General features: G+C 42.2%; 1 protein-coding gene across 1 annotated transcript; it reads left to right on the top strand.

Moving 5' to 3' along the window:
- Positions 1-13,968: 13,968 nt before the first annotated feature.
- slc30a1 (solute carrier family 30 member 1) lies at positions 13,969-36,890 on the top strand. The gene is made up of 2 exons (XM_033025297.1): positions 13,969-15,242; positions 32,203-36,890. The coding sequence occupies exons 1-2, from the start codon at positions 14,561-14,563 to the stop codon at positions 33,105-33,107; spliced, it is 1,587 nt and encodes a 528-aa protein (XP_032881188.1). The 5' UTR covers positions 13,969-14,560; the 3' UTR covers positions 33,108-36,890.
- Positions 36,891-64,907: the final 28,017 nt, after the last annotated feature.

Here is a 64,907-nt window from a genome sequence, read left to right as displayed (position 1 = left end):
AGTGGTAGCTTGTGGGAAGTTTGCAAAATTGGAAGCAGTAAGTAGATTTTGGAGAAGACTGAACCAGTGGGCAGCGGCACGAATGAATGAACGACCGACGGTGGCGCCCCTGGTTTCGCCCCGGTGGTGGAAATTATCTTGTAATTTAAACTTTGTTAACACGTTAATAATAACATTAATATTAACGTGTTAACATAGAAAACATCATTGTAATCACGGTACAACTAGAGAAAATAGCACGACCTTTTAGCAAAACAGCAAAAAAAGGCTGATTTAGGCACTTGATCATGAAAAAGGCATTACTTGGTGAAATCATCAAAAAAGGCATGAAAAGGCACTAATGGCATTTATGGCAATATCCTGGCTAGTGATCATCCTTTCATAATAATTCTACATTAACTCACTTTGACAAGCACTTGGGGCAATTTACAGAAACCAATTAACCTACAAACCTACACATCTTTGGGATGTGGGAGGAAACTGGTGTATCTGGAAGAAACCCAGGTGGTCACTGGGGGAATGTGCAAACTCCACACAGAGAGTACTCAAGGTCAGGATCAAGTCCAGGTCTCTGGCACTATGGTTTGTTTATTTCTCCATCCCTCTACACAGGTCTACCCGCTGAACCACTGGGAAAGTAAACCCAGACATGACCAAGTGTTAAGAGTACAGGACTGAGAGTACACTTAGGACAAATGTCAGGTAACAACTGCATAGCACGATTACCATTCAACGTTAGCAAATTTATACGCAGATATTTTTCAGGTTGATGTCAAAAAGTTAATCTCATGTGAAGGTTTTCATTTTAGTAAAAATGTAGTCATTTGGTTGATAGGAGACAGCTTCTATACTTTGTTCATTGTTTGATATTTTATGCGAAGTTCTGAAATTCACAAGAATTACTATTCAAACCTTAGTTCTACACAGCACCTCTCATTACAAAGCATTCTTTTAATTTTATCCACAATGAAAATTGCATTTTTAGAACCAAAGGTTGCAAAATGAAAAGGGTAGAGATCACATGAATGCAGCCGTACAATCTCCCAAGCAGGACTCTGCATGTGCTTGTCCATAAACTGTCTTTCCACGTGGCCCCTTCAAATATAGGTAGCAAAATATCAGATTTAAAGATAACATTGACTCCGGCATTAATAAATGATCAGTGGTTTGGTGCCAAATTAAAAATATATTCCTGATATGCAGCCACATGAAAAGGTGCATTTATTCCCCATCTGATTGAAGTTGACCATATAGCATGGTTCTGGGGTCAAATGTAGAAATACTGGAAATGCTCAGCAGATCATGTAACAACTCTGGAGAGAGAACCGTGGTATTTTACATCAAATATTTTTCATTAGAATAGGGCGGCAAGGTGGTGCAGCGGTAGAGTTGCTGCCATACAGTGCTTGCAGCACTGGAGACCTGAGTTTGATCCCGACTACGGGTGCTGTCTGAACGGAATTTGTACGTTCTCCCCGTGACCATGTGGGTTTTCTCTGAGATCTTTGGTTTCCTCCCACTCCAAAGCCGTACAGGTTTGCAGGTTAATTGGCTTGGTATAAATCTAATTTGTCCCTAGTGTGTGTAGGATAATGTTAATGTGCGGGGGTCGCTTGTCAGTGCGGACTCGGTGGCCCGAAGAGCCTGTTTCTGCACTGTGTCACTAAACTAAACTAAATAGGTTATGGGTGGTGTTACAATTCAGTGGCTACCATGGTAATTTTATCAGCTATCAGCACAAACGTTACCAGCTTTCTGAATTCAGTCATACAACTTTCTATTTTGATGCACTAATGTGTTTGAACTAAAGTAAGAAAGATTGATATTGAAATAATGCCATTCAACTGTTTTAAATCACATTAAATCATTTCCAAATATATTTATTAATACCCCGGCGGGCAGGCCTGAACATCAGGCCGCCCGTAGTGGCTACTGCGGAGGGCTCGGGGAGGCCCCGACCACGGGTGAACATTGGGAACATTAGAGGAAGAGGACTGACTTTGGTGCCTTCCCTCACAGTGGGAAACTTTGATTCTGCTGTGTGGGGATGTTTTTATGTTGAACTCTATCGTGTGTTGTGATCTTTATTTTTATTGTATCGCTGTATGGTAATCAGATTTCACTGTGCATACTGGCACATGTGACAAATAAATGTATCTTGTATCTTGTATCTACCAAATTCAAATGGTAATCAAATGCCAGTCAGTGTTTGCTTAAAGATTCAACTAAAGAATACACCATGGCCAAAATCTTTTTGTGTATCTGAATACTTATTTTCAGTTTTCCTTCAACAGCAAGCTCTGATTTAATCCTCAGTAAAACCTAATTTAATACTGTGAACACATTATCAAAATCTGGGGATTATCTAACAGTCTTTCTTTACTGTCCTATAAAAGAAACAAAACAGGTTTGTCAACTACAAAGCAGGCTTGTCATGCCTAGAACGGCCAATTTATTATATTTTTTTGTTTGCAAAATGTCATTCTTTTGTTTAACTTGGAATTAACTGCATTGGAAAATTATCTTAATGAAGCATCCTAAAAGTCCTAAAGATCCCGAGGGAACATGACAAGGTAGATGTAAAAGCGAAAATAATGGGAGATTCATGAATATGGGGATATATTGAATAGATAAGGAAGGAGTTATTTAAAATTTAGGTGTGCACATTTTTTCCTATTCCCTCACAGAAGATGGTGAATCTCTGGAACTTTCTACCTAGTGGGTTGTGGAGGTGAGTACTTCAATACTGGGAGTATATAAAGAGAAGGTGGATAACTTGTTGAAGATTAGGGAATTGAGGGCTATGGGGAATTGACATAGAAGAAGGTTTAATGCCTGGGAGAATGACGGGGCAGGTTTTGGAGGTCAGGTGGCCTACTCTCGCTCCAATTGTCTTATGTTCTTGTTGGCTATGGATACAGCTTGAATAATTGGTGTACTGAATATTGTTCTATTTTATTCATACTAAATATTCTACACATTTCTCTTCATTTCTGATTCCTGCAGTAAATTCAAATCTTATTACATAATTTGTCAATCCACCCACAAAGTCATCTTAGAGCTGTATCCTTGTCTCTCCTACGAACTGCCTGTGCGTAAACTTCAATCCTTGATTTATCTTTTGCTCTTTTTAACCTTGCTAATGTGCTGAGCAGTGACATTTTGAGTTTAAATATGTTCAAAGTTGCAAACTATTCATCTAAGGTTCTTATTCAAACCCCATTGTTTTTTTCTCCAGTAAACCACCTACTGCAAGTAAATGCACAATTGTCACTACCAGGTTAAATAAAGATTTTGAGAAATGACTTAATTCAGACGATAAGGAGAATCTAAAAATGGCTGCTGCAGGTGGAGGTGAACTAATTAGCATTCGTACATTTAACAAAGGTTGGTGCATTCACAAGGGAGTAGGGAATAAGTGACACAAGAGACTGCAGTTGTATTTGGACCCAAAAGCAAAATTCTGGAAAAACTCATCAGTGCAGGCAGCATCCGTGGTGTTCGGATTGAAACTGCATTAAGACGGAGTGTAGAGGGGAGATGGCAAATATAAGAGGTGAAGAGGGAGGGGTGAGGCAGAGGCTGACAAGCTATCTGTGGAGGAAGGAACTGCTAAAGCTGGTTTACACTGAAGATACACACAAAATGTGAGAGTAACTCAGCGGGAGAGGCAGCATCTCTGGATAGAAGGAATGGGTGATGTTTTGGGCCGAGACCCTTCTTCAGGCATTCCAGACATTGCCAATCTCTTCTTTAGTAATATACAGGCTCTGAAATATCTCAGATGTTCTTCCATTACATGTCATAAGTGATAGAAGCAGAATTAGGCCATTCAGACTTGTATTCCGCCATTCAATCATGGCTGATCTATCTCTCCCTCCTAACCCCATTCTCTTGCCTTCTCCCCATAACCCCTGATTCCCGTACTAATCAAGAATCTATCCATCTCTGCCTTAAAAATATCCATTGACGGCCTCCACACCCTTTTGTGGCAAATAATTCCACAGATTCACCTCCCTCCTCGTCGTCTACTTCTTAAAAGAACATCCTTTAATTCTGTGGCTATGAACTCTAGTCCTAGACTCTTCCACTAGTGGAAACATCCTATCCACATCCCTCTATCCAAGCCTTTCACTATTCGGTATGTTTCAATAAGGTCCCCCCTCATTTTTCTAAACTCCAGTGAATACTGGCCCAGTGCCGTCAAACGCTCATCATATGTGAACCCACTCACTCCTGGGATCATTCTTGTAAACCTCCTCTGGACCCTCTCCAGAGCCAGCACATCCTTCCTCGGATAAAGAGCCCAAAATTGCTCACGCCTATGTTGGAGCTCCGGAGTGTTGGGCCTGCTGACTTTAACACCGTGGAGCTGTGGTTTGCGGAGCTTCTAGCCGCGGGTGCTGACTTTAACATTGCGGATGCCTGGGATCTTTTGCCGGGGAGTCGCCAGTGCTGGAGCTCTGCCCAGCTCGGCCTGTGGACTTCGGGAGCCGCGATCTCTGGCAGGAAGCGGCCGATTCAGAAACTCCAAGCCGCTCAGTGAGTTCCTCCGTTGCGACGTCAGAGCTCAGATCATCCCAGCGAGAGGGCCTGTACATCGGGCTGTCCGTAGCGGCGAGTGCGGAGGGCTCAAAGGTCCCGACCACGGGTGAACAATGAGGAAGATGACTGAACTTTACTGCCTTCCCTCACAGTGGGAAACGTTGATTCTGCTGTGGGGGATGTTCATGTTAAATTCTATCGTGTATTGGGTTATTTTCATTTATATGGCTGTATGGTAACTCAAATCTCACTGCACCAATTGGTGCATGTGACAATAAATGTAACTTGAACTTGAAATGCGGCTTGACCAGTGCCTTATAGAGCCTCAGCATTACAGCCCTGTACTTGTATTCTAGCCCTCTTGAAATAAATGCTAGCATAGCATAAGCATAGCATAAACCCTATTTATTAACTGCATAATACAATAGAAAATTCCAGAAAATGTAATGTTTAATTTTGGGAGCACATACTATTGCAAAGGCGCATTTAATCTGAAGGACTCCTACAGTGATGTGGACGAGAGTGGGATTATGACACATTGTTATGTAACCCCATATTTTCCATGGAGATTTGCTTTGATCCACTATTACCTCGCAGATGGGAATTACAGGGTAATTATCCACCCCGACTTAAATCAATGAAGTAATCTTTAGGGGAATTCACATAATTTCCACACATTTTTACAACAGTTTATAACAAGTTTGTCATGTGATATCAGTGATTTATCGGGGTCAAGGAAAGAGCGTTCACGTCGCGGCCCTGTTTCCACCAATCTTTCCACCACCACCACGCACAAGAAGCGACAAGACAGACACCATTGTATGCAGATGCCGAGAAGTGTGTTCAGCTCTGGTGAACAACTTCTAATCTTGTGTCTGGACTCAAGAAGAAGAAGTGATTTATCTTCCAACTTTCTTCTTTAACTAATTCCAAAACATTATTGGTTTCATTTTTGTCCTGCAAATGACTGTATCCTTCTATGCCTTGCCTCTAAGTGCTTGTCTAAATGTCACAAGAACATAGTATTTGTATTCGATTCAACCAACTCCTCTGGCAGTGAATTCCAAATGGCCAACCACTCTGTGAGGGAAAAAAACAAGCCCCAAAAATCTCCTCTAAAACTCCTTTCACCTTAAACCTTCTTGTTTTTGATACTCCTGCTAGGGAAAATGATTCAACCCTATCTATGCTTCTCACTATTTTAGATATCTTTATTATTTGCTTCAGGGGGAAACATGCCAGATCTCCCAGTCTCTCCCCATAATTAAACTGCTCAATCCATGCAATCCTCTGCTAAATCGCTTCTGTATTCTCTCCACTGAAATCACATCCTTCCTATGTTGTGGGGACCAGAGCTACACACAATACTTCAAGGGGCGGCAGACTGGTGCAACAGTAGATTTGCTGCCTTACAGCACCAGAGACCCAGGTTCGATCCTGATTACAGGTGCAGTCTGTTCTCCCTGCCACTGTGTGGGTTTTCTCCAATTTCCTCCCACGCTCCAAAGAGGTTTGTAGGTTAACTGACTTGGGTGGTTGTAAAATTGTCCTTAGTGTGTGTAGGTCTGGATTATAAATCACTCCGTATTCTTTATTGTTCATTAATTTTACCCTACATAAATTATTGTGCAGAAGTCTGGGGTAATAACTATAAAAATTCGATACACTCATTAACCATGATGCAAAAAAGAGCAATTCGTATTATCCATAATGCTAAGTATCTGGGTCATACGAATCCATTATTTTTAGAGTCAAAATTATTAAAATTAGAAGATTTGGTTACATTCAAAACAGCTCAGATAATGTTTAGGGCCAAAAATAAAAATTTACCTGGAAACATTCAAAAATTATTTAACGAGCGTGTGGGGGGTTACAATTTAAGAGGAATATTTAACTTTAAGAAACAAAGAGTCCGTACGACTAGAAAAACCTTTTGTATTTCGGTTTGTGGAGTAGGAGTGTGGAATAAATTGAACGGGGAATTAAAGCAATGCACAAACATGAATCATTTTAAAATGATATATAAAAAAATAATTTTCAAGGGGTACAGGGATGGAGGGGATGGTTGACAAGTGGGGGTTAATGTTTATCTATTGCTTTACTATTGTTTACTTATGTTTGGGTACTTCAGATATGAAGTTTGTATGTGCATAATAGTTGTATGTATATATATGTCTAGGTATTATGGGAAATTGCCTAGGGTAGTATTATTATTATTAATTAATTGATTTTTAAACATGGTAGAAGTGTTGGGGAAAAGGGGTGAGATTTAATAAGTTATTCTTCTTCTCACTCCTTTTTGAGCTTGTACAGACACATTGGAACTTTGCTTTTGTTCTTTTCATTGCTTTGTAAATATTGATTGTAATGTCCAATTGTTTGATAATTTCGATTTTGTTACTATTAATGTCTTTAATATCTTTACTTGTTCGGAATAAATAAATTAATAAATAAATAAATAAAAAGGTTAGTGCATGGGGTGATTGCTGGTCGGCGCGGACTCGCTGGGCCGAAGGGCCTGTTTCCGCTCTGCATCTCTGAAGACTAAATTCTAAAGTAAGGTCTAACCGATGTTTTGTAAAATTGCAGCTAATATCACTTTTATATTGTACTAGACTAAGTGGGACCCGTTGGGTCCCTGTCACAGGAGGCTTGGCCCCAACGCAATATTCCATCACTCGCCCATAGCTCCCAACTGCACAGGCGCAGCTCATTTCCCCTGATCTCTAGCACTCTCTCCCTCTCCTCTTCACCCTCCCTCTTCTTTCCCCTCTCCTCCCCAATCCTTCCCTCACCTCTCTCCCTCTCCTTTCCCCTACCCTCAGTCACTCCCTCTCTCCCTCCATAACTCCTCTCCCCTCCCTACTCCCCTCCCCCTATCCCCTCTCCTCCCCCATCTCGAGGTTGCTGCTCCTCTCCCTTCTCGTGTGCCCCGGAGGAGCATCAGCCGTCGGCGCCCTCAGAGCCAGTCCTCGGATCGGCCCAGAAGCTCCAGCAGCTATGGCCGCGCTGGCATGTGGGTGGGTGGGAGGAGGGTAGGGGGGGGAGAGAGCTCGTAGGAAAGACGGGGGAAGAGCCATGGGGGAGAGGAGGGGTATCACGGGGGAGGGGGCAGGAGCCAGCGAGGAGGACCAGAGGGGAAGGGGCTGGAGCTGTGGGTTGTTGTGATGGCGGTGCGTTTGGGACTCACAGCGGGCGCTGGACACTCCTCAGGATCAGATTCACCGCTTTCCATTTGGCGACATCTCCGACTCCGCACTGCGCCGCTTCCTGTCCCTCTGAAAATTGTGTCCGGTTGGAGATCTCCACCAGCCGGCCACCTACAGCGTCCCTCAGCTCCAGTAAAGACGCAATGGCGCAGGAAGGGGCGGACCGTCCCGGGGAGTGACAGAAGAGACTAATCCACGCGGCGCTGACTGGCAGGAGAGGAGATCGATGTGCGCACGCGCGTTTTTTAAGATTTGTAAACCTCGCTAACTTTTACAATATACCACCAATCGGAATGAAACTTGGTGCACTCGCAGCACAGGAGAACGTTGTGAGCGAGCTGCCGAAAAATTGTAGCGCTATCGCAAAGCTTTTTTGCGCAAATAGAAAAGCCGCGCAAACCGGAAGAGCACAAGATCAGAGCTTTCCATTTGGCGACATCTGTATAGATAGATATATGTTCTAGCCCATGAAGGTAAGCATTTCATAGTAAAGGTAAACATTTCATTAGCAAATTTGCAGATGACACAAAACTTGGTGGCAGTGTGAACTGTGAGGAGGATGCTATGAGACTGCAGGGTGATTCGGACAGGTTGAGGGAGTGGACAGATGCATGGCAGATTAAGTTTAATGTGGATAAATGTGAGATTATCCTCTTTGGTATCAAAAACAGGAAGGCAGATTACTATCTAAATGGCGTCAAGTTGGGAAAAGGGGAAGTACAACGGGATCTGGGGGTCCTTGTTCATCAGTCTAAGAACGTAAGCATGCAGGTACAGCAGGCAGTGAAGAAAGCGAATGGCATGCTGGCCTTTATACAAGAGGAGTCGAGTATAGGAGCAAAGAGGTCCTTCTGCAGTTGTACAGAGACCTAGTGAGACCACATCTGGAGTATTGTGTGTAGTTTTGGTCCCCTAATTTGAGGAAGGACATTCTTGCTATTGAGGGAGTGCAGCGTAGGTTTACATAGTTAATTCCCGGGATGGCGGGACTGACATATGCTGAGAGAATGGAGCGGCTGGGCTTGTATACTCTGGAGTTTAGAAGGATGAGAGGATATCTTATTGATAACATATAAGATTGGGGATCTTATTGAAACATATAAGATTGTTAAGGGTTTGGACACGCTAGTGGCAGGAAACAGGTTCCCAATGTTGGGGGAGTCCAGAACCAGGGGCCCCAGTTTAAGAATAAGGGGTAAGCCATTTAGAACGGAGACGAGGCAACACCTTTTCTCACAGAGAGTTGTGAGTCTGTGGAATTCTCTGCCTTAGAGGGTGGTGGAGGCCGATTCTCTGGATACTTTCAAGAGAGAGCTAGATAGGGCTCCCAGGGGATATGGGGAGAAGGCAGGAACGGGATACTGATTGGGGATGATCAACCATGATCACATTGAATGGCAGTGTTGGATCGAAGGGCCGAATGGCCTACTCCTGCACCTATTGTCTATTGTCTACTTCATCACTCCATTTATCTCTGTCACTACTTTCAGGGGACTATGGATTTGAACCCCAAGATCCCTCTGTGTATCAATACTTCTTTGTGTTTATTTGATGTCACAAGATGATAGCCCAATCTTGACAGTATTAAATTCCATCTGCCAAATACTCCATCTAACTTTCAAACTGATCTATATCCTGCTATAACCTCAGCCAACCTTCCTTGTAAACTGTCATGTTATTGAAATACTTACCATTCATACCTTCGACATTCATATCGAAGTTGTTTTATACATTGCAAAGAGCAAGGGTCCCAGCACTGATCCCTCTGGTATCCCACTAGTAAAAGACACAAAGTGCAGGAGTAACTCAGCGGATCAGGCAACATCTCTGGAGAACATGGCTAGGTGATGTTTCGAAAAGGGGGCCTTCTTCTGACTGATTGTGTGGGGGGGGGGGGAGGGGTAAGGGGTAAGGGTAAGTAAATTGAAGAAAGCTGGAAAGAAGGAGTGGCAGCCCAAACGCTTGGTGAGTTATAGGTGGATACAGATGAGTGAGGTTTTTGATAGGCAGATGGTTGGACGAAGGCCACAGATGGAAGGATGTAGGGTGTGAGAAAAAGATAGAAGTGCAAATAGTGAAGCCAGGGGAAGGCATAAAGTTGGAAAGAGAGGGGAAGAGGAGAAATTGGTGCATATCCTGGTTGAACACCAGGGAAGAGTGAAGAGGATTGGGAAGGTGGGTTATGAGGTTTGTTACATAAAATTAGAGAATTCAATGTTCATACTGTTGGGTTTTAAGCTACCCTTGTGGAATATGAGGTGCTGTCCCATCAGTTTGTGTGTGGTCTCACCTTGGCAATGGAGCAGGTCCAGGACAGAAAGGTTGGCACGGGTCAGGCAATACCCTGCCTTCACAAATCTTCTTAGTTACCTCCCCAAAAGTGTCAATTTATTAAGACAGATTTTCCCCCCACGTTGACCATCCTTGATCAGCCCCCGACTTTCCAAATATGCATAAATTTAATTTAGTTATATCTTCTCCATTTACTTCACTACCACTGACATGAGGCTCACTAACATGCAATTACCTGGCATATCCCTGGTTCCCTTCTTAAATAAAGAACGTGAGCTATCGTCTAGTCTTCTGGTAACTCATCTGTGACTATTGAATTTGCCAAAAGCTTCATCAGAATTACATATATTTGCTCCATTGCTCCCCATCCATAGCAACCAGGGATAGATCCTGTCCATCCCTGCGGATGTATGTATTTTCTAGTTGACCGTGAATTACAATCAGGAGATTTGGGAATCATTCTATATCATTGATGTCACAATTGATGTCGATATTGATCATTTTCCCAAATCAATGTCTCTGTGCCACTGACTAAACAAGTATGGAGTGAACATGTCACATTTCTCAAGTCTTCCACGCAAAGTGGTCATGATGCTTACACTATTCTATGGATTCAAAATATGAATGACCTATCCAGCTACATTTTGAAACTTTGCAATTTTCGTTTGCGTTGTCTTTGAAATCTCGTGTATTTATACTCCAAATACAGCTTTTCTTGATTTGTATTGGGCTGCCGACATGGCAGCAATTCTGCAAAGTTTTACTGAATCTGAAGAAGGGTCCCGAGCCGAAATGTCGTCTGTCCATTTCCCTTCACAGATGCTGCCCTGTTGAATTCATCCATAATATATTTTTTGGCCGAGATCTCACCATCTGCATTCTCTCCAAAGTTTTACTGGACTGACCATGTCGAATGCGGATGATTCATTTAACTTGAAAACAGCAAAGAGAGCCATATGAGGAAGGGTTGAAAAAGACGTACAGAGACTGGCTCAACTAATCTGAAGGGTTGCAGTACATACTGTACATGGAGACCACGGGTTAACCTGCAAGACTAAAGTTCATGAAATTCAAACGTCATTCCGGGAGATTATAAAGGAACAAGAACTGAATGTAAGGCTTGCGTTGTGGACACAGAACAATGCTGTGGTGGTTCAGAGTTCACAGATGAATGAGCAGAACATGAAATACTGGAGGAACTCAGCATCAGGCAGCATCAGTGGAAAGAATGGAAGGCGACATTACGGGTCTGGATTCTTGACAGAAAGGGTCTGACTTGAAATGTCGCCTGTCCATTTCCCTCCCCAGATGCCGGCTGACCCGCTGAGTTTCTCTGGCATTTCGTGTTTTGCTAAAGATTCCAGCATCTGCAGTTCCTTGTGACTTCACAGCTGAAAGAAATCCGTTGTACATCCGGATCAGCCCACGTAAATTGTGTGCAAAACTAATGAATATTATATAACTTTATAATCACAGTTTTTTTGCCCGTCTTATTCACGCTAAAGCAAGTCTATTAAGTAATATAAATGAAGTAAAATGAAACGTAAAGAATGAAAGAGGAACGTGTACTTGTTTCGGAACAAGAGTTGAGTTACTCCAGCATTTTGTGTCTACCTCCGGAATAAGGACGGTCACGGTGGCGCAGCGGTGGTGCCTTACAGCGAATGCAGCACCCGAGACCCGGGTTCGATCCCGACTACGGGTGCTGTCTGTAATAATAATAATAATAATACATTTTATTTATGGGCGCCTTTCAAGTCTCAAGGACACCTTACAAAAATTGAGCATGTAGAGGAAAAACATGTAAGGGGAATGAAATAAATAGTAGAGACATGACTAGTACACAAAGTAAAGACAGAATTCAATACAAAACACAGTATGAGGCAATTAATGCACAGATGAAAAGGGACGGGAACGTGGGGCTAAGGATAGGCAGAGGTGAAGAGATGGGTCTTGAGGCGGGACTGGAAGATGGTGAGGGACACGGAATTGCGGATCAGTTGGGGGAGGGAGTTCCAGAGCCTGGGAGCTGCCCTGGAGAAGGCTCTGTCCCCAAAACTGCGGAGGTTGGACTTGTGGATGGAGAGGAGACCGGCTGATGTGGATCTGAGGGACCGTGAGGGTTGGTAGGGGGAGAGGTCAATGAGATATGGGGGGGGGGGGCCAGATGGTGGAGGGCTTTGTAGGTGAGGATCAGGATTTTGTAGGTGATCCGGTGGGAGATGGGAAGCCAGTGAAGTTGTTTGAGGACTGGAGTGATGTGATGCCAGGATTTGGTATGGGTGATGAGTCGGGCGGCTGCGTTCTGGACCAGTTGGAGTCGGTTGATGTAGGTGGAGCTGATGCCAAGGAGAAGTGAGTTGCAATAGTCCAGTCGGGAGGAGATGAAGGCATGGATAATACTTTCAGCAGCGGGCGGTGTGAGAGAGGGTCTGAGTTTGGCGATGTTGCGGAGATGAAAGAAGGAGGTTTTAATGACATGGCGGATGTGAGGCTCAAGGGAGAGGGTGGAATCAAAGATCACGCCAAGGTTGCGGGCCTGGGGAGATGGTGCCGTCGATGGTGAGAGTGGGGTTATTGATTTTGCTGAGTGTGGCTTTGGAGCCTATAATTCTGTCTTATCGCTGTTGAGTTTGAGGAAATTATGTTGCATCCAGGTTTTTATAGCTGACAAACAGGAGTTGATATGGGAGGGGGGGGGGGGGGGGTTGTGGGGGGATTTGGTGCCAAGGTAAATCTGGGTGTCATCAGCGTAACAGTGGAAGTCCAGATTGAAGTGGCGGAGTATCTGACCAAGAGGGAGGATGTAGATGATGAAGAGGAGGGGGCCGAGTACGGAGCCTTGGGGAACGCCTTGAGTGACTGCGGCTGTAGCAGAGGTGTGGTTGTGGAGAGAGATGAAGTGGGATCTGTTGGAAAGGTAGGAACGGAGCCAGCTGAGTGCAGAGCCTTCAAGGCCGAGGTCTTTGAGTCTGGTGAGCAGGATGTTATGGTTCACTGTATCGAAGGCTGCGCTCAGGTCGAGGAGGATGAGGATGTTGAGGGAACCAGTATCAGCAGAGGTGAGGAGGTCGTTGAGGACTTTGAGGAGAGCAGTTTCTGTGCTATGGAGGGGGCGAAAGCCAGATTGGAGGGGTTCAAGTACGGAGTTTGTACGTTCTCCCCGTGACCTGCGTGGGTTTTCCGAGATGTTCGGTTTCTCCCTCAATCCAAAGACGGTTGGTAAATGTAAAAAATTGTCCCTCGTGGGTGTAGGATAGTGTTAATGTGCGGGGATCGCTGGTCGACGCGGACCCGGTGGCCCGAACGGCCTGTTTCCGCGCTGTATCTTTAAACTAAACAATACTGTTCCTTTAAGCGTTGAAATAATAAACCTGCAATGCTGAGTCATACTCAGTAAGATATCCTGCTCCGAAGATAGACACAAAATGCAAGATATCCTGCACAATAACATTATAGGTGTTCAGAGGTTGCGAAACGTCGAATAAGACGAACGTCGAACAGTCGTGTGTAGGAAGGAACTGCAGATGCTGGTTTACACCGAAGGTAGACACAACATGCTGGGGTAACTCAGCGGGACAGGCAGCATATCTCGGGTGACTGGGGTGACGTTTTGGGTCGAGACCTTTCTACAGGCTGTAAATCTCTTCTGCACGCACTCTGTGGTCTTCATATCTTTGTCACACCCATTGCTGGATTATTCAGACCAAAGATAGTATCTTTGCTTCAGACCCCGAAATGGGTCTGGGCATTCCTTCAGCCCAGAGATGCTGCCTGTCCCGCTGAGTGACTCCACCAGCATTGTGTGTGTTGCGCAATGCGAGTTACCCCGGCAACGCTGTGTGTGTGTGTTGTGCATTGTGAGTTACTCCAGCATCGCCTGTCAGTCGTGAAACAGGGAAGTGACGCCTCGGTCGGGGGTGGGTGGGTGGGGGGGTGGGTGTAGAGGCGCCGGCTGCCTGCTCCCCTCACCAGCGAGGCGACACAGCGCATGCGCAGGAGGGCCGGCCTTAAACGAATGGACGATTGACGCGAACATGGGCCAATGAGCACGGAGGCGGCCCGGCCCGCCCCGGCCAATCGGGCCCGCCTAGCAACAGGGTTTGATTGGAGAGAGGGAAGAAATGGGTCCGTGCTGAAAAATAATAAAACCCGTGCGCACAGACTTGGGGGGGAGAGTCTAGAGAGAGAGAGAGAGAGGGAAAAAAAACAACTTGCCGGGTGCAAAAGTATTTTTTTGTGACCGTTTCTGCGTAGTTTGGGGCTGGGCGAGAGGATGAGGGAGCTGCTTCCTGATTCTCTGGAACTTTCGGCGTAGGCCGGTTGTGTTTTGAATCGGGGCGGCGGTTGTGTGCGAGCGCTAAACGGCCCTTTGTTAAACGGCCCAGCGGTTGGCGAGGAGGGCGCCCTCCACCTCCACCTCCACCTCCACCTTCACCTTCCTCCTCCTCCTCCTCCCCTCCACCTCCACCTCCCCTCACCTACCTCCACAGCCCCCTCCACCTCCTCTCATCATGGTGAAGATGGACTGCGAGCCCAACCGGGCGCGCCTCATGTGCATGCTGTGGCTGACGTTCGGCTTCTTCGTGGTGGAGGTGGTGGTGAGCCGGCTGACCAGCTCGCTGGCCATGCTCTCCGACTCCTTCCACATGCTGTCGGACGTGATCGCGCTGGTGGTGGCCCTGATCGCCGTGCGCTTCTCCGCCAAGACCCAGTCGACGGCCAAGAACACGTTCGGCTGGATCCGGGCCGAGGTGATGGGCGCGCTGGTCAACGCCGTCTTCCTCACGGCGCTCTGCTTCACCATCGTGCTGGAGGCCATCGAGCGCTTCAGCGAGCCGCAGGAGATCCAGAACGCGGTGGTGGTGATCGGGGTGGGGGCGGCCGGGCTGCTGGTCAACCTGCTGGGGCTCTGCATGTTCCACGCCAGCGGAACCGGGGGCGGCGGAGGCGACGGCGGGCCTGGGGCGGCCCACGGACACTCGCACACCCACGTCGGCGGCTCCGACAGCCGCCACTGGCTCCGCAGGAAGAAGCGAAGCGACGCCGAGAAGCTGGCGGGCAACGGCAGCAGCGTCCGCGACCAGGAGGAGATCAACATCCTGGTGAACAGTGGCAGCCCCATCAACTGTGTGAACGCCGACAAGCAGGACGTGTTCAGCACCCGCAGAAGCGGCGACTCCCGCCTTGTGAACGGTACGCAATCCCTTTCAATTTATCGCAAAAAGCTCGCACGCCGGTTGTTTAGTCCAAGCTAAACACCAGGCGGGGGGAAGGGAGGGGGAGGGGTGATATCACGGTTCTAAATGTTTCTTTCTCCGGGATCTAAAAAACCCCAATTCCGTTTATTTTTTTAAAAAAAACTGAATTCAGAATATATTCGATTGGCTGCAATAGTTAAATAACACGGCTGATTTATATCCCCCATATAATGAGACGTCCATGTCTTAATTCGCCGCTTGTATCCACAGGAAGCTAGTCAAGTAAAAAAATAATTGTTAAAAGGGGCCTTATTTCTGGAGAATTAATTACTCACTCACTGTGGTGTTTTTTGTTGTTGCTGCAGACAGCTCCTGGGATTCTTTACAATTCAATAATAATGTACTATCCAATAACTCGAGTAATCATTTGTGAAATTCCCCCCAAAATAATTGGAAATCATAAAGCTGCCTGTGTAGGTTTCTGGGTTTGAATTAATGCCCCTTTGTACTGCTCTGAGCGGCGTGGTATTCGGTGGCCAACGCTGCTTGTTCTGAGTATGTAGCTTGCTTTTAGCTCGAGTGGACCGTCGGAACTCGTAGCCCGCATTCGTCGGACACTTCTAATAACAGTTCAGTGATGTAGAACCTGGCTATTATTATTTTACTTGCTAGTTCCTGCCCCACTCTTCCCCCTCGCCTCTCTCTTCCAGCTTCCTCCGTTTTAATCCTTCGGCCTGAAGAAGGATCCCGTCGTCTGTCCATTTAGATGCTGCCCGACCCGCCGAGTTCCTCCTGCAGATTTTTTACTCAAGATCCCAGCACCTACGGTCTCTTGTCTCCATATCATTCTGTTCCTTGTACTTAAAGCATTTTAAAAGTGCATCAAAGTTGCTCACTTGAATCACGTGCTGTAGTATTTTCACAATTTTTAGTAAGGACACTTATCTAAACAAAATACATATTGTGTTGGAGTAACTCAAGCGGGCCAGGATAACATGGATAGGTGACGTTTCAGTTCGGACCCTTGAGACCGATGGAGTGAAGGGGAGGTAGCTGGAAGAGAGAGATACCCAAAACGTCATCTATCCATGTTCTCTACGGATGCAGCCTGAGCTGAGTTACTCCAGCACTTCGTTTCTTTTGTTTAGCCTGACTTGAGTTCATCCAGCAGTTTTTTTTTAAACGTTTGGTGTAATAGTTTTATGATTGATTCCAGTATTTGTGCAACTTATTTTTTTAGCTATCTTATCATTGGGAACCTGTCTGTTTCTCAATTATTAAGCTCCATACTTGGTGTGGATTGGCCTTTTAATTGGACGTCATGAATGTGATGTTGATGTGTCTTTAAAATTCAATCCTAAAACCAAATGCAAAGAGCACAACAGATTTCTAACGTGCGTATCCTTTTGCAACTCTTTGAAAGCGGTTCTTACATGTTCAGTAAAAAAAATGACCAGAAAGTTTTTACTTTTTAGAAAATTATTATTTACTCTTCCACCATTCCTTCAGGCAAGTCAATTTACATAATGATTAATTTTTAATGGAAGTTCTCATTCATTCGTTATTGCAAGTTAAATGCCTTCTGGCAATGCAAATGATCTCAGCAACTTCATTTTGAACAAGTTTATCTCTTCTGAGAGAACAATTCCAGTTCTTCATGTAATTGAATACTTGTGTTTGTGGTGCATTCTAGTAGTAGCTTTTGCATTCCAAAGTGCTGAAATTGCCCTTGGTGTAGAGCCCAAAACTAAACGGTTCGATAGCGATTGCAGTCTTATGTTTTTAGTTGTGAAATTATACTGCATGGAAACAGGCTTTTCAGCCCATCATGCCTGTGCTCACCAAGATGCCCCATCTACACTAGTCCCATATTTCTGCGTTTGGCCCGTATCCCCTATCCATGTACCTGTCCAAATGTCTTTTAAATGTTATAGTACCTGTCTCAACTACCTCCTCTGGCAATTTGTTCCATGTACCCATCCCACTCTGTGTGAGCAACATGTCCCTCTGTTTCCTATTAAATCTTTCCCCCCTCTTGCCTTAAACCTATGTCATCTGGTTTAGTGTGTCACCTGCAAACTTACTAATCATGCCTTCTACATTCTCATCCAAATTGTTGATATAAACCACAAATTGCAGCGAGCTCAGCACCGACCCCGAGGCACGCTAATCACAGATCTTCAGTCCAAAAAACAACCTTTCACCATTACTCTCTGCTTTCTTCCATGAAGCCATTTTTTCTTAATTTATCTAGTTTAGTGTTGTTTTTGCTGTATGTTCTCTTTAAAAAATTTTCAGCTATCTTTCCTAGGTCTTGTTGCCTTGAACACCTCCACAGAGCCCCAATCAAGATTCTTGGTTGTTTCACCTCCTTTGATACTGTACAGGGCTCGAAATTAGCGGTTGCCCGGTTGCCAATGGCAACCCACAGACCCCCGGGGCAACCTAAAAGTCATGCCATTTTGCCCACCTCTCGTTTAATTCTGAGCGGGCCCCCTCTCTATCTTTCTCTCTCTGTCACTCTCCGTCTCCACCCGCTATCCATGTCTCAGGTCTCCGCCCGCTCTCCGTTACTCGGGTCTCTGCCCGCTCCTCGTCCGCCGGCACGGCCGGCCGCCTTACACATGCGCACAACCATGGCCAGCACCAAAGATCCTATAGCGAGGATCTTTGGCCAGCACATCATCGGCCGTGGTTGTGCGCATGTGCCGCCCTGCACATGCGCACTGCCACTGCAACTGGTGGCGTCAGCCACTTCCTCCCTTTGCATGGTGGGAGATCTGGCTGCCATTGCTGTCCACTCGCCGCGACTGCTGAAAACCAATGCAGGAGCTGGAGTAACTCCCTGGAGTAACACTTCCTGCTTGGTTTCCTGGTCCTCCAAAAATATTCAAAATGGAATTTAAACAGAATTTAAAAACCACCACCAAACTCTGAAAAATAACAGCCAAAACTCTCTTGACTTGGACTTAAACAAAAAAGGGTTCTTGGGGGGGAAAAAAAGAGCTACCTTAAATTTAATTGCGTCTGGTTGGGTAACTATAGTAGGGTGAAGACTATTCCATGCTTTAATTGTGCGGCGGAACTCCATGTAGCAGCCAGCATCTCTGGATAGAAGAAATTGGGTGACGTTTCGGGTAGAGACCCTTTAGATTTCCTCTGGTTTTAGTGTTTTAGTTTAATTTAAAGATACAGTGTGGAAACAGGCCCTTCGGCCCACCGAGTCCACGCCAATCACCCGTACACGAGTTCTATCCCACACATTAGCGACGCGTCAAGATTGTTTTATTATCTCATGTCCCAATTAAATCCTTACTTGCAGCAGCACAACAGAATATGTAAACATGGTACTCTGTAAACAATGTTGTCAACGAGAAAACAAAATAGTGTATATTTATATATGAATATATAACTACACACACACACACACACACACACACACACTTTCCCTCCTTGGATTAATAAAGTTCTATCGTATAGTATCATGTGTGTAGGAAAGAACTGCAGATGCTAGTTTAAACTGAAGATGGACACAGAAAGCTGGAGTACCTCAACAGGTCAGACAGAATCTCTGGACAAAAGGAAAATATTACGTTTTGGGTTGGGTCTGAAAAAGGTTCCTGCACACCTTTGGAATGTGGAAGGAAATAAGAGCACTCAGAGAAAACTCGTGTAATCAAAAGGAAAAGGAGCAAACTCCATACAGGCAGCAGCCATATTCAGGATCAATTCCGGGTCTCTGGCAATTTTAGGCAACAACTTTATGGCCAATGTACTGCCCCATAGTCTTGGAACTGAATTAAAACGTACAGTAGCTGTAAAGGGGGACATAGCATCACTTAGAGATTTAAGACTGAAAATGGATAGTTTCTTTTTATTTAGTAACCAAAGTTATCAATGTATAATTTTTTGTGTGTTGGAAAATAAAATATAGTGGCACAGCTGGTGGACTTGCTGCCTCACAAGCCAGGGATCTGTGTTCGATCCTGTCCTCGGGCACTGTCTGTGTTGAATTTGCACATTCTCCCTGCAAGCATGTAGGTTTCGTAATAAGGTGGATGAGTTGAAGCATTCGTAATAAGGTGGATGAGTTGAATGTGCAGATAGCTATTAATGACTATGATATAGTTGGGATCACGGAGACATGGCTCCAGGGTGACCAAGGCTGGGAGCTGAACATCCAGGGATATTCAATATTCAGGAGGGAAAGGAAAAGGAGATGGGGTAGCGTTGCTGATTAGAGAGGAGATTAACGCAGTGGAAAGGAAGGACATTAGTTTGGAGGATGTGGAATCGATATGGGTAGAGCTGCGAAACACTAAGGGGCAGAAAACGCTGGTGGGTGTTGTGTACAGGCCACCTAACAGTAGTAGTGAAGTTGGAGATGGTATCAAACAGGAAATTAGAAATGCGTGCGACAAAGGCAAAACCGTTATAATGGGTGACTTCAATCTACATATAGATTGGGTGAATCAAATTGGCAGGGGTGCTGAGGAAGAGGATTTTTTGGAATGTATGCGGGATAGTTATCTAAATCAACATGTAGAGGAACCAACGAGAGAGCAGGCTATTTTAGACTGGGTATTGAGTAATGAGGAAGGGTTAGTTAGCAGTCTTGTTGTACGTGCCCCCTTGGGCAAGAGTGACCATAATATGGTTGAGTTCTTCATTAGGATGGAGAGTGACATTGTTAATTCAGAAACAATGGTTCTGAAGTTAAAGAAAGGTAACTTTGAGGGTATGAGACGTGAATTGGCCAAGATTGACTGGCAATTAATTCTAAAAGGGTTGACGGTGGATATGCAATGGAAGACATTTAAAGACTGCATGGATGAACTACAAAAATTGTTCATCCCAGTTTGGCAAAAGAATAAATCAGGGAAGGTAGTGCATCCGTGGATAACAAGGGAAATCAGGGATAGTATCAAAGCGAAGGATGATGCGTACAAATTAGCCAGAAAAAGCAGCATACCGGAGGACTGGGAGAAATTCAGAGACCAGCAGAGGAGGACAAAGGGCTTAATTAGGAAAGGAAAAATAGATTATGAAAGAAAACTGGCAGGGAACATAAAAACTGACTGCAAAAGTTTTTATAGATATGTGAAAAGAAAGAGATTAGTTAAAACAAATGTAGGTCCCTTGCAGTCAGAAACAGGTGAGTTGATCATGGGGAACAAGGATATGGCGGACCAATTGAATAACTACTTTGGTTCCGTCTTCACTAAGGAAGACATAAATAATCTGCCGGAAATAGCAGGGGACCGCGGGTCAAAGGAGTTGGAGGAATTGAGTGAAATCCAGGTTAGCCGTGAAGTGGTGTTGGGTAAATTGAATGGATTAAAGGCCGATAAATCCCCAGGGCCAGATAGGCTGCATCCCAGAGTACTTAAGGAAGTAGCTCCAGAAATAGTGGATGCATTAGTAATAATCTTTCAAAACTCTTTAGATTCTGGAGTAGTTCCTGAGGATTGGCGGGTAGCAAACGTAACCCCACTTTTTAAGAAGGGAGGGAGAGAGAAAACGGGGAATTACAGACCAGTTAGTCTAACATCGGTAGTGGGGAAACTGCTAGAGTCAGTTATTAAAGATGGGATAGCAGCACATTTGGAAAGTGGTGAAATCATTGGACAAAGTCAGCATGGATTTACAAAAGGTAAATCATGTCTGACGAATCTTATAGAATTTTTCGAGGATGTAACTAGTAGCGTGGATAGGGGAGAACCAGTGGATGTGGTGTATCTGGACTTCCAGAAGGCTTTCGACAAGGTCCCGCATAAGAGATTAGTATACAAACTTAAAGCACACGGCATTGGGGGTTCAGTATTGATGTGGATAGAGAACTGGCTGGCAAACAGGAAGCAAAGAGTAGGAGTAAACGGGTCCTTTTCACAATGGCAGGCAGTGACTAGTGGGGTACCGCAAGGCTCAGTGCTGGGACCCCAGCTATTTACAATATATATTAATGATCTGGATGAGGGAATTGAAGGCAATATCTCCAAGTTTGCGGATGACACTAAGCTGGGGGGCAGTGTTAGCTGTGAGGAGGACGCTTAGGAGACTGCAAGGTGACTTGGATAGGCTGGGTGAGTGGGCAAATGTTTGGCAGATGCAGTATAATGTGGATAAATGTGAGGTTATCCATTTTGGTGGCAAAAACAGGAAAGCAGACTATTATCTAAATGGTGGCCGACTAGGAAAAGAGGAGATGCAGCGAGACCTGGGTGTCATGGTTCACCAGTCATTGAAAGTGGGAATGCAGGTGCAGCAGGCAGTGAAGAAAGCGAATGGTATGTTAGCTTTCATAGCAAAAGGATTTGAGTATAGGAGCAGGGAGGTTCTACTGCAGTTGTACAGGGTCTTGGTGAGACCACACCTGGAGTATTGCGTACAGTTTTGGTCTCCAAATCTGAGGAAGGACATTATTGCCATAGAGGGAGTGCAGAGAAGGTTCACCAGACTGATTCCTGGGATGTCAGGACTGTCTTATGAAGAAAGACTGGATAGACTTGGTTTATACTCTCTAGAATTTAGGAGATTGAGAGGGGATCTTATAGAAACTTACAAAATTCTTAAGGGGTTGGACAGGCTAGATGCAGGAAGATTGCTCCCGATGTTGGGGAAGTCCAGGACAAGGGGTCACAGCTTAAGGATAAGGGGGAAATCCTTTAAAACCGAGATGAGAAGAACTTTTTTCACACAGAGAGTGGTGAATCTCTGGAACTCTCTGCCACAGAGGGTAGTCGAGGCCAGTTCATTGGCTATATTTAAGAGGGAGTTAGATGTGGCCCTTGTGGCTAAGGGGATCAGAGGGTATGGAGAGAAGGCAGGTACGGGATACTGAGTTGGATGATCAGCCATGATCATATTGAATGGCGGTGCAGGCTTGAAGGGCCGAATGGCCTACTCCTGCACCTAATTTCTATGTCTATGTTTCTATGTTTCCTCCCACATCCCAAAGATGCATTGGCTTTGTAGGTTAACTTGTCTCTGTAAAATTGTCCCTAATGTGTAGGGAGTGGGTGAGGGAAGTGGGATAACAGAACTTGTGTGAATGGGGAGACAGAAATGCTGGAGAAACTCAGCGAGTAAGGCAGCATCTATGGAGAGAAGGAAATAGGCGAAGATTTGGGTCAAGACCCTTCTTCAAACTGATGTAAGTGTGCAGGGGGTGGGAAGAAGAAAGGAAGAGGCGGAGACAGTGGGCTGTGGGAGAGCTGGGAAGCGGAGGAGAAAGCAGGGAATACCTGAAATTGGAGGTAAATTTTCATACCGCTGGGGTGTAAACTGCCCAAGCCAAATATGAGGTGCTGCTCCTCCAATTTACGGTGGGCCTCACTCTGGCCAAGGAGGAGGCCCAGGACAGAAAGGTCGGATTCGGAATGGGAGGAGGAGTTGAAGTGCTGAGCCACCGGGAGATCAGGTTGGTTATTGCAAACTGAGTGTAGGTGTTGTGCGAAGCGACCGCCAAGCCTGCACTTGGTCTCACTGAGGTTGATCATACGCTGAATAATCCAACCAGAATTTTTTTTGGAAGTGGAAAGAAATAATAGAAATTGCATTCTTTGCAACGTGTAAAAGGAGATGAGATACTGTATTGTAATTTTGCTGCATGTCATTGTGGTATGTATCATGTCTTGATTGGTGAATATGTTTAGTTTGTGACTTTATTTGAAGCAGAAATAATATGGATATGCTTCATTGACCATAATTCTGACTGGTAACTACGCACTTCGTCCGAGCACATTATCGCACGTGTCATGCAAGCCGTCTTAAATGACCACCTAAACTGTAATTTGGCAACCTAAAAATCTGCCTAGGTTGCCCTAGGCAACAGGGAAAAAATGTTAAGTGAGAGCCCTGCTGTACTTTTTGCTTGTAGTGCTTTATTCTTCCTATCAAAATGGGTCAAGCCTTACTTCCTCTGAGTTGCATACTGACAATTTCACTTTATCTGGTAGTCTGTTACTGTCTTTATTTTGAGTGTTTAAATTATATTGGCTATGTTATTTTGTCTTTTGAAACTCCTTCATGTGCAGAGTGTTTTGTGGTCAACATTCATCACTACTTTACTGCAGGTATTTTGGTTATGTTCCAGGCGTCATTCTTGATTTACCTGACTTTTTGTCAGATTTTCCCACTGTTCTGTTCCATTTTTAGTTCCAGCAGGAGACAAATCTCTTGCTTTCAATAATTTCATTCTTCTTATGAACCTCCTTATTATATTTGGCAACCTTGTCCTGCTTGTCTTCCTTGTATCAGTACCATGCTCAAATTGCATGATCCCAACTTCATCTGTCAAAAAGCATTTGCTTGGAAGTTTTTTTTAATCTTTGTTAAGATTCTCCAACCTTTTCTAATCCTTTTCGGTTTTTTCATATTTTATTTATATTACATCAAGCCTAATTTTTGTGGGAAGATGTCACAACTTCCTGCAATTAGTTCTCTCCTTCATGGTAATTATTAATGTTGGGAAATGCAATGTATTTGATTTGTTTTTTTTGTTTTAATATTTGATAGATAATTGGGGAAAAAATGGATCAAAATTAATGAGTGTGGAAAACTTGTTTTTGTGTTTGACTTTTTTTGGTACAAAGTAGTTATTGTGATTTTAAACAATGCTAATCACTGAAACTCGCAGGAGAGGGTAGAGCCTCTTATCCAACTGAATGATTAAGCCAAACTCCTCGCCATTGAAGAAACCGTCGGCTAAAATGAAATATCTCCAGGACTGAAGTAACTGGGAAAGTAGCAGCCAATCTTAATTTCTAATCCTGTTACATCTGTTGACATGTTGCTGTTTTTCTAACCCAACCAAACACTTGCTTCTATCTCTGCTTTCTGGAGTAAACAGATGATAGAGCATTAAAGTATTTACAGTAGAATTGCATTTATTGTTTTAGTGGACTGACTTTTAAACACATATTCTTATTGTTTGTGAATAGTTTTTTTGGTTTCTGATACAGGTAGTTCTGCTATATAATGTGAGTTTCCATAACATGAATTGGATATAATATAGATTTTGATTGGAAACCAAAGAACCATTTATAAGTTATTTTGGAAATTGATAAACACGAATAAAGCTGTCAGATTTAAACAATATATAGGGAACAAAAGAAAGCTGTTCCCGTACAACCTCCCTACAGAAATCTCTTAAGAACACAGCTGCTACTTTAACTGCTGGTGTTCATTGAAATTGGCAAGCAATCGCTTCTATTGACCAGTCATTGCATCTACTGACTATTGTGCAATGATATTCTATCAAACAATTCTGTTACAGCCTTTAATATTTTTAGTTTACTGTAACAAAAATAAACTTATTGCTATTGAAAATACCTTTTAAAATATTCTGTGGGGGGGAAATAACTTTGAACTCTCTAGCCCCTAACCCCTCTTTCCCCATTGGCATAATTGTCTTTATAACATGGATTTCTATGACACAAGGTTTCTGAGGAACTCAACTTTTGTTATATCAGGACTGTGGTATATTTTGAAATATAGGAAATGGGCTCCCTTGAGCATGTGTAGGTCTACTTGTTTAAAGAAGTTTTCAGATCTTTGTGCTGAAATGTGTTCTGGTTGCATTGGGGAATAAGTGGAAAATATATTTTGTGCTCTTAACCATAGCTTATCTTTAGGCATGTTATCTATCTCCAATGGATGTGCAAGACACTAATTAATACTACAAAATATTTTCTCTTCATTGTACTGCAGCAGTATCGTGAGCACAAGATCACTCTTGTACCACCTTTAAAGTTGTGTAAAATACTGAATTGATCTGGATCCTTGTTTAGTATCCAACTCAATGGGAGCACCATTTTTACAAGGACTGTATTCTTGCTAAAGAAAATGACATGCCATTATTAGCTAAAGCCAGCAAAGAATTGGCGATAAATTGCCAGACTTGCATCTACCTGATTTTTATTTAAAAATTGTTGCTTGGGAGTAGCAACGCAAGCGCAAGAATAGTATACAGTTTCTTTGCTCGCATGAAACCTGGTATGTTACCATCTATAAACCTTTTTCAACTTTTGCAAAATGTAAAAGTGTTTCTTTTTATATCAAAGCATTCCATGCTCCAATAACCTAAACATTCTCAACTTTTCGTTCTTATACATTTAAAATTCTTAAGGGATTGGACAAGCTAGATGCAGGAAAAATGTTCCCGATGTTGGGGGAGTCCTGAACCAGGGGTCAGTTTAAGAATAAGGGGTAGGCCATTTACGACTGAGATGAAGAAAACATTTTTTTCAGCCAGAGTTGTAAATCTCTGGAATTCTCTGCCGCAGAAGGCAGTAGTGGCCAATTCACTGGATGTATTTGAGAGTTAGATATAGCTCTTGGGGCTAACGGAATCAAGGGATATGATGGGGGGGGGGGGGGGAAGCAGCAACAAGGTACTGATTCTGGATGATCAGCCATGATAATATTGAATGGCTCAAGGGCTAAATGGCCTACTCCTACACCTACTTTCTATGTTTATTGTCATTGTGATTGCCGGTTACATTTGCACATCTAGACATTGTAAATTTCTTTAAATGGCCTGCATTGTATTCTTGTGTGACATTTAAAGAAAGGATGTTATACATCTTATTGCCAATTATGTAAATCCATTGTGTGGAAGGATTTTATTTCTTTGGTATTGCATAAGTCCTAACTTAAAGGCAAAAAAGGCTTTAAACTTTCTTGTGGATAATTACTTTTGTAAATGGCAACATTATAATTGGGCTCGAGTTTATAGAGCTGGCTTAGCGGAAAAAAATATGATGGCTTGTTTTGATCTACTTATCAAAATTGTACAATATTGTTTCCTTGGGGGGGGGGGGGGGGTGGTCTGCAACATGACTACCAAAGCCCCTGCTGAAGGCAGGCCAATCCAATCTGCCGAGTTAGATAATCCACAGGTCCACTCTGTCAATAGCAAAGTTGACTGAAGGTCACTGAATTCAGTACTACAAGTTAACATTTGCTAATAACTTTCTTGACGGTATTTTGTTCGTTTTGTCTGCCAGAGCCCGTCCGAACATTGACAAAAGAGGTATGTTCCAAAAGTGGTATACTTAGTGACGTTTCTAACACATCAGGTTGGCATCTGAATGTGGCAACAGATGGGGTACAAATTGAGCTTGTTGCAAATCTTAATTGAGGAAGGTTGGGAGGTGGCAGAGTACTTTGTCTTTTATTGTAGTTCAATCTTTTCCAGATTTCCTCTCAGTGGTGAATGGTTCAGGAATAAGACTCTTGGATGATGTTTGCAGTTGTCTGGAAACTACTTCCTGTAAAGGTGATTGATACAGTCAGTTGGGACTTTCAAAAGTGAACTTGCATATATTTCTGAATATTGAGAAATGGGGGGAGAGGTACTTTGGGAAATTGAATTCCTTTAGTTGTAGCAGGCGTAGACGATGCAATGTATGGCCTCCTCCTGACATGATCCTGTAATCTTTGATCTAGACATCTTTGGCTGGTTCATAATTTGCCTTTCTTCCATTGCAACATGTGAAACAAGGATATTTGCTGCTGTTTATTCAATTCCATTTACAGCTCCATTTACAGATTCCAATAATGAATTTGTTACCACATACAGCAATATTTGGGAACATTAAAAAGTATGGTTTGAATGTTACAAAACATCAGGCAATATCCATCTGACCATCTGCCTGCAGTATTCAATGATATTACATGCTGTCAATTTCCCACATTACCTTACGTACAATTTTGTGGAGGAAGGAAATTATTAAATTTTGACCAGAAACGTAGTTGCACCTGTCGCAACAGATGCTTGGTATTTAGTGCACTGATTTTAATGAAATATTCTTCACTTATCCTTGAGTGTAGCTCCAACACGATAAGATGAATGCCATCCAAACAAAGCATGCCACTTATTTTTCCCACCAATAAACATTTACTCTTTTGGCACATTTGTGGCAACTTTCCAAGCCTGCTTGTACAGCATCTTGCAAACTTCCAAGCTTAACTGCAAATTGCCAAGTTGTGTGCCTAATGGATAGCTAGAAGTGTCAATGTTCCTTCATGGATCAAAATCTTTAATTTTAAAGATATAGCTAATATCCAATGACTCCTGAAAAATTGAGAGGTTAATATCAGTCGTACCAATAACACCCTTGCCACCCTTGTGAATAAATAGCCTTAAACGTATCTATTGTTGGATAGGTGTACTTGTTGGTAGAAGGTCCAGACTCAAAATGTCACCTATCCTTTCCACAGAAATGGTGCCTGAATCGCTGCGTAGCTCCAGAACTTTGTCTATACTTGTTTAAATTCTTCTGTATCCGATCGCAATGAGAGAGTAACCTGTATTGGTTTCTCTTCTTCATGTTTTCCTATAGATCTGTCCCAATGCTCTTTTGTTTCTCATCTGTACCATGTCCCTTGATGATATCTTCTAAAAATAGAGCTTCTGTTTTCCAGCTGACTGCAACCAGTGCACACACAAGCTAACTCTTGTCTCTAACTCATCAGGCTTTGATTAACACCCAAAGCTTTATTTCCACTCCTACCCTGCATCTCTGTATCTTTGTGTTTTTTTTTAATTCAGTTCTTGAGCAACTCTATAATCTGCCATTTGATTTTTCAGCTGCAGGAATTGAATCATTAATGCAGGAATTGAATCTTGTCCCATTGTAAAGTTCTTAAATGTACCTTTTGATTGTTTTGACCCTTCATCTTAATGTATCCCAGCATGGTTCATTTTGAAGTTTTTTTGGATAATCTTGTGCAGTGTTTTATGTTTTTTTGGTGCTATGTTTGTAGTTATCTCAAATTCTCTTAAATGCAGTTCTTCAATTATTTTAACAGTACTTCAGGCAAGTTAAATTTACAAAATTCAGTTGTACTGGGTGAATGTTCTGCAAAAAAAAATGTTTTGAGAGGTTTGCGATAAGAATGTAGAGAGATATGCTGATTTCTAACTTAGTAATTCCGTGTAAATGCAACATCGTACTTGTTGACATAATATGAAATGAAACATTGAAATGTATTTTTGGAATCTTATTTGAGGATGTTTCTAAAGAGGCCTGGTCTTTATTTGTTGTTTTTTTCCATATCATTGCCAGAATGTGATGCTAAATGCATTTTCTCAATGCCAGGTTAGTTCTATAAGTACATTGAGAATTGTGATATGTTTATTTATGCTGTCTGTTTTTCCTCCCTCTTAATTCTCCAATGATTCTTTTACGAAGGAGTATTAACATCCAGTATTTGAAGAATATTGTAGTTGATTTGATGATTTGTGTGATCAAACCTCAAATGAAGGATTGACTTAAAGTGAATAAATAGAGGTACAATGCAAATTTATAAAAATTAAAAACTAAGTTGACGTTACCGCAATATTCTTCAATAAAACTGGTCTGGTTAGGCCAAGTTGAATAATTTAAAGATAGTTGGAAATGATCCTGAAATAAACTGGGTAACAAAACATTGCACTCATGTTAGAAGGCAAAAAGCTTCTCATAAACATGATTTTGGGATGTGTTTTTGCATTTCCTGTCTTGTACATGTTGCGACTATTCAATTGATACTTTTTAAATTCCTGGCCTATAATTGTACTGAATTATTGTGAGGACAGTGATATGAAACTAGTTGAACAGTTCTTTCGAAGTGTCGGTCTGAGCACATTGGGGGGGAAAAACAAATCGTTATCGTTCTGATTTCCGTAACGGATTTACTGCATGTGTAAATGTTATAATGAACTTTGGCACTGAAGTGGATTCCCAAATACAATTCCCTGTAATTCTTCTCTTGGTCTGTCTTAAATGTCTTATGACATTGTAGTGATTAAGTACTATAATGTTTTCAGTTAATTTCCAACATTTAACTAAAAATTCTACGCATTTTGTGGCCTGGTTATTGGATGAACCATTTTTTTTTTTTAAATTGGAGTGTTTCCTTGGAGTGTTTATAATTAAGTTGTAGTATTCTATTTGTGCCCATGTTGGGAGAGGATTATAGAATCATTAAAAAAATAAATAATGGCCCAAAGCAGGTCAGTCAGCCCTTTGGTACAGGCATTCTAAAAATGTTTTTTTATGCTGTCCACAAAATTGTACATTCAGCCACAATTCAATGGGAAAGACAGCACATGTTGGTCATTCAGAATTGCAGAACACAAATCCAGAGGCCAAGATTAATAAACATGAAAAAATGCGATTAGATCAGAGTTCAGACTGGCATGTTTCAGTAAGGAGGAAGAATAAGGATGGCAAGGGAACCTCGGACCAACGAGGTTGTAAAATTTGGTCAAACAGAAAAATGAAGCGTATATAAGATTTAGAAAGACAAAATTAAATGGGGCCTTTGAGGGTTATAAAGCAAGCAAAAAAGAACTCGATCGGGCCAGGAGGAGGGATAAAAGAAGCTGTGAAATGTCATTGAGTCGAATTAAAGAAAACCCCTTGGTTTTTTATACATTCGTTAAAAGAGAGTAACCAAGGAGAATCTGTAGTATGGAAGGCAAATGCAAATGATTTTATTTTGAGATGATGAGAATACAAAAACAGGGATGCAATGCTGAAACTTTAAGGCACTGATCAGTGCATTTGGAGTATTTTGGGCCCCATATCTGAGGAATGATGTGCTGCCATTGGAGAAGGTTCAGAGGCGATTTACAAGAATAATCCCAGGAATGATTGGGCGATCATGAGATGAGCGTTTGAAGCCACTGGACCTGTACTTCCTGGAGTTTAGAAGGATGAGGGGGTACTTCATTGAAACTTACTGAATGGTGAAGGAGATGAGGAGGAATCTCTTTAATCTGAGGACGGTGAATCTGGAATTTATTGCCACGGACGGCTGTGGAGGCCGTGTCTTTGGGTATTTTTTAAGGTGGAGAGTGACAGAATCTTGATTAGTAAGGGTGTCGGTTACAGGATGAGGCAGGAGAATGAGGTTGAGAAGGAACTATAGATCGGTCATAATTGAATGGCAGAGTGGACTTGATGGGCTGAATGGCCTAATTGTGCTCCCAGAAAGCATGAGAAGGTGGGGTCGCTCACGGGTAAGAGAGAATTATACTTTGAATCCATCGATGTAGGCAGCATACGAGAATACTTTGCATCTGTATTCACTAAGGAGAAGGACATGGAGGACAGTATGGGGAATGCTAATAAGCATTTTGGGCAGTTTGAGATGAAGGTGATGATATGGGGCTCTAGAAAAGCATTGAGGTGGATAAATCCCCAGTACCTGAAGGAATGGGAGACTTGGTCGTTTGAATTTGGACCAGGTTAACTCATAGAAAACGAGGGTTGTGATGGCAGGGTGTTATTCTGGCTGAAGGTCTGTGGCCAGTGGAGTTCCTCTGGGTTCTGTGCTGGGATCTCTGCTGTTTGAGAGAGATAAACAACTTGGATGTAACTGTAGATGGATTGTTAGTATGTTTGCAGATTGCACCAAAATTGATGGCTTTGTGGACAGCGAGGAAGGTTGTCAAAATATACACCGACATGTAGATCATCTACAGATATGAGTGGTGTAATGGCAGATGGCATTTAATCAGAGCAACTGGGAGGTGTTGCATCGTAGGAGGTAGAATGTAAGGGGAAAGTATATCGTTAAATTAAAACTGTACGGTATTAATGTACAGAGAGTTCTTGAGATCCTAGACCACAGCTCCCTGAAAGTGGCAACACGGTGATGAACAACTTAATTCTGGAAAACAAAAGATTCAAAGTGCTGGAGTAACTCAATGGGTCATTGAGTTGAAGTTGGAAGAGTGGAAAGGGAGGACAAAGCCTGGCAAGTAACAGGTGAATTTAGATGCGAGAAGCTTGTGCTAGGCAGATAATTTGAGAGATGAATAGACAGAAGGTGTGAGCAAAAGGATTGAAGAGTTGAGAATTGTGAAACTGGAGGAACTAATGGGGGGGGGGGGGGGGGGGGGGGTGTACCTAAAATTGGAGAATTAATCATTTGTACTGAATATTGCTAATCAAGTGGAATAAAAGGTGCTCCCGTGTGTGGGCCTCACTGTGGCAGTGGAGGAGGTCCAGGACAGAAAGGTCGGTATGGGAAGAGTTAAAATGGTTAATACCTGACTTGTTTAAGGTAGCAAAATGACGTTATCCTTTGAGCAATATATAAAATTATTATACAAAATTGAAAATTATTACAACTGTTTATGTTTTGTTTATCATTTATAATGATGTCCAAGTATGTCATTTGTCAAAAATGTCATTGATTGAACATGTGGAAATCTTTTGCATTCACAAACGTGAAAGAAAGGAACCAGAGGAAAAGGTGTTGCATGCTCATTTTGATTGTTGCACAAGCTCCTGGGTCAATTTTTGCCACGCGCGGCTGTGGAGTATGGATATTTTTAAGGTAGAGATTGACAGATTTTTGATTAGTAAATGTGTCATGAGTTATGGAGAGAAGGCAGGAGAATGGGGTAGAGAGGGAAAGATAGATCAGCCGTGATTGAATTGCAGAGCGGACTTGAAGGGCCGAATGGCCTTATTCTGCTCCTAGCTCTATTTAAGCTTTCCAGCGACAGTGCTTTTCTTTAAATATTAATATTTTTTGTAGATCTTTGTTGGACAGGTTTCTGATAATGGCATATGGTCCAGTCACTATCAGCAACGGGCTTATAATTAAAATGGAGATTTGCCTTCCTGTATTGTAGCTTTGACTTTCCTCAAATATTGCAAAATATGAATATCCCTATGCCATGGCATATATTGAACATTCAGTACTTGAAATATATTCTTGTCAGTGGGCTTTACAGCAGGTTGGTCATCTTTTGCTCTGATGTTCCTGATATTTTGCACAAAAGTTCAATGGTGTCCAGAAAAAAAGCACTTCACTGTACTTCTGTACATGTGAAAATAAACTAAACTTAAAACATGTTTTTGAAATGTTGGGGAATAGAAGAATAAAATGCTAAAGATGAGTGATTGTGAAGCTTCTTGTGCCTAATGTTTTTCTTTTACTTTAAATAGATCTACTGAGGGAAAATAATATGCAGAGCTTGCAGTTGAATGGGATTTCTATACTTGATGACCATCTTGATGAATTTGGAGATGTCGAAGATCCTGCATCACAGCTGAACATGCGTGGTGTCTTTCTCCATGTGTTAGGAGATGCTCTGGGCTCAGTCATCGTCGTGGTAAATGCACTGATATTTTACTTTGTTTGGAACCCGTGTCCTGAAAGTGGTCCGTGCATTAATCTATGCCGACATGATCATTGTCCAGATCGACATCTAAATGGCACACAGTCAAACATGTCTGAATATCGTGAAAGCATTCCAGAAGCTGGACCCTGCTGGGTGCTTTTCTTGGATCCCACCTTGTGCTGTATTATGGTTTGTATTTTGCTTTATACAACCTATCCTCTTCTGAAAGAATCGGCTCTTATTCTGTTGCAAACAGTCCCAAAGCAAATAGATGTGCAGTTAATAAATGAGAAGCTGCGCAACTTGGAAGGTGTCCTTGCTGTACATGAGCTGCATGTCTGGCAGTTGGCTGGTAGTAGAATCATTGCGACAGCCCACATTAAATGTCGTGACCCAACAGCTTATATGGATGTAGCCAAACGCATCAAAGACTTTTTCCATGATGAAGGCATCCATGCCACAACCATCCAACCTGAATTTGCTTCTGTGAATTCCGAATCTCGTATTTCTGTTTGTGAACTGCCATGCAAGACTCAGTGTGCCTTAAAACAATGCTGTGGCAATGGAGAAAAGTCATCCAGCGATTCAAAGTTGGAAACTCCATCTACCCATTCTCTTGAGGTTATCGGGGAATCATCCTCTGAATGCCCCAATGCAAGGACTGAAAGAAATGAGATGGGGAACAATGCAGTAAAAATCAAAGACACACAATATGAATCAGCTGTGTAAATTTAGCCAAACTAATTTTGAAACGTGATGTACTTTACTGACTTCAAATTTTGGGGTTGTCAACTGGAATTGGCACTAAGCTAAAATAACCATGGTGGATAATGCAACCATAATGAACTTGTTCCACAGCTCTGTGATTTGTATATGGCACATTCCAAAGCAAAACTGTGGACAGTTGTCTAGAAACTACTTGAATTTGTTATCGCAGCTTTTTGAGAAGCAGTGTGGATAGTGCATCACTGACTGTCAGCAAAAAAAAAATGTATTTAATAAGGCCTGTAGCATTTTGGGAAATTAGGTTTTTATATAAGCAGTTTTATATAGATTGATGTAAAAGTTTTGCATCAATTTACAAAGTCTGTCCTTGCCAAAAGAGCTGCTGCTATATAAAACTGGGTTTGGGGTGGGAGGGGAAGAAGGGAAGGTCATGTTGTCGAAACTCTCCAAGTGAAACCAGAGTATTAAACATAATGATTGATATTAATGCATGGGTAATTTGTTTTGTGTGCTGCAAAATATATAGTGATATTTTCTCCTTGCTAGCTCCAAGAGTGCATTTATTGTATTTAAATTATTAGACCATGGAAATATTCCTGATACAGAATGGACTGTAAATTCTTGCTTCAATCCTGTTGATTATAGTTGATAACTGTAAGTAATGTTTTAATGCTCTGATGTAGTTGAATCCCATGGTACAAGTGCTTGTCTGGGATATTGTGCAATTGCTTTCTTCTGGACCAGCAACATGCAAATATACATAAATATGTACAAATGAGTGTGGGTTTGCTTCAAAAATTGTCAACCAAACATGTGGGATAGACTTGGAGTAAGATGAATGTGTGCATTGTAAACAATTGATGGATTGAAACAATGTTCTGCTCGGTGCCCCGTTTCATTTTTGGAATTGTTTACTATCCGTGATTCTGATAGATGGTACTTTGGACAAAATTTGTTCTTTTGTTACAAGCACAACACGATGTTTAGAATGAATAGTCATGTTTTCAAAGAACCAAGTCAAGCAGCTGACATTCGGTTTCAGTTATACAGATAGAATTTTTATTAACTTATATCCACTGCATCATAAATGAAAGCAATGTTTTGATGGAGTTAATTTCTTCATGATAATTCTACAGATGAGAGTGTGACAAACATTACTTGCCCTAAGACTTTTTAAGAATCCAGAGGAAAAATAACCTTTGCAAGTACAGTGAAAGTTCCTATAATTGTCTTTTGGTGTTTTCATAAGTTATAGAAGCAGAATTAGACCATTTGGCCCATCAAGTCATTCAACAATAAGCTAACATTAAAATGAAAAAAAGGTAGATTTAAACCAAGACACCTGCGAGTTAGCCCAAATATGAAATGCAGTACAAAAACACACACAATTTGGTTAACTTGGTTGCTCTGAATTTTGAGAGTTACCTGTTAAATGTTAATTTATAAATTTCAACCAATCCAACTATTTTAAATTGGATCAAGTTTTGTTGCATTTTTCTTGTTCTCAGTCTTTTAAAAAAAAAAAAGAAAAAAAAAAAGAACATTGTGGAAGTGATACTTAATGCTGGGTAACTTGAGCTTTAGTCTACCATGAAAATGTTTCACTTAATATCCTGAAGGCTAGCTACCATCAAGCTGCAAGGCTTGATGCACAAATTTCATACTATTACAGCTGAGAGGTAAAATACCTTGTCCTTTGTTTGAAATATAATTATACAAGCATTGAAATATGGTACTGGTAATTTACAAGTCCATTACTGATCTGTGATTTGAGACAACAAATGAAGTGTATTCCTTGAACACACATTTAGGTTGAATTTTCTGCTAATATCTTGAAGAAATTGGATGGCATTCCTATTCAGTGCGTTTTAGTCTAGGGGCTTCGGGGGGAAGGGAAAATGGGAGATCAGGCTTGAGTTTTGATTTGGATCATTTTGAGTGCAAATCTTTTGGATCATTATAGGTTCTAAATGATTTTGAGTGAAGGTGGTAATCAATTTTTTAAATAATAATCTAAGTCCTAATTTGGTGGTACATAGTTAACACATTTCATAACTGATGTGGCATGTAGAACTTTAAAAAAAACAACTGTATTTGAATCTTCAAATGGTTTACAGAAAAATTACTGAGATTTCTTTTGCATTAAATGTATTACAATACTTTGCCCATCAATTTGTTTTGCTTTGTTCATATTCTGTACTTCAAATTCACATCTGCATGTTGCACAATCAGCTTTGTGAATGCTGAAATTGAAATTAACATGCATCTTTGGAAACTATTTATGGTGCCTATTCAACCACTTTTTTGCTATGACTATATTTATTCAATCCATTCTGTTGAATCTACTGAATAGCTTCCCAGTTATAATGATACTTCATTTGTAGTTGTTAAAAGAACGATCTGATTGGGGAACCATAAGTTTTAATCTTGACGAGTAATGTGATTTTTCTACTTGCTGATGTAGGAGCCTTCTGGGTCCAAACAAACATTTTCAAAAGTTTGTATTTTTGAAGGGGTTTATGTGAAGTCAAAGGGTTAATTTCACATATCAAGTATTACATTTGAAGAAAATTAGAATGTATACATTTTTTTGTGGACGTTGAAATGACCAAGGGGAATAACACTAAATTAAGCAATTTGTTATATTGTCTGATCTCGGCTACTTTACATCACATGAGGCTTTATCTGAAAGTAATACTTTCTCATGTTAGGCTTTCTCATGTTAACAAAAAACATTTAAATTCTGATCATTTTTTGGAAGAGTGAAGTGCCACTTCAATCCTGATTGGTTTGTCTCTATGTATATGATTGATGATGGGTGATTATAGTTATTAGAATTGCACTGTTCATTATAGAACTGGATTGCAGAAAAACATGGAGTATTTCTTGGGGGCATCATTTTAATGAAGTTGTTGTTGGGAGAATGTCTAGAAGCGAGTACTTTAAAAGAAATGGGCACATTTGAGGACCATAATTGGGGCAGGTGGTGATTAAACAATGATTTTCTTTCAATCCAGTTGTGCTCTCTTGTGATGATCCAGTTGTAATGTGATGAGACTCTTGTGTTAATCAAAGATTAACACTTTGAATCCACAATATAATTTACTTAATTCCCAATACCTGTGAAGGCAATGTATTTCATGGCAAATTTCATTCTTAATATAGGCACTTGTGTGTTCCTGTGGTCATATTACAAATTATCAATTTAGACAAACCTTGCTGAGAATTGCTACCAACATATAGATTTGCAAACATTTTCAGCAATTCTCGTTAAAGATTCACTTTGGAGTGAAATTTGGTTGTAATTAATTTGAAGCGGAGATACATTGTATCAGATGGCTAATATTCTTAGAGGCATTGGCATGGTGGGGCAGTAGTTAATCTTGCTGTTCACAGCTTTGAGCCTGGTTTAATCTTGATATGTTTTTGCAGTATTCTCTCTGTGATCGAGTTGGTATACTCTGGCTTTCTCTGCTAGGTTAATTGGCTACTGTAAATTTAGTTCCTTCGTATAGGTTAATGACAAAATAAATCATAGCCAAGTACATGCGAGAGTATGTTGCATGAAGAAAGAAATAAGAGGAAATGAATGAATGGGATTGCTCCTCTGGCAACCAATTAGAACTGAAGGGCCAAATGACACAGGAGGCTGTACTGAAATAGTGTAAAATAGAGGGTGTTCCTTTACTGTTCTACAATTGACTGAATAATACAACAAATATTTTCCTGAAGGGTTGTAATTTAGGAGTGTGCTAGTTTGTTCCGCAATAAAATAATATTTATAAAACATTTTTATTGAAAAGTTGAATTTCTTTCATGTTCTCCACATGCCTAATATAATATTCATTTTTTGTTGTTGAGGTTGATGCACTTGAGTCATACAGCTTGGAAACGGGGCCCTTTAGGCCAAATCGTTCATGCCCAAGTTCTCCTTTTAGCTCAGGCCTTTGACTCCTTGTAATCTTCTGCACTCATTCCACCTTAATAGCACCTTACCTACAGCAGGATGACTAAAATTGAACCTGATACTCCAAGTGCGACTACATGAATTTCTTGCACACTTGTACAATTTTGGGTATGAAACTTGAGTTTTGGTTAGAAAGTAGAATTTGTTTGTTTAGGTATGAGAACTGAGTTCATTGGCATGTTTTTATGAGAGTTATATTTAGCTCTTGGGGCTAAGGGAATCAAGGGATATGGGGGGGAAAGCCGGAATGAGGTACTGATTTTTGGTCAACCATGATCATATTGAGTGGCGGTGCTGGCTCAAAGGGCCGAATGGCCTACTCCTGCACCTATTTTCTATGTTTCTATGTAAAGTCCATATGAATCAGTTGACAACTATTTTCTTTGTAATTGAATCATTAAAAAAAATATGGTATTTACAAAAAAAATGAATCAGTGAAATTTGTTTATGCAATTTGTCTAGAACTCTTGCCAGCCTAATTCTGGCAGTGTCGTTCAATGCACTTATTTTTTCGTGCAAGATAGCACATTCCTCAAATCTGGAATTTTGCTGCCTTTGAGTTTTTTCTAATTTTCCCAAGCTAATTTCAACCTAATTATAAACTTGACTTGTCAAACTGATTTGTGTTGTCTTTTTAGAAACTGGTAGTTTAGATGGATGTCTTAAGTTTAGTTAAATGGGTGCAAAACCAGAAGAAATGGACATCAGCTTTACACTTTCATGATTGGATATTCAGAAAGACGAACATAGATTATCATTTAGATTGAAGAAATTACTTGATAGTTAGTCCATTGCCAAAATACTTAAAATTCAATGTTTTTGAATTTGTTGGCTGAATAAGAAATGGCAATGCCATTGTTTGTTCAGAACTCTGGGCGTTGGTGATGTTGGTTTGGTGGGGTGGGTGAAGAGGGAAGGTAGAGTGGAAGAGGGTCTATGGAATAATCCATCCGTGATTAATGCTTTGGTGCCATTTTCTAATCATTTGAGCAATACAGTAATTGGGTGATCAATGTCTAATATCCATAAAAAGTAAACTAACCCAATCAGGAAATGCAGTGTAAATATAAATAATCAAAAGTTGGGTTTGAGATGCATTTGGTCTTAAAGCCACACATTTGGCAACCTTGGGTTTAGTGGTTCCTTGTATTTATTCCATTCTTGGTTGCTTCTATGTAAGTTTCATGTCATTTCTTTATTGGAGTTGAATGTGGACATAAAAGTGATGCCTATCGCTGATCTGTTTGCTTGAATAAGTAGGATAGAGATGAGCCCTGCAGTATCTAGACTTGAACTAAACTTCACCAATACAATTCAGTAAAATTAGTGTATCTATCTATTTACTTAAATGAATAGACAGGTGTGCAAGCAAAAAAGGAAAAGCCGTAAACTTGGGCCTATTATTCTATCAAAGCCTAATTTTGTAAATTGATTACAAGCTAGGTCGTCAAATTTTAATTTAACTTCAAAATGGATTGTTACAAATTGAACAAAGATACCATCTGAGGCACATATTCTCACTTACAAAAAGTAAAATGGAAGTAAACAAACAATTGCAATTCATTTTCAACCTATTCATGGGAGGAATAAATAATATAAGCTGTTTTTGTTCATAAAAGGGGAGGGTTGATGTGACTGATAGTCGAGGATTTGATGGGTGCTACAAAACAAGAAAGTGGATACTACTGTGGAGCACACAGTTGCTGTGCCAATCATGGCCAATGAGTGACTTAAACTTCCAGCTCTACACCCTATCTTTTAATAAAGAAAAAAGGATGGTCAGATTTTACTTTTTTTTTAAATTGCTGAAATGTTCAACTTCTACCATTTGGAAATGGATTCACTCTTGGTTCTAATCTTGAACCATGACCCAGATCCTAACTGACAAAAATCAGTGAAAACAATTTCTCTCCATCTACCGAAGTGTACCATCTATATTACCAAGTCTGATCTTGACCACTTCCTGTTCTGTATATTGATTTTAGAAAAAACGCTGCCACTTACAGCTGTGATTTTTGGCCATCTTACACAGAGTCCCTCTCCGCTGCGCAGGACAAGAGGATTTTTACTATCGATGAAAAATAAGAGTTATTAGTGTTTAAAAAAATGTTGAGATTCTCTCTCCTGAAGGCCATGCCCCTTCCGGAGGGATTATAAAACCCGGAAGTGTTGAGTGCCTCAGTCAGTCTCTGCAAGATGGGGGAGCGAGAGGGTCACGTCTCTCAGTCTGAGCTGTGAATAACACTGAACACATGTCTACTAAACTGTGAGTGGTTTTACTGACCTGTCAGTGCCCTTAATGTGGTTTGAAAATATAGTTTGGAAATGCTAAAGCTGTGTTGCCTTTGGTTTGGAAATGCTAAAGCTGTGTTGCCTTTGGTTTGGAAATGCTAAAGCTGTGTTGCTTTGGTTTGGAAATGCTAAAGTTGTGTTGCCTTTGGTTTGGAAATGCTAACGCTGTGTTGCCTTTAGTTTGGAAATGCTAAAGTTGCCTTGCCTAATTTAAGTTGCCTTGCCTTCTATATAATTAAAAGTCTAACCTTGACCACTTCCTGTTTGCGCTTTTTCAGATTCAACTTTAATTGTCATTGTCAGTGTACAGTACAGAGACAACGAAATGCAGTGATTTTAGAAAAACAGCTACCACGTACGGCTGTGATTTTTGGCCATCTTACTCGGAGTCCCCCTCCGCTCATCAGATGCCGAGGATTTTTCCCATTGATGAAAAATAAAAGAGTTATTAGTGTTTAAAAAATGTTTTGGATTCTCTCTCCTGTCAATCACGCCATGAAGGCCACGCCCCTTCTGGTGGGAGGGGGAGGAGGGCTATAATACCCAGAAGTGTGGGCGTGGCTCAGTCTCTGCAAGATGGAGGAGGGAGAGGTCACGACTCGCTGTCTTTAGTGGCCTTGCACCCTGCTTGAAATGGTAAGAAACTGCACTTGAATTTGGTGGCCTTGCACCCTGCTTGAAATGGAATTTCAAGGAATAGCCGTGAGTCAACTGCCAGCCCACCAGCCGTGAGTGAGTGAGCTGCTAGCACAACAGGCTTGAGTGACAGCTGCCAGACCAAGAATCCATTCGGCCCACAATGTCCATACTAGTCCTCTGGAAACCAGTCCCTTCAGCCCACAACATCCATACTAGCTCTCCAGAAAGCCCCCCACCCCTCCCCACTGGCCACCAATATTGGAATTGTTGAAGAGGTGGAATATTGCGTTGGGGGACTAGCCCTCCCGTGTGATGCTGGGACCCAACAATATAAAATTCCACCAGATCAGTGATTAACCATTCCAGAGAATGCAGCCCACTTTTTTATAGATTTTTAAAATATCTTAAGTATCTGAAATCTATACTGCATTCTCTTCTAAGATCGGTTGTTCCCAAGAATAAACAAAAAGGTATAAAAGAAAATATATTTTGTGAAAGTAAAGGTATATCATTTATAAAGGAACACAAAAATGCTGGAGAAACTCAGCGGGTGCAGCAGCATCTATGGAGCGAAGGAAATAGGTGACGTTTCCAGCCGAAACCCTTCATATGATTTATAAAATTGGGCCATTGGAACTTTTCAGATTTTGCACTGCGTTTATGACTATTTTGAAATTAATCTTCACTGGGTGGAATTTGTCTAGGTAATTATTTCACTTTACCACATTTTTAACAGATTGAGGACATTTTAATTTTGAAATGTTCAATTACTTTTGGGTTGAGCAGAAATAACAGGAGTACAACATTTATGCATTTTAGGACACATTGCTCTGAAATAGTTAATTACAAATATACAAAGCATTAAAGGGGTCTCTTTTACACAAACAGGCTTATGTGGAGTTAGCAGTAGCCCCAGAATCTTTGGAAGCAAAACCCGTCTAAAGCTCCCAGCCTGAGTTGCAATTATTCTCACTTTGAATTGGTGAGAACAGAATTTGCTTGGCTGTGATAAATCATGCAGTTGAATAGCCTGTTTATCCTTTCCGTTGGTTAACACATGATCTGTGATGTTACTGAGGATTTTGAAGAGAGCTGGCACAATTTTTCTTAAGCCAGGTTTTTAAATCGCGGGTCACTTGGAAGCAGGAAGGGAGAAACTACTTAGGACTGGAGGGAGGAGAGTGGAATAGGGTGAGGGAAGGGAAGATATTCTTGTATTGTAGGGAAAGGAGCATCTTTTTAGGAGCTTGCATTGTTTAACAACTGGACCACTGTTCAGGGTAATAATTCTTCCACTACCAATGATGCCTGCACTGTTGACCTTAAAAGGCATCATTTAACTTACATCTTATTATTTCTTAACTGCAAGCTGAAGCACAGCATTTTGCTTCAACTAAGTGCTAATGCTGGATCATATAGACTGGCTGGAAACATGGAATCCAATGGGATTGCACAGATGTTTCTTGGCTCACCCATGACCTGAAACTCAACAAATGGATTTCCTGTCCTGTGCCAGTTTAATCTGTCACCACTCAATTGAACTCCATGCTAGGTAAATATGGGTCAATTGAAATCAATTTGCTTGTGATTTAGCTCATAATGATGTTCTGATGAAAAAAGTTCTTAGCTGTGTGTTATGTATAAATTTTTGCTGTTGACAAATTAAAAAAAATGCTATTGAAGATGTTCACAGACATTTGATTTAGATGACTCGCAGCTGGTAAATCTGGGCTCTTTTGGTGGAGAGGTGGTCTACTGGAAGTCACTGCCTGGAAACTAACTGCAAGAAGACAATCGGGATAAAACTACCTCCACCTACCACTCCATCTTGTGTCGGATTTTTCGTATTCTAATTGGTATATATTTGTCATATGTACATAAATTGGCCTCCATATATCCAATATAACAAATCTGTTCATTGATTCACTTGAAATTTTAAGCTTTATTACTGTTATTAACTGTAATGTAATTGTTTACAATCTTTTGTAAACCGTTCGTGCTAGCCTAAAACACCAATGTAAGCTGACAAAAATAAATCCTCAATGTCATTGAAATTGGGGTGGAGTAGCAAATGGTGATCAGCCTTAAAAGTCCTGACTTGAAATGTTTTCTATTTCCCTCTGAATTCCTTTTTGTTTTGCTCAAAATTCCAGTGTCTGCAGACTTGTGTGTCTTTAAAAGGGTAGTATTTGATTTATAACAACTGTTATAAAATCTTAAGACAAAATAAACATAGATGCTGGCATCTTGCGCAAAAATGCAATGCTGGAGGAACTCGGTAGGTCAGTAATGTATATGGAGGGATTGGACAGATGGCTGGTATGGGTGGGCGGCGCGACCGACGTCGCAGCGGCCTCTGCAGTCTGTCTGTATTTTTTATTTTTTTGTCTTGTTGAGGGTTTAGTTTGTAGTGGGTTTTTAAATGTGTATGTGGGGGGGGGAAACTTTTAAATCTCTTCCCTGCATGGAGACCCGACCTTTTCCCTGTCGGGTCTCCGTTGCCGTTGGGGCCTAGCGCCATGGAGCGGCCTCCAACCGGAGCGACCTGGGGGCTCAAGTCACGGAGCCTGTGGAGCTGCGGACCTACCTCCGTGGAGCTACGGACCTACCTCTGGAGCTAGTCAGCTTCGGAGCGTGGAGAGCTGTGGCGGCGAGCTGCTGCGACCCGACTCCGGTGGATGGTGACACCGGGAGCTCGCGGGTCCCCGGTGGGAGACTGCTTTGCGGGGCACCGGCAACGGCGACTTCTCCCGCCCAAATTGCGTGTTTGAGAGTGACCTGGAGGGGGGCCTTACAACGCCCGGCGCGGCTGTAAATTGCCGCGGACTTGCTAGCGCCCGCCGGGGGCTTTGACCTCGACTTCGGGAGAGGAATGGAGAGCAGGGGAGAGACAAGTTTTTGCCTTCCATCACAGTGAGGAGGACTCACTGTGATGGATGTTTGTGTGAATTGAATTGTGTTGGTGTGTGTCTTGGTTCTTTTTTTGTATGGCTGCAGAAACCAAATTTCGTTTGAACCTCATGTGAGGTTCAAATGACAAATAAAAGGTATTGTATTGTAGGTCAGTAACGTATATGGAGTGGATGGACAGACAGATTTCAAGTCAGGATCCTCCATTCACACTGATGGGAGTTGGGAGGAGAAAGCTAGAAAAGGGATGAGAGCAGGACAAAGCCTTGCAAAGGATAGGTGCACATGTGAGGGAGTTTTATTGGCAGAAGGGTCGAGTACGGCAAAATGAGAAAAGGGTATTGGGTAAGGAAAGAAGAGGCGTAAAAGGTAAGGGGCAGAGCGATTACGAGTGGAAGGGACGAGGGGATATAAGAGAAATGGGTGTGTGTGTGTGAAGGAGGAAAAAGGAATGGGGTGCCCAGGGAGTTGGGAGAAATGATTGCACGAGGGTTGGGATGCATGGGGAAAGAGGGTGAGGTGGGGGATATTACGTAAAATTGGATAATTCAATTATATTGGGTTGTGAACAGAATAAGAGGTGTTCCTCCAATTTGCATGTGGCCTCATTCTGGTAAGGGAGGTGATAAAGGTCAGAATGGGGAAGGGAGTTAAAATGGTTAACAAGCAGGAGATCCAGCAGGCTTTGGCGGACAAAGCACTGTTCTGCAAAGCAGTCACCTAGTCTCTCGCCAATGTAAAGGAGGCTATATCGGGAAGTTTCAATAAGTGCAGGTGAATATCCTCACCTGGAAGGCCTGCTGGGTTGCTGGATGGAAGTGAGAAGGGAGTTGTAGGAGAAAGTACCTGGGGAGGGAGTGGGTTGGGTGCAAATGGCTGAGTGAACCAAGGAATTGTGGAGGGAATGGTCTTTAAGGAATGTGGGAAAGGGTAGTGTCATGTTGTTAGTGGAAATGTAAAATGGTATGTTGGATGTAGGTAAAGGTGAGGACAAGGGGAACTCTAGTTCTGTCTACAGCGAGGGGGTGCGAGAGCAAATCTGCAGGATCCAGAGACATGGATGAGAGCTCCATCCGCAACTGCAGAAGAGAATGTTTACCGAAGAAGACATCTCAGATATCTTGGAGTGGATGCCTCATCTTGAGAGAGGAGGCAGAGAAATTGAGATTAAGGCATAGCTACCTTGTAAGAGGCACAGTGGAACTTTCAGCCCAACGTGCCCACATCTACCAACATGCCCCATCAACACTGGTCCCACCTGCATGTGTTTGACCTATATCCCTCTAAACCTATCCCATGCATGTACCTGTCTAAATGTTTCTTAAAAGTTGTGATAGTGCCTGCCTCAACTTAATTATGGTAAAGTGGTCAATCTAAGGATTTGCTGTGTGGAGTATTCACAGTAAGGAGGATAAATGAATGATTCATATAGATGTAAATGAGATACAGAAGCATGGCTGAGGTGGTAGTTTAGGGTTGGAGTGTTCCTATTAAGGAAGGGAAGTCAAACTGTGGTCATGTTGCTGGTTAGAGAGAAGGTTAATGCAATGGTGAGGAAGGGTAGGGGCTCAGATGATGTGGAATCTTTTTGGGCTGAGGTAAAAAAAAATGCTACGGGGCTAAAAACACTTGTAGTTATCTGGAGGCCAGCACACATCATTGGTGATATTTGGGATGATATTAAACATTAATTCGAATAACACTAATCAAGTTGACTTTAATCCAAACAAAGATTGGGTTAACTAAATCATTAACATAATTCTGGAGGTAGAAATTTTGGAAGGGATTAGAGCTGATTTTTCTGAATGAATACATCACAGAATAAGCAACATAACATGCAATTTTAGGCTGGCTACTGGGACATGACAAAGGATTAAATAGCAGCCGCTTTGTATGAGGTCTCTTGGCGAGGATTAATGATAACATGACAATTTTTCATTAAGATGGATAGTGACATTGTTAATTCTTAGACTAGAATCGTGGATCTAAATAAAGGAAATTATTGTGGTATGAGGCAAGAGTTGGCTAAAGTAGAATGAAGAAAATTATTTTGGAGTTAATGGCGAATTGACAAGAAGTGCATGGATAAACTACAATCATTATCCATTCTAGTTTGGCACAAAAATGAAATAGAAAATATGTCATGGAAACAGGCCCCTCAGCTCAACCCGTCCATTCTGATCAAGTTGTCTACCTGAGCAAGTCCAATTTGCCTGCATTTGGCCCATATCCCTCCAAATCTTTCTATCCATGTACCTTTGTAACTGCCTTTTAGATGTAACTGTATCCATCTCTACAACCTCCTCTGGCAGATCATCGCACATACCAGCCTTTGTGTGGGGAAAAGATGTCTCTCGGGTCCCCTGAAAATATTTTCCTCTCACCTTAAACCCATGACCATCGGATTTGGACTCCCCAATTCTGGGGAAAAAAGACTGTGACCATTCACCTTATCTATGGCCCTGATGATTTTATGATCCTTGACAAGATTGTCCCTTTTCTCATTTTCCTAACCAATCCTGGGGCAAATTTAACAAGGGAAAATGGGGAGATAAATCTACCTGAGAAATTAGAAAGTGTGGGGATTATTTTGAACTCAGCAAAAGGGATTGATTAAGTGGGGGGAGATACAATATGAAGTAAGCTTGCAGGAAATTAAATCTGATTGTAATTGTAATAGCTTCCTCAGATAATATGAAGTGAAGGAGATTAGTGAACTCAATATTGGCCCCTAACAGTAATAGCTGGGAACTCATTATGGGGAACAAAGAAATGGCAGGCTCAATTAAACAAATACATTGGATCTTTCCTCGAATGGAACTGAAGGCCTATAAATCCCTAAGGTTTGACAGACTTTATTCCAGAATGCTTAAGACTATGGCACTTTACACAGTTGGTGGATTGTATAGGAAGGAACTGCAGATGCTGGTTTACATTGAAGATAGATACAAAATGCAGGAGTAACTCAGCGTGACATGCAGCATCTCTGGATAGAAGGAATGGGCGACGTTTCTGAAGAAGGGTCTCAACCCGAAACATCAACCGTTCCTTCTATCCAGAGATGCTGCCTGTCACGCTGAGTTACTCCAGCATTTTTATGTCTATTTTCACAGTTGGTGGTCATTTTCCAATGATCTTTGAACTCTGGGTCTGAAACTTGAAGATGTAACTAGTAAGGTGGGTGGGGGACAACCAGTGGATATAAAGTGTTTAGAGTTTCAGAATGTTTTCAACAAGATCCTGCAGAGGAGATTAGAGTGCAAAATTAAAGCATATTGGATTGGAGATAATATAATATGGGTAGAAAGCTTTGACGGAAACAAAATGGTAGGAATAAAAAGATCTATTTCCGATTGACGGTGTGGCTTGTGACATTCCACTGGGGTCATTGCCACAGGAATTCACAATATACATTAACAATTTAGATGAGGGAATTAAATGTGATAAATCCAAGTTTATGGATAACAGCAATCTGAGTATAAATTGCGAGAAATGCAGACAGTGTGTGGTGGGATTTGGACAGATTGCACAAGTAAACATGGCGCATAGAAGATGCAGTGAACTGTGGATAGATATGAGATTATCCACTTGGGGAGCAAAAACAAGAAGGTGGATTATTATCTGACGGGGGTAGAATAGGAAAGGGAGAAGGCCAATGAAAACTGGATGCACTAGTAAACATAGTTGTGACAACTAGTCGAGAAGGCAAATGGTGTGATGGCCTTCATAATTTAGCTTAGTATTGTCACATGTAATGAGGTGCAGCGAAAAACTTTTGTTTGCGTACTATCCAGTCAAAGATAAGACTATAAATTAATACAATCAAACCGTTTACAAAGCACAGATAAAGGGAGACGGGTGCAACATTTAGCGCAAGATAAAGTCTGATTAAAGAAAGATCAAAGGTCTCCAATGACGTATAGTACATGATAATGAGAGAACCGTTCAGTTGCCTGATAACAGCTGGAAAACAAAACTATGCCTGAATCTGGAGGTGTGCATTTTCAAACTTCTATACCTCTTGCCTGATGTAAGAGAGGAGAAGAGGGAGTGACTGGGATGAGACTAGTCCATGATTATGCTGATTATAAATCACAATAATATATTATTAGCCAAGTTTGTTTTGCAACATACGAGGAATTTCATTTGCTAAGCAGTCATACAAATAAAAAGCAACAGAACATACAAAATACATTTTAACATAAACATCCACCACAGTGACTCCTCCACATTCCTCACTGTGATGGATGTTTAAAAAAAGTTCAAATCTCATCCCTTCTTTGCTCTCGTGCGGTCGGGGGCCTTGAGCCCTCCATTGATGGGACGATATTGACTCCCATAGCCGGCGGCGTTTGGGCCCTCTGCGTCGGGGCGATCAGCTGCTGCATCGGGGGGATGTCAGCTCCCCCGCGCCGAACGATCGAACCTCGCGTCGGGGCTGGTTGAGTCTCTGCATCGTTGGCGCTCCCGACTAGCCTCTCCCGAGACTGCGAGCTCTCGATGTAAAGCCCGCAGGCCAAGGTTGGAGCGATCCCAGGCAAGGGATCGACACCGATGTTCTCCACGTCCCGCAGTGGGACTCAAGGTCAGTCCGAGGAGGCCTCCAACTCCATCGATGGTAGGCCGCAGAGCGACCGAAGATACGATCCAGAAAAAAATCGCATCTTCTGCAAGGTAAGAAACTGAAAAAAAGTTTTCCCCGACCTCCCCCAACTCTCCCCACATAAAACAAACTGGAGAACATTTACACAGACTTTTAAAACGCACTAAAAATAAAAAAAGACGAAAAAACAGACAAACGGTTGGCCTATCGTGTGGCACCCCTGGTGGTTTATCATTCTAATCAGCATGATTATGTTGATTAGAATAAGAGGATTTGAGAACAGGAAAACTAGTGTCTAACTGCAATTGTACAGAAACTTATAGACTAGATCATGAGTTATTATCTGAGGAAGGATGTTCTCCAGCGAAGCTGCCTGACAGATGGAGTTACTCCAGCACTTTGTGTTTTTTTTCTTAGATGGAGATTGATTGGGATAATTGATCTTGTATGCCCTGGAGTTTAGAAGAATGAGAAGGGATCCACTGAAACTCATTAAATCTTATTGGTACCAGACAGACCAATTGAAGGAAGGATGTTTCCAAAGGTAGGGAAGTTCAGGGGTAACGGTCTAAGGACAGTGGAGTAAGCCATCTGGAATGAGAGGAACAATTTCTTCATCCACAGGGCGGCACAGTGGCGCAGCGGTGGAGTTGCTGCTTTCCAGCGCTTGCAGCACCAGAGACCCTGGTTCGATCCCGACTACAGGTGCTGTCTGTACGGAGTTTGTAAGTTCTCCCCGTGACTGCGTGGGTTTTCTCTGAGATCTTCGGTTTCCTCCGACACTCCAAAGAAGCACAGATTTGTAGGTTAATTGGCTTTGTATAAAATGTAAATTGTCCCCAGTGTCTGTGTAGGATCGTGTTAATCTGTGGGGATCGCTGGTCAGCGTGGACTTGGTGGGCTGAAGGGCCTGGTTTCGCGCTGTATCTCTAAACAAAACTAAACAAAGAGTGGTGTCCTTGTGGAATTCTCAATCATAGAAGGCAATTGAGGCTAAACTGTTAAATAGATTGCAAAGGAGTTTGATAAAGTTTATATGAGGAAAGAGATAAAGGAAAAGGGGGAGAAAGCTGGAAGAGGACATTGAATTGTATGATCAGCCATGATCAGTTTGAATAGTAGAGCTGGCTCGATGGGCAGAATGCCTAATCCTGTTCCTGTTCTCTACCTTTCAATGAGCTGTTTGAGAATTGTGCAATCATTGAACAACCGTCTCCACTCCTGACCTTATGCTGACAGGAAGGTTATTGTTGAAGTTGCCTCACCTGTTGAGTATTTCAGACATTTCCTGCTTTTAGTTCAGTCTTCCAGTAAACACTGCTTCCGCATAACTGTATCTTAACCGTATCTAGACGTTAAACACATTTAAATTGAATATTTAAAGGACAAAGCAATAAATCTGTTTTCAGTTAAAAGAAAAAGTGCTGGAGGGACTCATCTGTGGAGAAAAATGGGCCCTTTAGACTGATTGCAATTCAGTAATGTTGGCTGATCTTTCAGTCAAACATACATGCTATATAGCCTTTCCATATTGGTGAGTTTTAACCTGGATCATGCCTTCTACTCAGTGAAGGAAGCTAAACCATAGTTAAAAAACTTGAAAGTAACTTATTCAAATATCGTTACTATTTGGAATTCAGCAGGTTTGCTTGATTATTATTATACAATGAAATTCTGTATCACTGCTGCCAGTGGAAATTGTTTGGCTTTTTGATATCCAACCAACCTTATCCACTAAAGTGAGTGATATGTATGCATGGCTACTGATATGTTCTGATTTATTTCCCGCAAATGTTGCACATCGTAAATCCTGGTAAATGTAAGATTCCATTCTCTCTTTATTAGCGTTGACTTGATTTCTATAAGAAACATAGAAAATAGGTGCAGGAATAGGCCATTCGACCCTTCGAGCCTGCACCGCCATTCAATATGATCATGGCTGATCATCCAACTCAGTATCCCATCCCTGCCTTCTCTCCTAACCCCCTCATCCCTTTAGCCACAAGGGCCACATCTAACTCCCTCTTAAATATAACCAATGAACTGGCCTCAACTACCTTCTGTGGCAGAGAATTCCACAAGGTCACCACTCTCTGTGTAAAAAATGATTTTCTCATCTCGGTCCTAAAAGACTTCCGTCTTATCCTTAAACTGTGACCCCCAGTTCTGGACTTCCCTAACATCGGGAATAATCTTCCTGCATCTAGCCTGTCCAACTCCTTAAGAATTTTGTAAGTTTGTATAAGATCCCCCCTCAATCTTCTAAATTCTAGCGTGTACAAGCCGAGTCTATCCAGTCTTTCTTCATATGAAAGTCCTGCCATCCCAGGAATCAGTCTGGTGAACCTTCTCTGTACTCCCTCTATGGCAAGAATGTCTTTCCTCAGATTAGGAGACCAAAACTGTATGCAATACTCCAGGTGTGGTCTCACCAAGACCCTGTACAACTGCAGTAGAGTCAGTCTGAAGAAGGGTTTTGGCCCGAAACGTCGCCTATTTCCTTCGCTCCATAGATGCTGCTGCACCCGCTGAGTTCCTCCAGCAATTTTGTGTACCTGCAGTAGAGCCTCCCTGCTCTTATACTCAAATCCATTTGCTATGAATGCTAACATACCATTTGCTTTCTTCACTGCCTGCTGCACCTGCATGCCTACTTTCAATGACTGGTGTACCATGACACCCAGGTCTTGTTGCATCACCCCTTTTCCTAAATTTTATGTGAGAATTTGTCTTTAGCAGCTGGTGAAGATTTGTCAATGACTTACAATACAAGAGTTCCATTGCTGAGGTAAGATTATAGTTTTACAGGTTGCTTCAAGAACCTGATGGTTGTAGGAAGATAGCTGTACTGAAGGTAACTGTTACTGAATCTGCTGGTGTGGGCTTTCAGGCATTCAGGCATCTATACTATCCTGCCTGATCACAGCAGCGAGAAGAGGGCATAGCCTGGATGGAGGAGATCTTTGACAATGGATGCTGCCTTCCTGAGACAGAATGCTTGGATGCTTTTGATGTTGGGGAGGGCTATGCCTGTGATGGACTGGTCTGGATTTGCTACTCTTTGCTCTACCAAGCCATATTGCACCCTGCCAGGATACTCCGTACAGTGCATCTGTGGTGCATTCAACAGCATGCCGAATCTCTAAACCTCGAAGGAAGGATGTGAATTGGTTTGAATGGCATCAAATTTTACATGCTTTTCAATTTTATTCCAGCTACATAACAATAAACACCAGTGAATATGCATCTGAAATTTAGAAAGGATATTGGTGATTATTTCAATTTCAGCATCTTTACTGCGGAGGTTGATTAAAGATCCACGAGCTGAAACATCTTGCACTGATCTTGCTTCTCACACTATTCTGTTCCAAGAATAGTATCTGTCATGCTGTGAAAAATGAATGCTAACATATGGATTATCCGGATGTGCACTACTCATGATTGATTTTTTTAAATTCTACCCATTTTCTTTGATGTTATTATTATCCCATATGCTGTGTCTTTACAACATCATTTATAAAGCCAATGTTATATACTCAGCCAAATTGTGCTGAGCATGTATTAATTTCTGCATGGCACTTGGTTAATAAAAATCAAACAGATCAATATCTGCTGGGGGTGGGAAACAGAAATTGCACCACCAAAATTTAAAACTTTGAGGTCTGGATATGCCATGCCCCCAACTTAGCTGACTAATGAAGATTAAAACAATAAATGTTTCTGACATTTAAGAGAATTCAGATACATTGAAAAGCTAAATTACAATATTTTAAATACTTTTATAAAGTCATAGAAAAATAAAACTAAAGCAGATAGTTGGAAATACAATGGACTCAACAATTAAATTAAAGTTAAGTTAATGACTGGACCTTGGCTCTTTGCAGCATTTTGCCTCCATTGGAATGAATGGACAAGCACTCTTTGCACTGGGTCCAGGTCAGTACAGGCTGTTGGTGTGGATTCCCCATCATTGTCCACGTGTTTTCAGAAATAGCACCTGCAGCTGCATAAGCAATGTCACGATTTCCCCAAAATTTCCAAAATGGCTCCATGAAGAAGATAGCATTAAATTATATAGGAAATGCACCGATAGGGACCGGTGTGAAAGGTGAAGTGTATTTTGGTAAGAAGAATGAGACTAGACAATATGCACTGGATACACAATTGTAAAAGGGGTACTGCAGAGGAGTGGGAGTTAGATTGCACAAAGCCAGCACAGTCTCACTGGGCCAATGACCTGCTTCCCTGCTGTTACATTTTAGTGATTCTGTGAAGCTGTTCAGTGGCATAAATTATTTCTAGCATGACAGGATATTAGTAACATCTCTGTACAGATAATGTACACCTACTTTAAAGAAAAGAAACACATTTTACTTATGCGAAAAAAAGACTAATAGCAAGATCCTCCTAATAAAAAAAGTTATCCATTTTTCAACAACTTAATTTGAAAGGGATTGATTAACGTTATACCGTGCCTATGTCCAAACAGTTCACTTCAAGCTGAAAAGGCTGCTTAAAATCTGTAACCTAATACACCCATCAGCTGTTTCTTTGTGAGGGTGGTCAGGATAGCTGCATAAATAACTCCCATTCTCTTTACATGTTAATTCTATAATGTGATTTCATCATTTTGTCTAGACAAGAGTGTCTGGAAATTGTTTCCTAAAAATTCTCCACCTCTCACATTAAAATCTGCCACTTAGTTTTTCACGTTCCGTCCTAGGGTCTCCGTCTTTGCTGTTTGTTTAAATTGATGACACTCTTCTGAAGCTCTTTGGGATTTTAAGAAGGTTTAAAGGATCTGTGTAACCTCATTTTTGATGTTGAATGTAGCATTTCTGGTGAAGATTCACACCCAAATCTGCTTACCTCAGTTGGGACCCAGTCTGGTACTGTAGCATAAAGACCCACATATCTCAGGAGCGTGCAGCAATGCATGTGTGTAAAACAAGGGCAACACAGTGGTAGAGGTGCTGCCTTTCAGTGCCAGAGACCCAGGTTCAATCTGACTAGGAGTGCTGTCAGTACAGAGTTTATACGTTCCCCCTGTGACTGCATGGGTTTTCACCGGGAGCTCCGGTTTCCTCCCACTTGGAATCAAAGACGTGCAGGTTTGTAGGCTAATTGGCTTCTGTAAATTGTCCCTACGATGTAGAATGGAACTACTGTACGGGTGATCGTTGGTCGGCGTGGACTCGGTGGGCCAAAGGGCCAATTTCCACGCTGTATCTCTAAACTAAACTAATTTCCCTTGCAATGTTCCACAACAAAGTAATAAAATAGAAAATGTAGGAAACATTCCGCAGATCAGGCACCCCCCCCCCCCCCCCCTTCCCGACAGCAGTCTGAAGAAGGGTCTCGACCCAAAACGCCGCCTATTCCTTCTCTTCATAGATGCTGCCTCACCCGCTGAGTTCCTCCAGCATTTTTGTCTACAGCAGAATTGGAAAAGTGAGATAACAAGTGAGCTTTCAGTTGAAGATTAATGTGGGGGAGGTATGAATAGAATAATGTGATTATCTCTATTGGGGTGAGGCCAATTGGCAGTGAACAGGAGAACATACATTTAAGATGATCATCAAAAAAATGGAAGAAATGAGGCAACTATTTTACACTGGTCTTTATGTTAAGCTATCAAATGATGTAGGACAGTGGAATTGATACTGAACATTATTAAACTAAATAGTGGGATGGAACCGGTAAAAGTAATTCAAAGATTGATAAGATGGGGGAATAATTGCCCTTTGACGTATCTGTGCTAAAGATCTGCATTTATATTGTCCACCAGTTATGCACTTCTGCACATTTTGTTTTGTGGTTTACAAAAGTTCAAAGTTACGGAATCAGGGAAACACAGAGTGGTTGTGGTGTGTAACTAGTCTACTTGGCTCACCAGCCCCAGCCACTCGCACCCCGTGCCTTCTTCCCTGAGTGTTGCAATTCTTTCCTTTCAGATTCTTAACCAGCTCCATTTTGAATAGTGGACCTGAATCTGTCTCCACTGCTAACTCTGGAAGTGCCTTCTTTGATCCTAACCAGTCATTCAGGAAAATAACATAATTCCTCGAGTCATTTTTGCACTCCCCTTTATTCTGTGTCCTTTACTTTAGGAACTTCCACCAATGGAAACAGCTTTACTCCATCTCCTATGTCCAAACTCTTCATGGTTTTAAATATCCCCAGGTTTAAATCTATTATTGTTATGTGTACCGAGGTACACGGAAAAGCTTTGTTTTGTATGCTATCCAATCAAATCAGGTAATAGTATACATAAATACAATCAAGCTGAACTCATGCACAATAGATAAAAGTGAGATGAAATATACAGAATGCAAAATGTAGTTCTCAGCATTGTAGTGTAACAGTTCCAGAGACAAAGTCCAATGTCTACAATGAGGTAAGTTGGAGAATCAGACAGCACCCTAGCTAATGGAAGGAACGTTCGGAAGCCTGATAGCAGAGGGGAAGAAGCTGTTCCTGAGTCAGGTGGAGCGTGCTTTTAAGCATCAATATCTCCTGACTGATGAGAGTGGGGACATGAAGGAATGACTGGGGTGGGAACGACCTTTGATTATGACGGCTGCTGGCTGCTATCAGATCCTCTTGTTGTCTCCTGGGTTCCAAGGAGACTGGTCTTTCCACGTCACTGAAGTCCCGCAAGGGCCGAATGGCCTACTCCTGCACCTATTTTCTATGTTTCTATGTTTCTAAACCTCGATTCAGTTAACAAAATGTGTTTGTCAAACTAATAATGTCAACAATTATCATTTGCGTAGCATGTTAATGAAATAATGCAATGTTTAAGAAACAATTAGACATGTACATGGATAGGACAGGTTTCGAGAGATATGGGCCAAATGCAGGCAAATGGGACTAGTATAGATGGGACATGTTGGGCAGTGTGGGCAGAGGAGCTTGTATCCACATTGTATGACTCTATAAAAGGTTGCAAGGAGCTGCACAGAAGCAATTATTGTCTATACTGGAAAAGGGTGAGCTAACCTGAACAATGTAAGGAATGGAACTTTAAGAAGCTCAGATAAAAATCGGGGTCCTTTGTTTCCGTACTCTACTAGAACCAGATATGTGACATTTAAGTCAAGACCAGACGAAGAAGCCATGGATGGAAGTACATTTCAAGAAATATGTAACAGTGCAACAACACTTTCCGTTCTTTCCTCTTTCCATCACCTCCACCTCCACCTCCACCTCCACCTCCACTCCTCTGATCTCCGTAGTTGCATGCCCTCACTAACTTTTCCTAGTTCTGTTATAGGTTCCTTGACATCTCTGAGGATGTGTTTGTCTGCTGAGTGATTTGGGCATTCTATGTCAGGTGATAATCAAACTTTACATTGCTCTCTGCTTGTTGTACTTGAGTACATTCCAATTGTAGCCGCCAAAGTATAAGAAGGACCTTGAAGGACTAGAGAAGAGACAAGGATGAAGTGTACGTGGTCTGAATTACGAGGAAAGACGGGATAAATGATCTTTTCAGTCTGGAAACAGACACAACCTGATTAAAGTAAACAAAAATGTTGACGTTTTAGGAAAATCTGCTGGGATTTCAGATTAAACTGTGCAAGCAGTACATGGGCCAACCTCAGAAAGGGTACTGTTGGGACGTACAGGAAATAACTTCTCAATGCAAAGAGAATCTTAACTTTACAACAAAAGGTGTTAGGATCTCTTTAGAATTTAGGCTCGGAAACAGGTCCTTTGGTCCAAGTTCACGCCAACCTGCGATCACCCCATAGCCCAGCACTATCCTTACACAGGAAGAACAAGCTACAATGTTTACCAAAGTCAATTAGCCTACAAACCTGTACATCTTTGGAATGTGGGAGGAAACTGGAGCACCCAGAGAAAACCCACATGGACACAGGGAGGACGTACAAACTCCGTACCGACAGCACCCATAATCAGGATCGAACCCGGGTCTCCGATGCTGTAAGGCAGCAACTTTATTACTGCGCCACTGTGCCGCCCCTTTCTCTCTGGATGGGCCTGGAGCATGTCTTCATGACAATTATCATGTAACTTGGGTCTATTTGCCTGAAGTAATGCTTATTATTTTTTATAATGTGGATAAAAAGATGTAGCAACTGGGCTTGTCTGAAATCTTCACCAAATTTCCTCAATAACATTTTGCACTTCAGTGATATTCTGTGGATAATGAATAATGAACTGTTAAATCTGAGAAAAAGACTGACAATAATAGCTGTAAATGAAAAATAACAGAATGATGGTGAAGTTGTAAATGACAACTAACAAATAAAGAAATAAAGTCTGAAGAAGGGTCTTGACCTGAAACGTCACCCATTCCTTCTCTCCAGAGATGCTGCCTGTCCCGCTGAGTTACTCCAGCATTTTGTGTCTATCTTCGGTTTAAACCAGCATCTACAGTTCCTTCCTACACTAACAAATAATGAATTGAATTGAATTGAATTGAATACCTTTATTGTCATTCAGACCTTACGGTCTGAACGAAATTTCGTGCCTGCAGTCATACATACAATAATAAACAACAATAAACACAAATTAACATCCACCACAGTGTATCCTCCAAGCACCTCCTCACTGTGGTGCAGGCAAAAATCTTAGGGTTACTGTCTCTTCCCTCCTCTTCTCCCTCTGCGCTGAGGCGATTCCCCACCGGGCGATGGCACAAACAGTCCCGCGGCTCACCGAACCCCGCGAACGGGCCGGCTCAAACACCGCGGCCCGGGGTGGTCGAAGCTGCCGCCCTCCAGTCCAGCGGACGCAGCCGCTGGCCCGCGGCTCAACCCAGGACTCAGGTCGCCGCCGCCAGGACGCCGTCCCAGCCACCGGAGCACCGTTCCAGCCCCGAGCCGGATCGCCCTCACGTGAGTGCCGCTCCTCCCTCGAGCTGGGCCACTCCGACGGGAGTGCCGTTCCACCTCGGGCTGGGCCACTCCGACGGGAGCGCCGTTCCAGCCTCGGGCTGGGCCACTCCGCCGGGAGTGCCGTTCCAGCCTCGGGCTGGGCCACTCCGCCGGGAGTGCTGTTCCACCTCGGGCTGGGCCACTCCGCCGGGAGCGCCGTTCCACCCTCGGGCTGGGCCACTCCGACGGGAGCGTCACAGCCCCTCATGAGAGAGTCTCAGCCCCTCGTCAGGCCGCCCTCACGGGAGCGAGCCCAGGGCGAGTCCTGACAGGCTCTGCCTCCGGAGCCTCGAGGTCGCCAGCTCCGCCATTAGGCCACAGCGCAGACGGAGGCAGAGAAGGGGGATACGACAAAAAGTCGTATTCCCCCGAAGGGAGAGACAGCAAGCCCCGTTTCAACCCCCCACATAAACATAGCTTAAAAACCAAAAACGTAACTACACAAAACGAAAAAAACAACACAAAAAAGTAAAGACAAACAGACTGCAGGCGAGCCGCAGCCGTTCCCAGCGCCGCCACTTCCGGTGATGGTTACCTTGCAGAATTGTACTGAATATAGGTGTTGATGTTATCTTTCACCTATTAAGATAGGGTATACTGAATGTAATCTGCTGGAACCTTTGACTCAATTAACTTCAGTCAATAATTCTTTCTCCAAAACTAAAAGCACCTATCATTGCGAACAGTAATTGTGCTATTTAACCAAAGGCAGGGTTACAGTTTGCTGCACCCTTATACAGAGGGAAATTATTCCTATTTTTACTGGTAGCTGTGTATTGTACTGCAAGGTAAATGATTTATAAATGTTTATGAGCTAAAATAAGTGATTTCAATTCAGATCTACACAATTAAGTGACCTAGCAGGGCAGTTTGACTTAGTGCTGAGCAGGCAATGTACAAAATGTTTCTGAAAAATTCAGACAAGTCATTCCTGTCACAAAGACAATAATACATTTCCTGTTTTCATACTTTTGCATCTGTGAATTCAAATGGGCAAAATGTTTATGGACACTCAATAAAAAATACTTTAATTGTGTCTCATGATTGCCAAGTGTTTGGAGCAAAGTCAAAAGTTAATTTTAAATATACCGGTAAGCAATTTACAGTACCAGGTTAGGGTAAATTAATAAACGGGAAAATAAAATAATAAACAGTGCAGAGGTGCGGCCATTTTTGCTTATGCTACGAGGCAAGACATTTAATACTGAGATGCAACTTTTTTTTTTTTCTGTTGTATGTTCACAGGTTCTTAATGGAGTTATAGTGACTGGAATTATGCCTGCATGTCCTTTTCACCAAAATGCAGGCGTGGAGGGAGTTTACTAATGGGAATGCAATCAATTTGGGCTTGAATTGTTTTCTAGGTACAGCAGTCACTTTTTTGGCCATTTGACATTAATGGCCTGCCTCGTGCTTAAAAAGTGTAAAAATAATTTCTATGCACAACAAGATGATTACTGTGATGTAAATTGGTGTGGTGCTCTAACTGAAGATTGATCTATGTGGTTACTGCTATTTTCACAGACAGGTCGAAATTTATTCAAGGCATTTTATTTGAGTAAATGCACCATAAAGACCTTTTGTGCTCGAGAGAGTTCTTTTTAATCCCTCGCCTGGAACTGGCGTATTGTGAGTTCATGTGAAGATTTGAATTTTGTCCTTGCTTTGCCAAAGTTTGATTCAAATGAGAGATAAGAAATGTCAAAGCTTTTCTCAACAAACCTTATAAATTCAAACAGAAGTCTACAATAAACTGATTCGCACAAAATTGAAATTGTAGAGTGAGCCATCATTATCAGAAATGTAGAGTACTAAGTTTTGATGTATCGCATGATATCCTCAACATACAATCACTGAAGCCGAAAATAAAACATGGCAGCAGCTAATTTATATGGTTAGAACTACTGGAGAAAACAGTGCTTAAAACCTCAGTACGTTAAGCTGCAAATCAGTGTTTAAAGCTCCTCTGGGATTTGTCAATCAGTTCTGATCAAACTGTAATGGTAACTCTGTCTCTTTAGTTTAAGAGATACAGTGTGGAAACAGGCCCTTCAGCCTACCGTGTCCGCGCCGACCAGCGATCCCTGCACATTAACACTATCTCACACACACACACACACACACGGGACAATTTACAATTATACCAAGGCAGTTAACCTGTATGTCTTTGGCGTGTGGGAGGAAACCAAAGATCTTGGAGAAAACGCACGCGGTCACAGGGAGAACGTACAAACTCCGTACAGACAGCACCCGTAGTTGGGATGGAACCTGGGTCTCTGGCACTGTATGACAGCAAATCTACCGCTGCGCCACTGTGCCGCCCTTTCCACAAATGCTGCCTGACTTCTGCCTGAATGTCTCCTGAATATTCTGCCTGATATCTACCTGAATATCTCCAGAATTTGTGAATTCTTTGGGTTCCATTTTATTTTGCTGTATTAGTCCATTTACAGTACACAGCGATTAAAACATCAAGGGGGGAAATTAAGATCTACAGATAAACTGAACTGTCACCTTGTGACAGAGGGCTACATTTTAACATTTGGCTCACAGTTCAGAGTACAGATTGTTTTTTTTGGTTTAATGCCCTGGCTATACAATTAGTGGAGAGTATAAACCTGTGAGAGATAATTTAATGATATCAATTTAATTAGAAATTAAAAATGAAGAATTAACGCTAGCTTATCAGCCCGACCCGACGAAAGAAAATAAACCCTGAAATGTTAAAGTAGATAAACGATAAGATTAGGACCCATTGTCTGAACTGATGGAACAAATTTAAACTTGCTGGGAGTTAATTATTTCTCCCAGGAACAAAAACAATTTGCTGTAAAAAGATAGTGAGAGGTGAAATTACTAGGTCCTGTTGCTATAGGTTTCTATTCACCCACCAGTTCAAGTGCATAGTTTAACTTTGTTCCGGTGAGTTGACGGCTTTATTTGACTGTAAATGAAACATATAACACAGAACAGTATAACACAGGACAGGCCCTTCAGTGCATAATGTTCATGCCAAACATGGTGCCAGGTTAAACTAATTCCTTCTGCCTGCCAGCATCCATATCCCTCCATTCTCTGCATGTCCATATGCCCATCTAAACACCTCTTAAATGCCACTATAGTATGTTTCCATCACCACCCCTAATAGTGCATTCCAGGCACCCACCATTCTCTGTGTAAATAAACTTTCCCGTTAAAATTTGCCCCTCTCAACTCCAATGCAAATAAAGCTTTTCACTGTACTTCGGTACATGTGAAAATAATAAACCTAAACCTAAAGAGATCTGCATAAAGATAAATATTAGACTGCTTCATATTTCACAAAAGCTCATTGGCAGGCTTCATTTAATGTAGAATAAAAAAATACTTGAAGCGTTAAGCAGATCAAGCAGCAAGGATGAAGAGGAAAGGGGTCAAGGCAAAACCACTTCATCAGAACTGGAAAAGTAATGGGCCTGTCCCACTTAGGCGATTTTTCAGCGGACTGCTGGTGGTCACCTGAAAAACCCACAACTGCAACGGCGACCGTCAGAGTGGAACACACAAACACATCGCTTCCTTCACCAGCCCGTTATGCAGGCGGGGGACAGGGCAAGCGGGGGGAGTGCTGTCTAAAAAATTCACATGGTGCAAAGCCAAGGTGGTACAGACACACACCAAGATGAATAGGAAGATTGGCGCTGTGATTAAGATGGCTAAAGCACAGTGTATGGTAAGTCCTTTAAACGAGGGAGGGAGAAGGAGTGGAGACAAGTTTTAAGAAGCCAGAGATCCACGGCTGTGAAGCTTGGCGGATATTAACATTACTGGTCCTTGGTTCTGAAAACTACTGCTTACCTTTTTTTCCCCCACTGAGCCAATGAAATTCACCGGTCAGCACTGGCTACAACCTACGGCTACAACGTACGAGAACCTCTGAGAACGTTCGACCTCCTGGCAACCCATAAGGACCTCCTGGAGACCTACCTACGGCACGAGAATTCTCGCTACTCTCCATGGCGGCTTCATTCTAGTCGCCGCTTCTTCTTGCGTATGGCGTGCACAGCCTAAAGATGTAGGGCAACTTATTTGATTTGATCTTATTAGATTGTGCACACCAAGTTGATTGCATTTGTCGGGCTGGACCATGTGAAGGTTGCAATCTCCCAATGTTGAAATATTTGCGGCGACCATAATGAGGCCGTGACTAGTTCCCAGAATGCGGGAACTACTCACGACCATGAAGGTGACCCACCGGCGAACATGTGGCGACTGCATAGTCTCCTGCAGTCACCTAAGTGGGACAGGCCCATAAGAACGCTCCACTGCGAAATCTCCTCAAAGTAAGAAAATAAATGTGTTTTACCTTGCAAAGAGATAGAAAGCATGGAGAAAAACTGAGGGAATATCTGTGATAGGATCACTAGCATAGATGTCAAAGTAACAATTATTTTAAAAAACAGCAATTAGGGAAATAAATAAAATAAAAAAATTTAAAATGAAGTTGCAGCCATATCCATAGAGAGAGAAATGAGTGGTTATCTGAATTGATTGAATTTAATGTAAAGGCAAAAGGGCTGCAACATGGACTTGGACTCTAAGAACGTTCTATGTCTATGACCAGGAATTCTGCTGGGACCTCAGTGGTTTGTGAAACATAAGTGACAGACATAAATGTAGATAGGTTAGTTGTGGAGTTTGCACACGGCCCCAAGATTGTTGGAGATACAGATTGTCAAAGTACATGGCGGGATAGCTTAGCTACTGAAATGATGGAGAAATGGCGATGGAGATTTATCTGAGCAAGTGAAAAGGGGAAAGTATACAGTTAATGCAAACTCCTTAACAGCACCAATGCACAGAGTTGTTTCAGGGTCCAAGTCCACAGCTATCTGAAAGTGGCAACACAAGTAGATAGAGTAGTGAAGGAGTATAGGGTGTTTGCCTTCCTTGCTCTGGGCATTGTCTATAAGAGTCAGGAATTCCTGATGCAGGACTTTGGTTATGGCACATTTGGAGTGTTGCTTACAGTCCTGGTTGTCCTATTACAGGAAGGATGTGGAGGCTTTGGAAAGGGCGCAGAGGAGGTTTTGTTATAAGCAGAGTTTGAACAAACTTGGATTGTTTTCTCTGGACTGCCGGGTGAGTGGTCCTTGATTATATTGGCTGCTTTCCTGAGGCAGTATGGTCTAGATGGAGTTGATTGTTGGGAGGCTGGACTGTGTGAGGGACTTGGCTACATCCACAACTCTATGATTTCTTGCAGTCTTGTGCAGAGCAATTGGCGTACCAAGCAGTAATGCATCCAGGTACAATGATTTCTTTGGTGCATTTGTAGAAATTGTAGAATAGGATAGAACTATTGTACTGGTGATCATTGGTTTGTGTGGATTCGGGTGGGCCAAAGGGCCTGTTTCCACACTGTATCTAAACTAAATTTTCTATGGCCCCATATTCAAGGAACAAGCTTTGTTTGTACTCTGCCCTTCACAAGCTTATGCTAATTCCTTTGATGCCTAAGAGCCCCTTTCCGAACCTCCTGTCATCTTTGCAGCATCCATTGGTTCCACATCAATAGTCCCCAGTATCATTTGTATGGTATTTGCCCCTTTAAGAGCAGGCTGCAATGAATGATAGCACCTACGGACAACTGTGAGAACTTGCAGCACGCCAGTCGGCTGTTGTCAGTTTTGGTTACGCAGAGAACCCCAATGGCAGCGGTAGAGTTATTCCTTACAGCGCCAGAGACCCGAGTTCGATCCTGACCTACTGGTGCTGTCTGTACAGAGTTTTTACGTTCTCCCTGTGACCTGTGTGGGTTTTTTACGAGATCTTCGGTTTCCTTCCACACTCCAAAGAAGTACAGGTTTGTAGGTTAATTGGCTTGGAACAATACAATACAATACAATACAATACAATACGATCTTACTCGTCACATTGCACATAAAGTGCAAGTGAAATGAATTTGTCAGCAGCGGTACAATGATAAAGAACACACAAACACAATAAAAATGTAACACAAACATCCACCACAGCATTCATCACTGTGGTGGAAGGCACAGAAATTGGCCAGTCCTCCTCCATTTCCCCCTGTGGTCGGGACCTCAACCCTCCGCAGCCGTTGCTGCGGGCGTCCAGATGGTAAAAGTCAAGGTAAGTCCAGAATCGGCACTTCCCCACCAGAGACCGCGGTCGAAGATTTAAAGTTCGCGCCGCAGCCAGAAGCGCCGCAGACTGCAGGGCCGGCAGACGAAGCTCCCCTCCAGGGATCCCCGACGAGGGACCCCGCTCCTGATGGTAAGTCGCCACCGCACCCGCGGTAGAAGTTGGCCGCGGGCCGGCGGTGGAAGCTTCTTCTACTCCCCGGGTCCCCAACATGAGATCCCGGGCTGCAGATGCTGCGCCAGCTGGAGCTGTGCAGACCGCGGCGTCAGGCTGCCGGCTGCTGCGGGCCAGCGAAACGGAGCGCTCCCCTCCGGCGAGCCCCAGTGAGGGCTCGCCCGCTCCATGCCGAGAGTCCACGCTGCGCCTGCCGGACTAAATGTAAATTGTAATTTGTCCCTAATGCAGGATAGTGTTAAAGTGCAGGGATCGCTGGTCGGTGCGAACTCTGTACCCCGAAGGGCTTGTTTCCACGCTGTATCTCTAAACTAAAGTAAACTTTTCTGTTGTATTAAGACCAGGCTGATTGAATGAAATATTCTTTATTAACAAAAGCAAATGCTCAAAAACACCGCGTACTAAGTCTAGAATTAACTATTACAGCTCCTGTCGATGTGAGGAGCGCTAACTACTAACTACTCTCAAAAGCCCGCGAATGAACCCCGGGTCACGTGACAGACCCGACCAATGACGAGGGTTCTGAATTCCCAGCCCCACCACTAGGTGCCGCTACACTGTACACCTTGAAATTTAAGTTCTCACTCTTTATACACCTTTCCCAAATAGCATGGAATGACTCACAAAAGTCATTGGCGACATGCCAAGCTTCTTTTGCCTCCGGAGGAAATAAAGGCGTTGTTGTGCTTTCTTGGTCATAGTGACAATGTGGTTAGACATGGAAGCTCATTCCACACAGCTACCACTCTCTGAGTAAAGAAGTTCCCCCTCATATTACCCCTAAACTTCTGTCCTATAATTCTGAAGTCATGTCCTCTTGTTTGAATCTTCCCTACTCTCAATGGGAAAAGCTTATCCACGTCAACTCTGTCTATCTCTCTCATCATTTTAAAGACCTCTATCAAGTCCCCCCTTAACCTTCTGCGCTCCAAAGAATAAAGACCTAACTTGTTCAACCTTTCTCTGTAACTTAGTTGCTGAAACCCAGGCAACATTCTAGTAAATCTCCTCTGTACTCTCTATATTTTGTTGACATCCTTCCTATAATTGGGCGACCAAAATTGTACACCATACTCCGGTCTCACCAATGCCTTGTACAATTTTAACATTACATCCCAACTTCTATACTCAATGCTCTGATTTATAAAGGCTAGCACACCAAAAGCTTTCTTTACCACCCTATCTTCAATTTAAACCAACATCTGCAGTTCCTTCCTACAGAAGATAATTATGTGTTCAGTCTCAGGAAAGAACCCACGGAACTTGTTACTGCAGGATCCCCGTCATTTTTTATCTCTTTCCCAAGGCTGATGCATGATGTATACAATTGTTAATTATGCAATGGAACAAAAGGACTGATATGTGTTTGTATCTATTGTACATTGTATGCTTTTGGTACAAGTCCACCGTAAACTAATTTAAATAAAAGAATTTGTATTACAGGGATGCTTTGAGACAAATGACCTAATATTGAAGCAAGGATAAGAGTAAAAAGTGACCAAATTTCATCAATGTAATTGATACATTTCCAGCGAGTTACATACTCCCCAAATTCTGATTAATTTGAATGTTTGTGATGGGAACTTGTCAGTTTATTATCATTCATGCTTGAATAATGGGCAGACAAGGAAGGCTTGCATTTACATGGAGCTGATCGCATTCCTTTTAGGACAGCTTAAAGCACTTTACAAACAAGATAGCATTTGTGCAGTCTGGTCACGTCATAGTCAAATTAAATTCACAATCAGCTCAGGCCGGAGATTTATAACTTGATGAGCAGGAAGATGAGTGCACGTAAGTTCAACTCATTAGAACTGGGTGTGTTTTAGCAGCCCTCTGTATATTATATATTTCTTTGTGGTAATTGGGAGGACAGGCAACCTTTGCTCTGTGAAATTGATTAACAGAATAGTAGATTTTGTATTGGAATGAACTACAGATGCTGGTTTATACCGAAGGTAGACACTAAATGTTGGAGTAACTCAGCGGGACAGGCAACATCTCCGGAGAAAAGGAATAGGTGACATTTTGGGTTGGAATCCTTCTTCAGACTGAAGAGGATGGTCTGGAGAAGGGGTGAGACCAGAAACGTCACCTATTTCTTTTTTCCATAGTAGATGTTGTAACCCAGTTCAGAATATGATGGTCACATTTGACAAAACATTGCA

The sequence above is a fragment of the Amblyraja radiata genome, chromosome 8 (assembly GCF_010909765.2).
Source record: "Amblyraja radiata isolate CabotCenter1 chromosome 8, sAmbRad1.1.pri, whole genome shotgun sequence".
NCBI lineage: Eukaryota > Metazoa > Chordata > Chondrichthyes > Rajiformes > Rajidae > Amblyraja > Amblyraja radiata.
Note: the sequence above shows the minus strand (reverse complement) of the source record. Positions and strands in the feature narration are given on the sequence as shown.

What these genes read in the sequence shown, in the direction of transcription:
- slc30a1 (XM_033025297.1), top strand. Translation starts at nt 14,561, where the DNA reads ATGGTGAAGATGGACTGCGAGCCCAACCGGGCGCGCCTCATGTGCATG. An exon ending in CGACTCCCGCCTTGTGAACG is followed by an intron (nt 15,243 to 32,202) that starts GTACGCAATCCC and finishes TACTTTAAATAG; the next exon opens with ATCTACTGAGGGAAAATAAT.